The sequence below is a fragment of the Rhinolophus sinicus genome, linkage group LG10, assembly GCF_036562045.2.
Source record: "Rhinolophus sinicus isolate RSC01 linkage group LG10, ASM3656204v1, whole genome shotgun sequence".
NCBI classification, from domain to species: Eukaryota; Metazoa; Chordata; class Mammalia; order Chiroptera; family Rhinolophidae; genus Rhinolophus; species Rhinolophus sinicus.
Window position 1 is genome coordinate 75,445,251 of NC_133759.1, and position 68,492 is coordinate 75,513,742.

The following is a 68,492-nucleotide window of genomic DNA, read 5'->3' on the forward strand; positions in this document are numbered from 1 at the left end:
TGAAGCTGAACAGAACCCTCCACAACTAAGATTGAAAGGACAACAACTTGACTTGGAGAAAAGTCCTGAAAGTGCACACTGTTCCCCAATAAAGTCCTGTTCCCCTTCCCCAATAAAATCTTTAAAAAAAAAAAATTAATATAAGACCCGGTCTTAATTTACCATAAGATAAGACCGGGTCTTATGATATGATATGATATGATATGATATGATATGATATGATACCAGGTCTTATATTAATTTTTGCTCCAAAAGATGCATTAGAGCTGATTGCCCGGCTAGGTCTTATTTTTGGGGAAACACGGTAGTAAGCAGATGTATCTGACCATCCTAATTCCTGCCACAGGCCTGAAGGCAGGAGCTGGCCCAGCACCCCAGATGACAGCAAGGCTCAGGCACACAGGATCCACATTGACCCTGAGGCCCAGGTATGTACAGACTCAGAGCAAGCCCAGGGCAGAGGGGCCAGGCCTGGTTCACGGGTTTAACGCGCTGGACATCCTCACCGAGGCTCTCAGATGCCCAGGCCAGACTAAAGCAGAAGGCTCCTCTGGGCCTTGCCCCTGCCCCCTGGTGAGGGCTTGGATACCCTCTCTTCCAAGAAGCCCTCTCTGATCCCTCGAAAGAGTCAAGTGCCTACTCTGGACTCCTTAGGTTCCTGGTTTCTGCCATCCCAGAACTGCTAAGTGCCTTTCCCTTCCAGAACAGGCCCTCCCTGGTATGTGGTAAGCATCTGGCCTCAGGGATGCCAGCAAAGACAAGGTAGGGAACAAATGTCAGAGCAAGATGGGGCTTGGGATAGATGGTAAGGGAGAAGCCAAGCAGATCCTTCCCTCCGATACAGCGAAGAGTCCATGGCAAGAGAGTGGACACAAGCAGGCCCAGGAGGTCATGGACTTACATACTGGGGCCCAGCGTTCTGACTCCATCACATACCAGGCCAGTCTCCACCTTGCCCAAACTCTGTGGCACAGAGATGTCGAGCTGGCGCTGGATACCTCAGTCTTGCCCACTGGTTTCCCGTTAGTCCATGGCAAATGAGGCCCTACAGCAGCCTGGCCCCCCTCACTCTCCTTGGGGATAGCCCCATAGCTGTGACTCCTGTCATACACAGGTGACTGAGCAGACGGGCCTGTAGCACGAGGTCTGCTAGGTGCAATCACAGGATGGCCAGGAGAAAACTTCAGCCTTGGGAGGGCAAGGAAGTACCTTACATTCTAAGGTCAGTCCTGTGGCCTGAGGTTGGCTCTGGCCAGGTGGGTGCCCACAGCTAGGATGAGACAAAAGAGTGCCCCGTTGCCTGAGGTGACTCCACAGCCTGAGGTTGTGCCCCACCCCCTCCCCAAGCCTGATGACTTCCTCCTGGTCTAGTATTACTGGGCACCAGAGTGAAGCCCAGCTGGGCGGGTGGTAGCCCTGAGCCAAGCCTGGCCCCATCCTCACCACAGATACCTTTGTTCCAGAATCCAGGACTACCTGGGGTATAGACAGAGCACCTAGGAGGTACCCATCACCAGGGGAGCAGAGAGGGCTTCTTGGAAGAGAGGGTATCCAAGCCCAGACCTGAAGACCTAGGAAGAATAAGGCAGGGAAACGGGCATGGAGAGAGGAAGCATGCTAGGAAGCACATACAAAGGCCCAGAGGTGAGACTGCACCATAGGTTCAGAGGAAAGAAAGTTCCCAGAGGGTGAGAAGATAGAGGTGAGGGGTGAGGTGATGGGGCAGGGACATGAAGAGGCTCTTGGTTTCCTCTATGCAGGACCTCAGCGTGTAGGGTTATGGCCTTCTGGGCCTGCTTATGTCCACTCTGTTCTTGCAGTGATTCGTGGCACACCTGTGCCTGGGAAGCTTGCTCTGATACAGTCTCAGGGATCCAAGGCCCATGGGGTGGGGACGGGAACAAGTGGGGAGAGACAAATTGGCCATGCTTGACATGGGCCAGGCAGAGGGGAGCAGGTTGTGCAGGCCCCCGGCTCATGTGTGAGGCTCAGTGTCAGGATGGATAGAACAAAGGGGACTGAGCTTGCTCTGTTCAGTGCTCCAGGAGAGGCTCAGGGCCAGTGGGCCTACGGGTTCTGAGGGCTGAAGAGCAACTCCCCCTGCCCCCTCACGTTCCCTGACTGACCTCCTCGAAGACCAGGCTGCTCAGGCTGGAAGCAGAGGGATTTTCCACAAGCAACAGGGCAGCCCCTCAGCTGCTGCCCTCCTTTTGTACTTAAAAGGTCACGAGCTCCATGGGTGGCGAAAGAAACACCCCCACGCAGCCCCTGCATGGCTGTAGCCTCAGTAACACAGACACAGGGCCCATTGTCCCACACTGCTCCCACCCTCTGCCTGCAGTGGGGAGGAGGGTAGGCCCAGCTGGAGCCATCAGAGGAGGAGAAAACCACAGTTGGCCCTACGACCAGCACAAGGAACTCTGGCATGTCCCCCCCTCCAAGTGGGATGTGACAGGGCCAAGTGTAACTTCAGGCCCCATTCCATGTAGGGTTATAGAAGACTCTCCTGTCAGGCCTCATGTGGGAACGTAGGAGGCACCTGGCACAGCCAAGAGTAAAGGAAGGATGGTGGTAAGGAAAATTTCCTAGAGAGGGTGGCATTTAAGCTGAGAACCAGGTGATGAATTAAAGCAAACCAGGTGGAGCAGGCAGCCCTTGCACATGCAGCCTGTTCCCTCCAGACTGACAGAGAGAGTTGGAGCTTGGCCTCTGGGAGGTGCCATCTGCTCATCTGGACTCAGCACCCACCTCCATCCAAGCTGAGTGTCCCACAGACCAGTCATGTGTGAGCTGATGAGCGAGCAGGCAGTTACATCCATTCTGCTAACTAACCCACTGAGGCTTCAACAACCAAATCAGCAGCTGGTGGGTCCTCAGAAACGGGGAGCACATGGGACCAGGTATATCACCACACAGAGAGGGGAAATCCAGAAATGGGGCTCGGGAACACCAATGACAGCCATTCATCCAATAAGCATTTACTGTATGCCAGGCACTATGCTAAGCACTTTGTATGTGACTGTCTCATTTTTATCCCTATAAGGAACTTATGCTATAGAGACCGTATTCCCCATTTCACAGGTGAAGAAACTGAGGTTCAGAGAAGTGAAGTGACTTGCTCAGTTAGTGAGTGATAGAACTGAAACTCAAACCAAGATCAAGGTCACCATGTGTGCCCTAACCAGATTTCAGCCCTAGAGAGGCTGCTGCATGGGTGGCTACGGCTCTGATGACCCTGCAGTAGACTCACACCCTGCTGGGTGGGGGTGAGTGAGGACCTCCTTCCTCCAGGTCCCTCTGTCTTTCCCTTCCTGTTGAAGCCTCCTCTACACCCAGCCCAGCCCTGCCCCCATGGCCCATGGCCCATCTGGTCCCCATTAGAGGCCAAGCCAGCTTGCCTGCCTGCCTGCCCTGCAGACACATGTACGAGAGTGCTCGGGTTTCTCAGAGGTTTTTGTTGGGCCCAATGGGGATGAGGGTTTTCCTCCTGCTGTTGCCTCCTTGATGGGGGCCCACCCGGGCAGTGAGAGACCCTCTCCTTTGTTGTGGTGGGGGAAGTGGGGTCGCCACTCCTACTCAGCTACTGGCCATCCATTCCTCAAGCTCCCACCCAGCTCAGAGCCTGTAAAAAGCAGGGGCAGTTGGGATAAAACCCTGCAGGCTCGACTGTCCCATTGCTGGCGGCTGCCTGACTCCAAGCCAGGCTGTTTCCCCCTAGGGTTAGGCATCCTTTCCTCCCCATCTATCCGCCATGTCCACACTGTAGAGCAGAGGGGAAATTTATATGTCTCCTCCCAGCTTGAGGCTGGGAACACCTTCATGGCCTGGACTCTTTGGCCCCACTCTGAAGCCAGGGTGCTCAGGCCACCAACCTCATCCCAGCCGTGGAGGCCACCATGGTCACCCCCAGGGTGACCAGCACTGACTCCGAGTATACGGAACTATGTATGTGTGACTAGGTGTATGTGGACAGACTGGCTAGTGAGCGCTGTCTTTGTGCAGGTGTATGTCTAGAAACATACCTGTGAGAGCATGCATGCCTGTGTTGCCGTGGACATGTGCCTGCAAGCTAAGGGCAACACAGCCTGGACTCTGCAGGGACAGAGAGCCCCAGTCCCCATTCAGACCCACACCCACAGAGATCCTGCCCTCTTCTCATGGGCTGAGGAGCCGTGTTCAGGGTACTCCTCCCCCAAATGTTTCAGCCATGGGCATCAGGCTGGCTGTGGGGTAGTGGAGTGGGGAGCCTTGCGCCCTGGCCCAGCCTCTGCCCCTCATCTGCTATGCCTACAGAAGGCCACCATTTTGGCCTGGGAAGCAGGAAATGGGGGCAGAGGTACAGGCTGGGAGGGGGCTGGCCTCTGGCCCCACCAAAGGGCCTTGGGCACACAATGATTAATGACTCTTCCTGACTGCAGGACAAGAGTTTCTTCATTGTGTCCTCAGCCATGGGCCCAGCCAGTACCTAGCACAGTTCTGGTAAATAGGAAGGTTTGGCACCAGGACCACCTCTACAAGGAAGCCACACACTCTACTCCAGCCACACTGGCCTTGAAAGGCTTCTTGGGATGGTCCCGCCCCAGCGCTGCCCCTCATGGGCACTGGTGGTCAGAACCACCACAGAGTTCATGAGCCAAGACTGTGTCTCAGGCACTAAGGTTTTTGTGTCTGACTTTCCATGGGCATTTCTCATTTCTGCAGGTGCTGAACCAAGCCCAAGGCTCAGCCCTTCCCCACAGACCCCCTCCCTGGCTGGGCACCATTTCCCAGAGATGCCAAAGCAGGAGTAGCCAGCCAACATCCACGAAGGCCTGGCATAGTAGGGTAGGGGGAGGTGGACCAGGAATGGACAGAGGCCCTACCCGAGGGTTTCCCAGTGCCTCAGGCCCCTCTCTCTTGTAGGATGGCAGTCCAGCGACCAGCAGGCGGCCCTCAGCCACCGGAATTGGACCAGAAGATGGTAGGCCAGGCCTGGGATCTCCTTATGGGCAGCCACCGCGCCTCTCAGTCCCTCACAATGGCAGCAGCAGTGAGGCCACCTTATTGGCCCAGATGAGCACCCTGCACATGTCTCCACCCCACAGGTAGTACTGAGACCATGGTTTTTGTAGCCACACCTCGATAGCATCTTAAGCCCTGATCCCTCAAATCTCACCAGGTCCCATCCTAACCCCTGACACTTAGTCACTGGGTCTCAACTTCTTGCATTCTGACCTATGAAACCTCACCAGACCCCTGAACTGGCAGAGTGAAGGCTGGTACTGCAACCCTGTCCCTTCGTGCATCTCTTTCGCCCAGCACTGACCCAGCCAGAGTCCTCTCTCGGAACCGCGACTGTGGAGTTGACCTGGGCTCGGAAGTGTACAGGATGCTGAGGGAGCCCGCCGAGCCCCCAGCTGCGGAGCCCAAGCAGTCAGGCTCCTTCCGCTACTTGCAGGGCATGCTGGAGGCCAGCGAGGGCGGTAAGACTCCCACCCTTACCCCACCTGCTTTCCCACTCCCTGTGAGCACCCCCAGCAGAGCTTCGGCACCCCATATCCTGCCTCCCAGCCTGCGCCCCTCCCCCAGCTCCTCGAGCATTCCCACACTTCTTGTTGCCCTCCAAACTTCCTCTCCAGTCTGTGTGGTGGTAGCCCCAGAAGCAGGGTCCAACCCCACACCCCCAGAAGTGAAGTTTTTCCCTTTTCTGACCTCTGCCTGTCTGCACCGGGCTCATGCCACCCGTGCTCTGGCTTTCAGGAGAACGGCCGGGGCCTACCGGCCCCCGGAACCTCAAGCCCACGGCTAGCAAGTTGGGCGCCCCACTGAGTGGCCTGCAGGGGCTACCCGAGTGCACGCGCTGCGGCCACGGCATCGTGTGAGTACTCTCCCCTGCCTTTCCCACCCAGACCCCAGCTCTCCCAACCCTACCCGACACCCTGGACAGGGCATGCTGGTGAATCTGTCACCCCATGATGTCCTCTACCTGTCTCACATCAGGGGCACCATCGTCAAGGCGCGGGACAAGCTGTACCACCCCGAGTGCTTCATGTGCAGTGACTGCGGTCTGAACCTCAAGCAGCGCGGTTATTTTTTTCTGGACGAGCGGCTCTATTGCGAGAGCCACGCTAAGGCTCGCGTCAAGCCGCCCGAGGGTTACGATGTGGTGGCCGTGTACCCCAATGCCAAGGTGGAACTCGTCTGAGCCTCTCCCGGAACCTTTTGTTCCTGCCTCTGCTTCTTTTAATGCCCCCGCGCAGCCCGTGTAAATATGTGTTTGCCCCTTGCCTCTCTAATAAATTCTCTCTGCTCAGCCCTGACCAGTTCCGTGCCCTGGCCAGCCTCCCTCTAGCGCAGGCCATGGCTCCCAAACGCTACGTCTGTTCAGGTGCCAAGATGTCCTAGGCACTGGGTGTTATGGGGAGCAAGACAGGTACTCAAGGAGTACCTCTTTGCAGTCCTCAAGGAGGCCACAGCCTGGGTGGATGGCAGAACTGAATCACAAGGGGCAATTCTGTTCATGGGGAGGCGAGATCGGAGGTGCTGTAAGGCAACGTCACACCAAGGGGTCTGACCTGTGTGGAATCAGGGAAGGTGCCAGTTGAGAACTAAGGGATGAGGGGGAAGAGCTGTAAAGAACTGTGTGCAAAGATGTGGCGAAGGGGAGCACAGACAGGAAAGGCCACGTCTGGCCACCAGCACTAGCGCAGGCAGTCCCTCGCATCCGCAGGAGGGATTGTGCCGCGGGGTTTGTGACTCGGGGATCTCTTGGGCAGAATCGGGCAGAATCGGCCTCTGGGCGCTCTAGGCATTCTCCCTTCTGGGACTCTTCCCTCCGCTACCTCTTTTTCTTTCCCTCTCCCTTCTCTCCCCACCAGGGGGCGCAGAGAGGGGGGGCGGGGGTGAGGAAGGAGAGGAGGAGAAGAGAGGGGGTGAGATTTTAGAAAGAAAAAAACACTCGCCTAGGGCCGCACTTTCCACGATGCTCTGTCTCCAAAACCGAGAGTAAACTCCACCCCTCTTCCGAGGCCCAGGGGTTACAGTGTATGCGGCGGCCTCGAGACGAACCGCTTGGTTGCACACGTAGATACAGACTCGCACTTTTTAAAAATATAAATGGTGTCAGGAGCTGGTGAATTGTGGCTGTTCACTCCAGAGGACGCGTACTGGACTCCGGATCACATGCATTTACCCTCTCGGTTAGCTTGCTCGGGACAGGGAACAGCTTCGTTTAATAATCCCAGTTTTTTAGTGAGCCCCCAGTAATGTACGTTTTTCCTATTTTCAACTTTGTACTACCGCAAACTACAAAAGACTTTTATCAATTCACACTCTCACCATCAGCACACGAGTACCCAATTCCTCACGCTCTTGCCAACACAAGGCATTATCTTTTTTTTTTCAAACTGATAAGTAAAACGCGGTAAGTAGCTCTAAGTTGCATGTCTCCGATTACCAGTGGTGAGCATGCACTCAACAGATATTTTTTGTGTTTGTTGGTGGGCGCTGAGCGAACAGCGGGGAACAGAATGGTCTCCATCCAAGAGTTCTTGTGTGAATTGCTCTAAACCCTTCACTCTTTTTCCCCAAGGTTTAACTTCTTAATGATAGAACTTTTCATACTTTTGTAAGAATCATTGTTATTGGACTCTATCCCCTTGGTCTATTTCCCTATTCCCGTGACAGTATCCCATTGGTTTAATCACTACCGTTTTAGAGTTTAATATGCCAACCTCTCCTCCTTGTTCTTCGTTTACAAACATGTCAAGGCTATTCGTATACATTTCCAATTGTCAGAGGTTTGGATTCAATAGGTCAGGCTCTGGAAACAAGCAAACTTCTTTGAACCGTGACTGGGGTTGCCCTGACTCTACAGAGTCACTTGGTGAGAACTGGCATAGAGTCCTTTCCTCCCAGGAAATACTGTGATCTGTGCTTACCGTGCCATTTATTCATTGTCGTACATTTTTATTTCCGCTTTCTTCTCGTAGATGTTGTGTTCCTGCTTTAATTGGTTACTAGGATTCCTTCCAAAGTCTCCTCCCGCCGTCCCCTTCCCTCCCTGAGGGAGCACAGGCCGGGACAGTGAGCAAGTGCCCCTGAGAAGTGAGGGGAGTGTAGGGGGCTAGAGTCGTGGGCCCTGGTTCTACGGGTGACTGCGGCCCCGCCCCGCCCTTGTTCCTCCGGCTCCGCCAGAGGTCAGTGAACGCCGGGAGCTGACGGAGGGCCCGGCCCCGGCGCCGCGCGTGTGCGCGCGCTCACAACACACGCACCCGGCGGCCGCGCCCGAGTCGGGTGTGGTGGCGGGAGAGTCTGCTCTTCCCTCCTCACCCCGCCTCTCCTGCAAACATGGTGAGGTCCCCACCCAGCGGTGGGCGGAAGCGGAGGGGGTGACGGGCAGCCAGGGAAGCCATTAGGCGTATAAACGGTGGAAAAACACCGGAGCCACGAGCACAGGCCTCCACCCCACTCTCTGACTCAAACCCTCAGAGACTCGGCTGGCTCCCGACTCCCACCCCTCGCTGTAGCTCCACCAATCGCTGATGCTCTCCATCCCGGGATGGGCAATCACCCCCTCCCCCACAGGGACTGCCACCCAAATTGAGGGGTCCTTGAGCCTCCTTGGCATCCTTAGCACCCCCAAGATCAGCAGCTCCACCCTCGCAGGAATGCAGCAACCAAAGCAGCCCTTGTTAGGTAGGCATCCTGGTGAGGGGTGGGGGAGACAGGAGCTAAGAGGAATGGCGCCCAGAGCTGCCAAGCTGATTTGTCCTCTCCTCGCTTCAAAAGCTAGGTCTCTGCCCATAACTGAACCCAAATGTGATGTACATGAAAATCTTGGAACAGGGTCCCTATGGGACAGTGTGTCTGTGACCCAAGGAGGCCGAGTGTCCAGGAGGAGACACAGATCCAGGATCCACAGCTCAGAGTCCCTCAGCCCACCTGGCCCAGACGATACTCTCACTATTGTCCCCAAACCTGCCCCTCTGTCAGGTCCACACCTCCGAGTCCTTCTAACTAGAAACTTGGATGTCATCCTCTACACTCTCACCCCTACGGACCATCCCATCCTACCCATCACTCTGTCTGGGGTTCTGCCACCTAAGCATTTCTGGGGCCCATTTCAGAGCAGCTAGAGGATTCTCTCTCTTCCTTCATGGACCCCTCCATGGCTCCCAAGGCCCTCAGGCTGGAGTCCCTGATCCATCATTCATAGACCTAGCATTTAAAGCCTCTGACCTCAGGTTGCTGACCGTTTGGCCTCACTTCCTCTGCTGCACCAGACAGTTCACCATTCTCTGAGCCATCTGCCTTTTCATACCCCTCAGACCTTCTCTCGAATTCAAAATGCCTTTATTCTTCTCCATCCAGCAAACTCCTACTCACTCTTCAAGACCCAGCTCTACTGTCCCCTCCCCTAGAGCAAAGCCTTGGCCTGCCCGTCCCCAGGCAGTGTTAGTAGTTCCCATCCACATGCCCTCTACCCCATCCCCTCCCTCTTTGTCCAGTGCTTCTGACACATCTGTTATCTCCTTGGTCAGAGCCTGGCCCAGACCTGCCTCTGTCCTGCCCAAACCCCAGGCCAGGCACTGAGAGGTGTAGGAGCCCTGGGGCCAGCACCCACCCTCACATACACACACACACACACACACACACACACACACACACATCCTGGGCCTCCATGCCCTCTCACCACCTTCTTCCTCACTCACTCTCCTGGTTTCAGCTGGCATATTGTGCTGCCTAAACCTTTAAGGGGAGATACAGCCTGGAGAGCAACTGCCTTCCTCCTGCAGCCTCAACCTCAACTCACTCAAACTAATTATTTACTAAGAATCTATTATGTTCCAGGCATTGTGCTAACTACTAGGAAAACATTATGAACAAACGTAAGTACATATTATAAGCAGTGTCATAAAGGAAATAAATAGACTATCACAATAGAGAATAAGCAATCCCTTCATGTGAGGAATTTAGAAAGACCTCACAAATAAGGTGACGAGCAGAAACCTGAGGTAGTGAGGAGCCTGTGTGGGTATCTGGGGAAATTACATTCTAGGCAGAGGGAGCAGGAAATACAAAGGCCCTGAGTGTGGCAGGGTGGGGTAGGCATGTGCTTGCGAGTCCTAAGAACGGTGAAGAAATGGCTGGTGTACGTGAGGTGGCTAGCAGTAGCAGATGAGGTCAGAGAGATGTGGAGACAGGAAGGCTGACCATGTTGACCTTGTAAGCCACAGGAAGGACTTTGGCTTGTACTCTGAGATGAGAAGCCAGAGGAGTGGCATGACCTGGACTTTTATGTTTTAACCAGGATCACTCTGGCAGCTATAGGGAGAATAGACTGTAAGGGGCAAAGGTGGAAGCAGGGAGACCTGTTAGTAGGCATAACTGCATTCATCCCTAACTAATCTCTAACTAGCCTCCAGAGCTCCAGCCCCAGTCCAGGCCCCCACATTGTCCTGCCCGGTGCTGTAATAGCCTCCTGCCTCACCTTCCTGTCTCCGGTCTGGCCCCTCAATCCTCTCTGCACACACAAGCAAACGGAGTTTTGTAAAATGCAATTCTGGTTACGTCACTCCTATCTACTAAAACTCCTGGCTCCCACTGCTCTCAGGACAAAGTCTAAACTCCCAGTCCCCACCCACAGGCCCCACGAGGTACAGTCCCTACTGACCTCTGCTGACAGACAGCCTTGCCTCATGTTGCCACAATTTCAGTCATGCTGACCTGTAAGTTCAGCTTAATCAAGCTCTCTTTCAGACTCTTACAACCTTCCATGACCCTCCAAGGAGCTTGAAACGAAAGCCGAGTCATCCCTTTTAGTTCTCTAAAGGTGTGACACCTTTAGTCCGCCACCTTCCTCCTTCAGAACCAAGGAAAGCGGTGAGGGCAGGAGAAACCCAGAGCCTGCTTCCTGCCAGCCCCCCGCCCTTCCTGGCCAAGGACCCAGCCCCTTTAGGAGGTATAGTAGCCTGGCCCTGTGTCAAAGCCCATGAACAGCTAAGTTGGAAACCTGCACTGTGATGCCCAGATGCCTAGGTTATGGGCCCAGAGAGTCCCTCTGCCCACCTGAGGAGCACCCTGTCCCCTCCTCGACCTCCTTTCCCACCTGCTCCATCCTGGACAGCTCATTCTTACCCAACATAACAGCTTCTTATCCTTGGGCCCCAGACTCTTCACAACTCTGGATAACTTCCTGGTTTATCATTTTCCACACAATATTCAGTAATAGTTTCCCACACACTATTCCTCAGCACCCCTGAATGGAGGTGGAAGTCCAAAAAGGATTCAGGGCAGTAAAGGGGTCTAACAAGCAAGGACTGTCCTCCCATGCCCCCACTACCACAAGTGGGAAACTACATGGGTCTGCATAAAAACCAAATTTCATCTGTGCTTCCATCTGACATGGACCGTTTGTGGCTGAAGGCAGAGGCTAGAAATCTCAGGAGAGGCTGTCAGAGGCCTTACCTGTTCCTGGGGTTGGCTCAGCCTGGCAGGCTCAGAAACCCAACTGACCAGCCCTGTGAGCAGGTCTGGCTCTCCAGTCAGACCCAGTTAGCCAAGATCAGAGGCCAAAGCACCACACAGCAGCTTCTTCGTTGACAACGGCAGCATGGAAGGACACTTGGCTGTTCTCCAGGGCATTCTTGGACTTCAGGCACATTTTCATGGAAGCCAGAGCACAGCCACAGACTCAGAGGAAGAGACACAAGTTGGATAAGCACTATAATTGGAGCTAATGTGTCCCAGACATTTGTCTCCAAGTCTTTGATGAACTAATTCTCTTTGGTGAACTAATTCGTTAACCTGAAAGGAAGTACAATTATTATCCCCATTTCATGGATGAGCTCAGAAAGGTTGAGAAACTTGCCAAGATCACACACTGGTTAGCTAATCATCATCTTCCCTGGAGAACATTGCCTGTCCTACCAATGGTCTGGTGACTCTGCTCAAGCCACTTCTGAAGGGTGCTAACCTGTCTCTGCTTGCCAATGTCCCCAGAACAGCCCAGGGTGCAAGAGTCAGACTCACCAACTCCTCACACAGGGCTGGGCTCCCAATCTTCCATGGGGAATGGAATGGTGGAAGCTGGGCTGAGTCAAGATGACCCCTGAAGCTTTGGGTCTGAGTATAGACAAAGCTGGTGCCCGCTGCACTTGCGCATAAATTCTGGTATGCATGAACACACCCCCATGCCTGCTTGACTTGTTCATGAGATGGGTCTTAATCCCTGCTAAATCGCTATCCTGGATGCTCACCAGCTCCTTAGTGGTTTATGGAGCTGCCGAGAGAGAGACAGAGACAGAGACAGAGAAAGACAGAACAGGAAGAACCTGGGGTGGCCGCCTCCCAGCCCCCAGAGCTCACTCTGATTGCTGGAGCCTGCCCTGGGTGGGGGTAGTCTCTTACCCCTCAGCCCTGTCCTCCTACATCATGCCTGTGTCTTCTCAGCCTGTGCCTGTCCACTCTCCTGACTGTCCCCGAGGCACCAGCTCCCTCAAAGCTCTGGCCCAGCCCCTCACTTCCTCTCCAAATGTTCATTGTCTGGAGTGACTCGGGTTGTTTGGGGTGCCCTCCTTTTGTAGTCTCACCCAGTCCCACTGGATTGGTCTGGGAGGGCAGAGTTCAGAGACCACCCTGGCCCAGCCAAGGGGTGGCTCTTCCCCTACAGTTCGATCTTAAGCAGACTGTCCTCCTAGGACTCCACTTTGGTCTGTCAACTTCCCAGCACCCAGAGCCACCTCCGCGACTGATTTTCGCTGTCCCTGCCAGATGTCCAGCGTTCGCATCAATACTTGGAGCCTGCTTACAACCAGAAACTCGGACTGGCTGTGCTCCCTGGTGACCTCATCTGTGCCCAAGGCCTCAGGAACTCTGCAGTCATGACCACTTCTAAATATAGATCTCCAACCCAGTTGTCTGACTAACTGGATGTCTCTACCTAGATGTCCCAAAGATACCTCAACCTCAAAACCTCCCAAACCCACCCCATCATCTTCGCTTCAACATACTCTTACTCCTGTGCTTCCATCTCAGACAAAAACGTCACCAATGACGCATCCATCCAGTTCCTCAAATTTGGCATCTTCCCTGCCTTCTTCTCCTCCCACATTCCTACCTGTCCTTGCCACCTCTTTAACAGCTCTGGAATCCACGTCTTTCTTGGCCGCCACCACCATCCCCCTCTCGGACAATACAACAGTCTCCTCCCTGGTATCTCGGCTTTCACCCTAGTTCCCTGCCTTGCATTCTCAACTTGACCACCAGAGGGATCTTTCTAAAAACAGAAATTTCATCAGGTTTTCCTCTGACTCCCATTGCCTCAGAATGAAATCTAAAGCCATTTAACAATTAAGAATTTTTAAGGTCAGGGATGGTCTCGCCTCTGCCAATCCCTCCAACCTCCTTTCCCTGCCTTTCCCCACGACTGGTTTGGGGCTCACATGGGCAAGTGTCTGGGCTGGATCAGATTGTTCGGGTGCCAGGAGGTGGCCTGTGGACTGTCTCACATTGTTGACTCTCTTGGCTAGAACAAGCAGGGGCCGGAGGTGAACGTATGAATGAGGCTGCCAGGGGCCTGCCTTCCTCCTGCTCCTGGGCAGCACCCAGTGAGGGGCAGCAGAGACTGCATCCTCCCCGGGCCTGCGTGAGCAGGATGACTGGCATATGACTCATGGCTTCAGAGTCTCTGGGCCTGCTGTTTACTTCAGCCACTGATGTGGCAACCAGCTCTGCTCAGGTGTCCCAATCTCAGCTGCACTGCTTACTTCTCACTTTCAGCTCCCGGACTCTTCAGATGCTGTGGCATGAGACACCTACAGAAGCCTGCTCAATAATCACCCATGTGCAGTCTGGAAGTGTGGGGGAGTTAACACCCAGTGGGGTATGCCTGGAACAGTGAGGGATAGAAACCTATGGATAAATGTTGCCTACTTCTGAACCTTAGACAGACATTTCTGAGACACATTCCCCACAGGTGTACACATTCCCACAGGTGTAAACAACTGTAAGCCGTACCCTTGTACTTGTTTTTCTTCTCTGTCTCACTCTCCTGTTCCCTTAGCTCTGTTCCCAAATAGAAGCAGTCTAGAAGCAGACTTACAAGGAAGGAATTCTGCAACGGCACATTCACCTTTCCAGAGATAGGACCCCCATTGCAGTGGTAAATAGGATGATAATAATCTTTGGCATGCGGAAGCATCACCTAACAAAACTCTTACTCGTGGTAGATTAGAATGTGATGCAAGTGGAAAGTAAAACATTGGCTTGTGTAGGTATTTTTTAACCAGGGGCAATTTTACCCCCTAGGGGACATTTAGCAATGTCTGGAGACATTTTCATTACAACTAGGAGAGAGTGCTACTGACATCTAGGAGATAGAGGCCAGAGATGCTGCTAACATGCACAGGACAACACCCAGAGCAAAGAATTATCTGGCATAAAACTTCAATAACGCCAAGGATGAGAAACCCCAGTTCTGGCTCTTAGGATGTATGAGGACAACGGGGATTATAAGGATCATGGAATTGAATGGCTTTTGTTAAGTGCTTTAGAAGTCTTAAAAAAGAAAATGACAGGCCCAGGTCAGCCAACTATAAACTCAAGGCACACTGTATAAAGTAGGAGGCCTCCATCCCCTTACCTCCTGCAGACACAGGGCAGATTATGCTAGAAATCAAGCCCAGGATTTAATTGACTTAATTGTAAGGGTTGGAGAGCCATCAAAAATAAAAGGGTGTCCCATGACAAAGTCATGGCCCTGACAGGAAATGCATAGAATCCTGGAACAGGGAATAGGGACATTGGGTCGATTATGAGAGTTCCCCTAAACCTTTGAGGTCAGCAGAGGTAGCTCTCTCCCCCTTGCTGTAGGAGAGCAGCCTGTCCTTACCTGGAATTCCTGCCAAGATTCCTTCTGAGGCAAGTGGCTCCAAAGATGATGCTTATCTTCTTCAAGGTCCTCCCTTATCTCCCCTCATTGCCCCCAGACCAATACCTCGGGTTAGGCCTCGGCACAGCCTATGTGGGGAAATACAGTCCCTCACCCACAAAGAAATAGCATACACATTGAAAAAAATGATAGGACCTATGTTCTGGTAGGAACAGGGATAACACGTGGAAATTTATTAACCCGGGGCATTCTTTCATTATTGTGGGTTTAACATCCAAAAGAATACATAAAACCACCTTCATATGCTTCTGAGAAAGCTCTTTGAAACTTGCATACAATTATGGCCTACAGAAATGAGGTAGAGATGCCAGAGTATCTGGCAGAGTATCAAAGGAGTCAGAAGGCTCAGGGGAGTAAGAATGTTAGATTATATTTATCATCCAAGACCAGAGAAACTATCACCAGCTTCCATTCCCAAGGCACGTCCAGAGGACACTCCCTTCACTAAGGCCATACAAAATGCACAGGTGAAGGACATCTAGTGTCAGTGGGGAAGGCAGGACTCTAGAATAGCAGAGGCCAAGTAGTGACCCTTAATCAACAGAGGCAGGGTGGACATCATTATAAGACCAAAGTGGCAACCAGAGTGCTTCGACCCTTGGGTCTGTAGTGGTGGCTAATAGACAATGGAGTTCCTAGGAGTTAAATAAATGGGCAGATGACCAGGTGTTACTTGTGTAATAACTTCACCCCCAAAATCAAGAGTTAGTGAGCAGAAATCTGAGGTCAGCTGTCCCAGTGGAAAATAGTATTTCCTCATAAACTTCCCAGATCCAGGCCAATCTATAGGCTCATAGCCTATTGATTGAAAAAGAGGCCAAGTCTCAAGGAAGAACCCTCCTATACTGCCAAAAGTATATTTGATAATTATTTCCCCACGAGGGATCTGTGGCTGTCTTAGATCTCAAGCTGCCATAACAAAATACCACAGACTGGGTGGCTTAAACAATAGAAATTTATTTCTCACACTTCTGAAGGCTTGGCAAGTCCAAAATCAAGTTGCTGGCTGATTCAGTTCCTGGGGAGAGTCTTCCTTGTTTTATAGATGGACACCTTCTTGCAAGGTCTCTGGTTTCACTTCTTATAAAGGCACTAATCCCATTATGAGGGCCCCACTTTCATGATCTCATCTAAACCTAATTATTTCCCAAAGGCCCCATCTCCAAATCCCATTAAACTGAGTGGTAGGGCTTCAACGTATGCATTTGAGGGGACATAATTCAGTCCAGAAGAGTGGTCTTTTACTAGAGTAATTCTGTCCTGAAGAAAGGGAAAGGCCCAGACCTTTCAAGGGCTACTGGACTCAGAGTATGAGCTGGCATTAATGCCAGAGGATGGGAAATAGCATTATGCATCGCGCCCCTACTGCCCCACAGTTAGATTGGAGGCTCATGAAAGCCCGGTGGTAAATGGGGTTCTCATACAAGCAGGTCTAATGTGACTAAAGACCCACACTTTAGTTCCCTGATCCCCAAGTGCATAATTGGGATGGATACACTTTGCAGCTGGCGAGACCCTAACATTTACCCCTATCCCATTAAATAAAAATCATTATGCTGGGAAGGGCCCAATGGAAGCCTCTACACCCCCACAGTTTTGACCAATTTATTAACTCAGAAGTGAAAACAAAACAACAAAACAAAAAAAGACGTAAAAACATATCCTGGAATTGCAGAGATCAGCACCAACATCAAAGATCTTCTTCTTAATAGCCTTCATTAAGGGGGATCAAAATCCGTTTGCCTTTATGTGGGATGAAGAGCAGCACATATTTGTATTCTTCACCCTGGGCTGTGTGAATTCTGCTCGCCTTCACAATATAGTATTTAGTGATTTTGATTGTCTTGATATTCCATAAAATATGATGGTTCACTGTATTGATGACATAATGTTAATTTGACCAAGCCCTCTAGAATCCCTAGTAAGATACATGCATGTCAGAAGATGGGGGTGAAAGTATGAAGATTCAGTGTTGCCACGCAGCAGCCTACCCGTCTGTCCCCTCGTACCTGACCCTAAAGCATGGAGAGCCTGTGAGACGGATCCTTTCAGGGACTTTGCTTCACCTTTGTGCTTGCACCTTATGTCTCCCTGTTTGGCACCAGAAAGATGGCTGGTCAGCCAATGACGGGTACGACTTTCCACATGGAAAGCAACCTAAGACAGGCGGAGCCACGTGGGGACCAACAGGAGAATCCACGGGGTTCATAGAGGTGGGCACAGTCCCCTGTCTTCCCCCGGCTAAGGAGAGCCTCTGCCTCTGTGGCTGCATTCCTTCCCACAACCTGTAAGGGAAGTGATTCAATGATGTGCTCTCCATCTACTCATATGCATAAAGGTTTTTTCCCTTGGGGAAGTACATACATCCTGAGACTTACTGTTCAGCTGCCTGCAGGCAAGGGTGATTGGCTTGAATCAGTTTCCTATTATGAAGTATAGGATTCACAGATCTTGAGATTGACAAGCTTTATCTCCTTTACTTCCCCACCTAACTAATAAAAGCTATGCATAGGCCTGATTGGGGGGGGGGGGCTCTGTCGTTGAGGCTGCAGTCCCTTGGCCCGGCTTACACTCTATTCTTGGCTACTGTCTCTTCGTAACCCTGCGCTCCACCCTCCTCATTCCCCACAACCCTCGTTGTCGCGCGGGACACGACAATTCAGGGCCTGCCATTCTGGTGAAGTTTTTTTCTTTTTGTTTTGGAATGAGTTAAATGTATATACACATTTACAGACTAGTAAAACGAACCCTTAGAACCACCATCATGGCCAATTTTTCCATCCATGTCCTCACTCACTTCTTCCATCCCATATTATTTTGAAGCAAATTGGTGAAGTTATTAGGGATCCAGTAGGCTGCATCACGCTGGGTCATCCCCTGCATCTTCCACCACTAATAAAAAAGACCTCACGCTTGGTGGAACTAGTACCCTGACCCATTTATTGGGTGCCTTGGAAGGCTCCCAGTTTTGAGTGAAGCCCAGAGCAGAGGAGCACTACAGTGTGTCCAACTGTAGTACAAGGTTCCCTGCCATTTGGTCCATAGGACCCAGCAGAATAGTGGTATTAGAGGTATCTGGGTAGAGTCTCTGATAAGCCCGAATAAAAGAGTTTTCAGTACAGATCTCTGGGTCCTAGAGCAAGGTCATGTCTTCTGCTGCAGAGGGCTATTTGCCTTTTGAAAAGCAGCTATGGCAATGGGACATCAAGGGTCTATGAAACTAGAGATGTCCAGTATGAGCTGGGTATTGTCAGATTCCATCAAGCCATAAGATTAAGCAGGCATATCAGCAATCCATCATTGAATAGAAATGGTAGAATCAGAATCAGAACTGACCCATAAGGCTCATGTAAATGAATGAACAGGTGGCTCAGACGCCTATGACACCTACCTCAGCTATACCAACACTTCTCCCTTAAAACAACCTGGAAGTGCAGGGGACTTGACCAATGGAGCCAGAACTAGGAAACAAATGCTTCCTCATTCTACATAGCTCTTTAGAAGATCCCAGTGGGATCGAATTCCAGTCACCCATGGCAATGAGGGTTGGGATAAGGCAAAGGTCAGTGAAATGATTGAAGCACTTTCCTCAGGTGCAGAATTTAAGGGGATGCCAAGAAATTGAGTAATCAAGATTAATAATATTTTAATATATTAAAAAAAATCAAAATCAGTATAAAAATCCGTGATGAGCAAAACATAAATTTTTAAGTAAAGACAGGATCAGTCTTCCTAACGTTTTCCTTTGGCCTCCAACTCCAATATGTCTCAGCACAGCACTGTCACTGATCCTGGCTATGGCCAATGACCAGCTAAATTATACAGTCTTGTGTTGCCCTTACCTCCTTCTCTATTCACTCTCCCTAATCCCTCACTCCTCTCCCTGGGATCACTACTCAAAATAAACTACCTCCACATTCATTCTTGTCTCAGGCTTTGCTTTTTTGCAAAAGCAAAGAGGAGAGGGGACGGATGAAATCCAAGCTAAGTAAGACAGGGACCACATTACAGTAAGTCCTCACTTAACATCAATAGGATCTTGGAAACCCAGACTTGAAGAGAAACAATGTATAAAGAAATCAGTTTCACCATAGGCTAATTGATATACAGAAGAGTTAAGTTCCCACCACATAGTTCTGGTAACAAAAACATCACCAAACTTCTAAATAAAGACCCCCCAAACACTTCTAATAGTAAACAAGTAAATGTGAAGTAAATGTGAGCTATGCATACACTTAAGAAAATTTAACAAAAACAAGTAAGATCATTATTTTCCAACCCACTTCTTTCAGTTCAGGGTCGTGGATGGCCAGAGCCAATCCTAGCAGCTCAGGGTGCAAGGCGAGAACTCACCCTGGACAGGATACCCTTCCATCTTAGGGTGTACTCTCTTATTCTTATTATATGGGAAAACCCACGCAGACATAGGGAGACCATGCCAACTCCACACAGACAGTGGCCCTGGCCAGGAATCAATGTTCTTTTTCTCATCCATGTTGTAAAGAAATGATGTTGAATGAAACCACGTTATGTGAGGACCTGCTATATATATATTGTTCAAAGAAGTAAAAGTAAAAGGAAGTGCTATTAATAATTCCGCTGGGTTACCAGACACAAATCAGAGCTGTCTGGCATCAGGATGTATGATCTTATTCCAGACAAGGAAACTGTGGTGTCAAAGAGGTGGAAACCAGGCTCAGAGGAGTGGGTCAGACTGGAGGCTACAAAAACTGAGGCAGAAATGTCCCTCAAACTCTTAATCAGGGCCTGGAGAAGCAAACACACTTGCACAAAATCTCCAAAGAGGTGGGCCCTTCACTCTGTCAATCTCATCTGCCTCATGAACCCCAGGCTAGCTCACACCCCAGCCCCAGGCTAGCTCACACAACAGCGGAAAGGACAACAAACAGACTGTGGTCCCTGCTCTGGTTATCCTGCCAGATCTAGGCGCCAAACTGGACCTTCTCCTCCCTCCATCCCTCCCTCCCTCTGTTCCTGGACTGGGAGCTGTCCCTTCTGTCAACAAGAGGCCTTACAGTCCAAGAAGGCTCTGCCAGCCACCCCATAAAGAGCCCTGGGGACGTGGGGAGAGCGAAAAGGATCAAAATCAGAACCCAAGAGTGGTGACAGCAGAGTCTCCATTATGTGGTCTCACTTGGACCAGGCTCCGTGCTGAAGTCTTCTCTAAAGGACCCAGCAGGTCCCTGAGACGACCCCTGTGCCCCATCCCCGAACCCCCTCCCCCCAGTCTATCTCTGTGTGACCTTGCTCATCCCTTCCGGGCTCTGGGACTGTTTCCCCCTTTTCAAGGTGAGGCTCCTGGCTGCCGGGAAGGCGCCGCCGCTGGTGATTGAACCCAGCCTCTTCCAGGCCCGGTGGGGGGAGTGCGCGCCCTGTCGGCTGGTGCCCGCCACTTGAGCGGCGTGCGTGCCACCCGACCCGGCGCGCTCCCGTCAACGCTGCGCCGGCAGAGGTTTTGCCGCAGCACGGATTCCACGGAATCCCGCCCGCGCTCCGCCCGCTCTAAGCCACCTGAGCTCAGACTCGGGATTGGAAGGGACTGCGGAGGGACTCCTGCCCCGGGCGAGGCCCGGGCTGACGCCGACAGAGAGGGCCGAGGGCCGACCTCTCAAAGACCTTGCTCTGCGGCCTCGGCTCCTCCCTTTCGCCAGCACTCCGCCGTGGGGTCCAACTCAGTGGCCCCGGCCGGATCGTTCAGCACTTCGGCGTGGCGGGGGAGGCGGAGTGCGCGGGAGCGGAGCGTCCCCCCTCGCACGCAGGTGACACCGCTGAGCTCCAAGCCCCAGCCGAGTCTACAGCGGGGTGGCGGGCGGCAGGGGGCGGGGCACAAGGCGGAGCCGGCCCGGCCGCCCTCCCCTCCCCAGTCGGGATGGGGGTCTGGTCCAGAGTTTCTACCTTGACTTCTAGCTTTGCGTCCAGATCCCGCGAACGTTCCAAAGCCCGCAGCAGGTTTCCCCGGAGCAGGCCGCGGCTGCGCGCCCCAGTTTCCCGCAGCCTGACTCCCTCGAGAACATTCTGACACCCTTGGATAAGGCCCTCGACCGCGCGACATTCTCCGGGGAACGCTCTTATCATCAACCCCTGTTGCAAGCTGCCTAACAGCGGCGGGAAGCATGCGGGACTACGACGAGGTGACCGCCTTCCTGGGCGAGTGGGGGCCTTTCCAGCGCCTCATCTTCTTCTTGCTCAGCGCCAGCATCATCCCCAACGGCTTCAACGGTATGTCAGTCGTGTTCCTGGCGGGGACCCCGGAGCACCGCTGCCGGGTGCCAGACACCGCGAACCTGAGCAGCGCGTGGCGCAACCACAGTGTCCCGCTGCGGCTGCAGGACGGCCATGAGGTGCCTCACAGCTGCAGGCGCTACCGGCTCGAGGCGATCTCCAACTTCTCGGCGCTCGGGCTGGAGCCGGGGCGCGATGTGGACCTGGAGCAATTGGAGCAGGAGAGCTGCCTGGATGGCTGGGAGTTCAGCCAGGACGTCTACCTGTCCACCATCGTGACCGAGGTGAGTGTGTGAGCAACCCTCCATCTGCCTCAGTTCCCCTTGAGACTCCCCACTCTCCATCAAACCAGGCTGGTCTGCCACAGAGTTACACTTATAACGCCAGTGTGCAGGCCAAGAAGGCAGGACTCACATTAGGTTTATTCCTGATCTTTCTGTCCAGCAGGGAGGGCGTGGGGAAGGAGTGTTATTACCAACTGTCTTTTCCCTTCTGAGTTTCACAACAGATGAAGTTGTTTCTCAAGAGCCTAGCTGCTACCCTGGGGGGGGGGGGCCAAGCCCCAGGCTGAGTCAACATCCTGCCAAAGGCAGGAGGAGAGGTGTGGAAGCTGCTGCTGAGCCCACATGCAGGCACAAATGGGCAGGTCTGTCTGTTCCTGGCCACAGACTTTTAGAAGCATGGGGTGGGTGGGGGGGCTACTGTTCTCCCATATGCCTACGGTGAGGCTTGGGGTCCTGTCCTGAGGCTCCAGTTTCTCTGGAAATCAGCAGAGGGCCTCCTGAGGGCTGGCTGGGTTCAGGAAACCAGAGGAGGCGTAACCCTGGTCCCAAGGAACTCATGAAGAGAGACTCACAGAAACCCTTCTAAGCATAGGGCCTGGTGGTAGACAGGGCTTCCAGCTTAAACCATTAGCCCCTTAGATTTGGTGGCAGGTTTTCCAAGTTTCAGGAGTCAGGATACACACATATTTTGCCCTCTGCATTTCCTACTTTGCATCTGGTAAGGGCCAGGAGATGCTGGGTCAGGGCTCACTTCCTTCTGAAGAAGATACCCTCACAGACTAGTTTCCTGCTGTTGATCAGACAGGTAGGATTCTCCCAGCTTCTGGCCCTTCCTCTGCTCCATGTTCCTCCCAAGAAAAACCTGAGGGTGGCATCTGCTAGTCCTTCATCCCCTTCCCTCAGCACAATGTGGCACTAATCAGACACCGTGGCTAGCTTTGTACTGGGCATTAGGCCGTTGACATCTCAAAGCTCAGATGCCCATGGGACACATTGGCCATGTTACAGAGAAGGCTAACAACAACCCTTGTTAGTAATAGGGTTCTAGAGCCTGAATTCAAATCCTGGCTGGCTTGCTGTGTGATCTGGGGCAAACATTTTACCCTCTCTGTGGGGATAACAGTGAGGAACTACTCCAATATGGAGTGGTAACATTTGAGCTGAGTCTGGAAATATGAACAGGACTTATCCAGGCAAAGAACATGGCAGATTCTGGGGATGGAAGTCCATAGATCAGGGTAGCTGAAGCTCAGGGCGGGGGCAGGGGAGGCTAGAAATGCCTATCTACAAAAGCCAGTTCACAGTGGGCCTTATAGGAACGAAGCAGAATTGACTTTATTCTGAGGACAGTGAGGAAATAGTAAGGGTTCTAAGCAAAGGATAACATGGCATGGCCAGATTTGTGTTTTTAGAAAGTGCTCACTCTGGCTGCTATGAAAAGCAAGATTAGTGAGGAAGCTGTGGGAGTTGCTTTGGCAAGAGACTGGTGGCCAGCCAGGAATGGTGGCTGCAGAATCTATAGGATCTGTGGGAAGAGGGCTCAGTTTATGGACCACCTCTGGATCCCACCAGCATTGGTGCCATGCCGACCTTGGGCCCTGAGGTGGCCGTGCTTCTCTGGCTTTGATCCCCCAGCAGGGGCAACTAGTGCTTGCCCACCCCATGCCCACAGCCTGGTCCAGGGGCACCTAAGACTGGGGAGCCAGCTTATGCCACCTCAGCTCCTGGAAATGTCATCAGTAGCTGAGCTGGGCTGGCCCTGCTGGCTGCAGCCCTCCCTGACAGCTGTGTTGACTTTCCATTTCCTTGCTGATGTTGTTCACCTCAGGGTGTGAGGGGTGGGTAGCTCCCGGCCTCCAAGTCCATAGCTACCCCCTTGTGCCCTGCTCCCAGGGAGGGGCCTGTGGGCACCTCTGGGGATGCACATCATCGCACACTCACATGCACACCAGGATTTGCTTTTTTCAGCAGCCTTTCCCTTCCTTGCTTCCTTTTTTGGATGACGGGAGTAAAATAAAAGCAAATGACTATTGGTGGATGGAAGGAAGAAGGGAGAAGTCCCAGGGTGACTCGAGTGGGTTGGCTCTCCCCAAAGTGGTCGTGGAGGAGTTCTGGACTCTGACTGGGGGGCTAGTTCTGACCCCACCACCAACCACCTAGCTGACTTTAGGAGGTTACATCACTGCTCACAACCTCAGTTTCCTTATCTATGAAAGGGGGTACAAGTGTACAAAAAGATGCTCAACATCACTAATCATTGGGGAAACACAAATGCAAATCAAAACCACCTTACACCCATTAGGATGGCAGCTATAAAAACAAAACACAACAAAACACCCAAAACAGAAAATAACTGGTGTTGGCAAAGATGTGGAGAAATTGGAATCCTTGTGCACTGTTAGTGAGAATGAAAAATGGTGCAGCCACTATGAAAAACAGCATAGCAGTTTCTCAAAAAATTAAAAATAGAATTGCCATATGGTCCAGCAATTCCACTTCTTGGTATATATCCAAAATAATTGAAAGCAGGGTCCCAAAGGGATATTTGTACACCAATGTTCATAGCGTCATTATTCACAATAGCCCAAAGGTGGAAGCAACCCAAGTGTCCATCAGTGGATGAATGGATAAATGAAATGTGCTATATGCATACAGTGTATATGGTAGTTTCCTTCCTCAAGGGTTGTTTGTCAAGTTCGATTTACTCATCCTGTGCAGTAACTGAGAATTGCCTTTTATTGCTTTCCAAAAACTTTTATTTTGAAATAATTTTTGATTTAGAGAAAAGTTGTCAAAATAGCACAGAAAATTCACATATACCCTTCACCCAGTTTCCCCTAATGTTCACAATTTACATAACCATAATTCATTTATTAAAACCAGGAAATTAACATTGGTTACAATATTACTAACTAAACTTCAGACCTTGTTCAAATTTCACCAGTTTTTCCACTAATGTTTTTTTCTGTTGTAGGATCCAGTCCAGGATTTCCCATTGTCTTTGGTTGTCAGGTCTCCTTAGTCTCTTCCAATCTTTGATAGTTCCTAAGTCTTTCCTTATCTTTCATGACCTCGGCACTTTTTATGAGTGTATCAGTTATTGTGATGAGTGTCCTTTAATCTGGGTTTGTGTGATTTGTCTTGTGGTAAGATTGTGAGGTTTTTGGTCAACATACGACAGAAGTGATGTGTACTTGGGGCGTCAGACCAGTCGGTGGCTTATTACTGGTGAGGTTAACCTTGACCACTTGGTTGAGTTGGTGTCTGCTGGGTTTCTCCACTGTAACGTTACTGTTTTTTCTTTTTATAATTAATAAATATTTGGGGGGAGATACTTTAGACTATACAAACATCCTGTTTCTGAAACAACTACTTCTGTGACGTTTGCCTAGTAGGGATTTCCGTCTGCCACATTCCTTCCAATTTATCAATTGGAATTCTGCAAAGAAGACCTTCCTTTTCACTCCCATTTATTTATTTATGCAATTATTACTTTATACCAGTACAGACTCACGCACATTTATTTTGTTCTGTAAGTTATAATCTAATACTATCCTTATTTATTGTATTGCTTTGGTTGTGCCAGCTTGAGCCAATTTATTTTTCACTTTAAGGGTAAAGAATATAAAGGTCGGGGTAAGGTCCTTCACCTGTCTCTGAAGTTGGGGCTAGAGGAGTCTGTGTTTGGCCCTGTAGTAGCAGCACAGGAATGGGTGAGATCTGGCCCAACAGGTTGGGACTGAAGCTTCTGTTGTGTAAGGAAGGGACCCCACGCATCCCAGATGGTCTTATGATGGAGTCCTGTCATTGAGACTTACTGCAGTGCTGAGTCTATTCTCCATGGGCGTAGCCCTCTGCTCAAAGGTGAAGACTGAGCAGTAGGCAGATTTGGGCTGTTTTCTTTCCATCAGGCCTGCCGGCTGCTCTGGGATACTGCTGGCAAATGTGGGCAGTGGCAGCTTGGCTGTCAGGACAGCCTGAATATTAACCAAGTTCACACTCAGACCTGCCCTCTGGCAGATTCCAAAGGGGGTAAGGTGTGGGGACCTCTGCCTCCAGCAAACACCAGCAAGACTTTTATTTCCAGTCAATGCTTCAGAATGATCTTGCCAGAGAACAAATAAAGGACACTCGGGGAGCATTCCCTAGCTCTGACCTGAATGTGTTTCCCTGTTTGTTTATCAACTGCCTCACCCCAAACAGTTTGCCTGTGGCCTCTCAGCTATGTTCCTTTGACAATGGCCATCAGGATCTGAGTGTGCCTTTGTCCAGAGGCTGCTTCACCTATACCTCCTGCCAAGTTTCTGGATAAACAGACTTTGTCCGTTGCTCCTGGTGGGTAGCAGAACCCTCACACAGAGTCCAAGAGGTAGGGTGGCATGTTGTCAAAAACAAGGCTTTGGCAGGGCTGATCAGACAGCTGAAGATGCCTCGGGCCTCTGAAAGGACTGTAATTTCTTCCTTGTGACAGGCCAAATTCGTTTATGTACAATTCGCTTATATGCAGGCCTGCCTTGTTATCTGAAACCTTGGTATAATTTTTAGCATGTCTCTGGAACCCCAAAGAAAGGCAAGGATCCGCATTTGGAGGAGAGATGGTTCAGAGAGCATGGGGGCTGTGGAGAAAGGATGGATTGATTCACATGCCCCAGCAATTGGCACAGACAGCCCAAGACTGGCGGTTCCTGCTCTGTGTTTGCAGGACCACAGGGCATGTTCACAGTGGCACCCTTTGGTGCTCGGTGGCTGGTGCAGATCCCATTCCATTTGCTCACATTCCCAGAGTGGAGTCTGATAGAGCTGTGATGGATTCCATGCTGGGATGCAAGGGGAAAGCCAGGTCCCTGGGTGCCTCTTCTCCTTCCCTCAAACCATCCATTGCCATCCCCATCCTCCCACTCAAATTGCTTGTCTTTTGCTTTGGTTTAGCCTCCACTGACTACAGAATTCTTTACTGAGGCCTCTCCACCTATGGTTGCTTTTTCTTTACCTCTAATATGAAGAAAGGAAGATACTGAGAACATTTTAAGATTTAGCCCACCTCAATCCCCTGAGCTCTGAGTTGCAGAGGCTTAATTCCTGATAAATGCAGCCAGGAGATTGAGGGATCCCATCCTCCACTCAGCCCCTACTCATATAGTGGCAACTGTACCCCAGATTCCACAAGAATATTGGGACCCTTGTCCCAACTTGTTTGTAGAATGGGCCTGGTTGCCTTTGTCCCAGCTTGTTTGTAGGGTGGAGGTTCCATGCCAAGAGGTGTAAGCTGAAAAGACAGATGCTGCCACCCCTACCCAGCGTCCAACTCATAAAGTAGGGACATCACTCTAACGGCTGCTTTCCCTGTCCCCAGCTCTGAAGCAGGAGCTCAGAGATTTTGCCCAGGGAGAGAGGTAGTCCCATTAGAACAGAGATGTCTGAAGCTGTCCCTATAGGAAATAACTTCATTTGAAACAGAGTGTGCAGAAGTTGAAGACTAAGAGTGCTCTTGAAAACATTGGCGATTGTGGTGATAAAGATGATGAGAATGGGAGCTCCTTTAGAGCAACAAGATAACCAATAGGTCAGCCAGTTTACCAGAATGAACCAGGACAAGAACCAGGTCAGAACAGCCTTCCTAGAGTCAGAACAAACCTCAAAGACTTGCCTCAAAAACTATTCCTGCAAAGGGGCTTGAATCTAATTGAACTAGACTGCAGGATGATTTGTGTGCCAGGGCATTATTGAAAACAATAAAGCTATCAGCTGGGTGTGATACCGGCAGAGGAAGACAGCTTAATAGAAAAATCAGGGAAAGAGACAGTCGAAGAGAGCCCTGCTAGACATTGTTATCCTAGGGTGACTGTGCACATGCCCAAGACTGTGCCCTCTGAGGAGCAGCGTCAGAGGCTTCACACTGTTGGGGAACCAGACTTCACTAAGAGCCCAACCAAGTCATTAAACAGATAAACACGCAAACAAAACAAAACAAAAGCCTCCCTAGGGTAGAGGTGGGGTTCATTGCTCAGAGTTTCCGCAACATATTTCCTAATATGTCCAGTTTTAAACAAAAAAATTACAAGTCATGCAAAGCAATAGGAAAATATGACCCATACATAGTAGAAAAGGCAGGAACAGAAACTGATTGAAAGGGCCAAGATGTCGATTTAACAAAGACTTCAAACAGCATTACAAATTTGTTCAAAGAACTAAGGGAAGTTATACTTTAGAAAATAAAAGAAGGTATGATGACAGTGTCTCATCAAATATAGAATACCGATTAAGAGATAAAAATTACAGTTATATAAAAAATTAAATGGAAGTTCTAGAGTTGAAATGTAACCAAAATAAAATAAAAAAAATCACTAGAGAGTCTTAATAGTAGATTTGAAAAGGTAGAAGAATCAGTAAACTTGGAGATAGAGCAATAGAAATTATGCAGTACAAAAAAAGAGAGAAGAAAAAGAATAAAGAAAATATGAACAGGGCCTTAGACAAATGTGGAACACCATTAAGCACACCAACATATGCATAATGGGAATTCCAGAAGGAGAAGAAAGAGAAGCAGAAAAAAACTAGTCAAAGAAATAATGACTGAAAACTTTCCAAATTTGATGAAAAACTTTAACCTACACAGGTAAGAGCTCAATGAACTCCAAGTAGAAGAAACAAAAAGAGTTCCACACACAGAAACATCATAGTAAAACTGCTGCAAGACAAACACAAAGGGAAATTTTTTTTTCTTTTTTTATTGGGGAAGGAGTACAGGACTTTATTGGGGAACAATGTGTACTTCCAGGACTTTTTTTTTTCCAAGTCAAGTTGTTGTCCTTTCAGTCTTAGTTGTGGAGGGTGCAGCTCAGCTCCAGGTCCAGTTGCCGTTGCTAGTTGCAGGGGGCGCAGCCCACCATCCATTGTGGGAGTCGAGGAATTGAACTGGCAACCTTGTGGTTGAGAGCCTGCGCTCCAACCAACTAAGCCATCTGGGAGGCAGCTCAGCTCAAGGTGCCGAGTTCAATTTTAGTTGCAGGGGGCGGAGCCCACCATCCCTTGTGGGACTCGAGGAATTGCACTGGCAACCTTGTGGTTGAGAGCCCACTGGCCCATGTGGGAATCGAACCGGCAGCCTTCGGAGTTAGGAGCATGGAGCTCTAACCGCCTGAGCTACCAGGCCAGCCCCAAAGGGAAATATTTTAAAGCAGCTAGAAAAATATGACTTGTCACATACAAGGGAACCCCAATAAGATGTACATTTGACTTATCATCAGAAACAATGCAGGCCAGAAGCCAACATTCACAGTACTGAAAGAAAAAAGATGTCAACCAAGAATTTTATCTATAGCAACACTATCTTTTGAAAATGAAATATATTCCCAGATACACAAAAACAGTTTTTTGCTAGCAGTATTTCAACAAATACTAAAGGAAGTTCTTCAAGAATAAACTTTTTTTTAATGCAAAACTTATGCTCTGAAAACTACAATGCATGTTTGAAAAAAGTTAGACCTAAATAAATGGGAAGACATCTCATGTTCTGTTCATGAAGCAGAAGACTTCATATTGTTAAGATGGCAACACTCCCCAAATTGATCTATAGATTTAGCACAAAAGATGCTCAATATCATTAGTCATTAGGGAAATGCAAATCAAAACCACCGTGAGATACTTCTTAACACCCATTAGGATGGTTAAAATTAAAAAGACATACAAGAATAAATTTTGGTAGGAATATGGGGAAATTGAAACTCTTGTTTATTGTTTTTGGGATCGTAAAATGGTGCAGCCACTTAGAAATAGTTTGGGAATTCCTCAAAAGGTTAAACATAGTTCTACCATGTGACCCAACAATTCCATTCCTACATATGCATATATACCCAAGAAAAATGAAAACATACTCGTAAGTCCATGCAAAGTCTTGTACACAAAAGTTCATAGCAGCATTGTTCTAAATAGTCAAAAAGTGGAAACAATCAAATGTCTATCAACTGATGAATCGATAAATAAAATGTATTTCCATATAATGGTACATTATTCAACCCTAAAAAGGGATTAAGTACTGACACATGCTATAACAACATGGATGAACCTTGAAAACACTATGCTAAAGATGCCAGTCACGAAAGACCACATAGTGTATGTTACACTTATATTAAATGTCCAGAATAGGCAAGTCAATAGAGACAGAAAACATATTAGTGGTTGCCAGAACTTGGGGAAGAGAATGGAAGTGACTGTTAATGGGTATAGGGTTTCTCTCAGGGGGTGTGAAAACATTCTAAAATTAGATAGTGCTGATGGTTGCACAACTCTTTTTTTTTTTTTTTTTTTTGCACAACTCTTTTAATGTACCTAAAACCCACTAAAACGTACACATTAAAAAAATGAATTTTACGGCGTGTGAATTATATCTCAACATAGCTGTTATAAACAAAAGGAATTAAATAGCCAGCTTCTTTTTCCCCAAAGTCAAGAAATTTCCAGGTTTAAGTTGCAACTAAGTTATAAAGAAGAAATTGTAATATATGGTGATGGAAAGAGAACTGACTCTGGGTGGTGAACACACAATGTGAGATACAGATAATGTATTACAAAATTGTACCCCTGAAATATATGTAACTTTACTAACAATTGTCACCCCAATAAATTTTAATTAAAAATAAAAAAGAATAATGTGGGGTAATGTATATTCTATTATTAACTAACTACTGCTTCCTATTTCCCCCCTGGAATGAAAAATACCTATAAGAGGATACAATAGAAATCCATTTTTTATTCTTAAATGGATTAATGCTAATTTTTCATTTGCACTCATCTCTGAGATTGAAGTCCATTTATAAAGGGATTTTATACCTTGTGATAAAAGCTTTTCTGGATTTTAGTCATTGAATACAAAGTTCTTGTTTCTAAGGATCTCTTTTGCCTAGTCAGCTTTAAGTGTAACCTGCTTTGCTTATTCTTTCATGCTGTTTGTTCTAAGTCATGATTTTGCTTAGGACAAAGGTGTGAAGTTAGTAGAAAGGGAACTGCCATTTAATGAGGCCTGTAAGATGTCAGATACTCTACTTACATTTTCTGTCCAACGCTCATAGCATCCCCATGAGGGAGTATTACTGTCACCTCTCTGAAGATGAAAAAGCAGGCTGACAGAGGTGAATGAGTGACCAAAAGTCACACAGCCGGAAATGGTAGAACCCAAGAGAGCCTGTGCTGTTTGTTCAACATTAGGCTGCCTGCTAGAGTTCTCAGTTCTATGCAGGTTCACTTATCTTTACGGTCCTTTGTGGCTTTGGTAAAGGCTGAAAGGCTACTTGGAGAATTCAAGATTCAGGGTGATTTTCAAAGGATAGTGTGTGATACCGTACGTTTTCCAAACTCTGCTTTCCATTGCTCCTAATTGTTCAACATTCATTCATCAACAATTTGTTAAGCCTCCACCATGTGCCTAGCCTTGTGCAAGCATTAGTTATCTCAAATGATTATACGAATGGGTTCCGGCTTTAGAACTCTGTCCTGGAGGAGGAGGAGGAGGAGGAGGAAGGGGGTGCCCAGAGTAAGGGCACAGTGGCCCAAAACAGAGCCCGCCCTGCCCAGGATTCCTGGGCTCATGCATGCACATGTGCACACCTGATCTGTCCTATAAAGTATGCTCGACCTTGAGCTTTGTGGAGGCAGCAACCATGTCTGTTTTGTGTCCCACACAAGGTCTGGCCCAGAGCAGGTGCTCAATGATAGTTGGATAAATGATTAAGCAGTTCCTTTTACCAACCCACTAGAATGGGGGCTGGCTGGTCACTTGAATGCTCTGTGCCTTCGTTTCCTCATTTGTAAAATGCAGATAGAGAGTACCCAGTTCCCATGGCAACTCTGAGATCCCGTGAGATACTACACTGCACACAGTGAGCACTCAATGCACTGTGGTTATCATTCCCATTATTACTCTTGGGAGGGGTGAGAGGCACATCCTTCCATGCCACGAGTGACCTCCCGTACCCTTTCACCTTTGACCTGTGCTTTTATTTCTTAAACCAGAGCTGAAGGCTAGATGGTCCAGCTACATGGAGCTCACTCTGCTCTGTGGGGAAACCTTGGTCTGAGAACCTGATGATGAGAAAGACACGTTAACCCTGGGGTGGGGGCCCATCCAGCTTGGGCCAGTTGGGTCCCACATTCCACTGTCTATCCAAGGGTGTGTGTGGGGGGGAGAAGGGGGCGGGGAGGAGGGTTATGTTTCAGAAATGTTACTGTTTGAGACCTGAAGGCACAGGTCCAGAGGAATGCTAGCCAGCTCCTCATTATGCCGTCTGCCATTAGCCTCTGAGCAGGTTGTGTAGATGTATGTCTGTGTGTGCATGTGTGTACACGCATGCACAGAGACCTAAGGGACCGTTCTGTCCCATCAATGAAAAGACTGTCTCCTGTTAACCACTAGGAATTCCTTGGGCCCTGGCTAGTGGGGCCCCAAGACACATCCCTCAAACCCCAAGGGGTTGGAGACAGGCAGGGCCTGGCCTCCCTAAGAATAGCCCCATGGAGGGCCCGTCTTCAGGCTAACAGCTGATTTACTAGACTGCAGCCCCATGAGCCCCAGCTGGAACTTTGTCTGCCAATCCTGTGTCCTATTACCAGGCCTTGTGCAGCTTTCCAAAAGGACTCTTTGGGCACAGTAACTCCCCAAGAGAAGGTCCAGCACTGGAGCCAGCCATGCGGTCCAGTTGCCTTCCCTTGCTGGGTGTGAGCCGGCTCTCCAAAGGCAGATGGCAGCCTGTGTGGGTCGGGCAGGGGGCCTCCTGTGCTAATGCTGACAGGGCTTCTTGGGCCTTTCTTCAGGGAGGGAAGAGGGACCTAGAACCATGACTGCATGGCCTCTAGTCAGAGATTGATGGGGAGCTGGCTGTCACCTCACCCTTCCCAGCACCCCAGTTCAGAGCTCCTGCTCCATTCCCCACTGAGACCAGGCTTGACCCCCTACCAGGCCAGCTTCATGGGTGTGCAACCTGCACTACCACACAGGGCCCACACTTGGTTTTAATGCTCTGATTTTGACATCTTGAAAGTCAGTAATTTTTGAAGAAGGGTTTCCTCCATTTTCGTTTTGCGTGGGACCTGCAAATTAGGTAGCCAGTTCTGCCCACTGCCTTTGTTCATGCAATGGCTGGCTCCAGATCTGACAGCTTTCCTCTTTCTTTTCTGTCTCTTAAGTCCTATCTGTCTTCCTCTACGGCAGAGTCCTGACAGAAAAAGTTCAAAAAACCATGAAAGGGAGAGACCACACTATCTTTGGAAGAGTTCTTCTGCTCCATTGCAGATGGAGTGATGATGGTTGATAGTGGACATCTAATGCCCCTACCACGCGTGAGATTTTCTCGGCTATGTGCAAGGCTGCAGGCAGTGGTGGAGGCCGCCAACCCTGCGGTCACATTCCTTGATGAAGTGTAGGGGATGGAATTTAATAAGTTCATGTTGTCTGGCCTTTGGAGTTCATATCCAAAGCAAAAGATGTGTACAAGGTTGAGTTCTGAGGCCTGAGTTAGTAATTCCCATGCCTATTTACTTGTTAAGACTTCAGACAAATCCCAGTCTTAGAGCCTCAGTTTACTCTTCTGCAAGATGGGTCACAGTCCACATCATGAGGCTTTGGGGCTTCGATTACTAATCTTGCTGTGTGCGGGGGCAGATCCCAAGCTCTTTTCTGACACTTTGGCCAGTGATTTTTTTGGAAGTGGGTGGCCGGCCACTAATTTAGGCGCATGTCTTGTCTACCTTTTACGACCCCTTAGCTGGCTGGACCCATGAATCTGGCCTTATAATTTGGGAGGGTTTATGCCCTTTGAAGCCCATTCAGGGACCCCAGGTGAAGCAAGCCTACTGAGGGCATGGTATCAGATTTATCCTTGGATTGTGCCTGAAGGGTCCAGGGCTGAGTGCCTGGGCCACGCTGTTTTCCTTCTGCAGAGCTGTGCTTGGCGTCCCGCCTGCGGCCAGTGCCGTGGGCACCGGGAGAGGCAGCCTCATGAATCTTGCTATTGTTTCTGTCTAGGGGTGTTCTCAAGGACATTATCCTCAACATCACAGAGTGACCCTTTTGTGAAATGAAGGATTGAAGAGAGACTTCTCTCAGGCCTCGGTACTCAGGAAAATTGAGCTTCTGCAGAATGACTCTCTCACTTTGCGCACTCTGGTCCTGAGAGCTGAACTGCTGGGCCACTCAGAGCTCAATTTCAGGGCCTCTTTGGGCAGGCCGGCCGGCAGGCAGTCTCACCCTTGGCTTGGTTATTTTGCAACCCCTCCTCCCCTGTGATTTCTGTTTGCCCCAATTCTCTTGGCTTTTTGTTTCACACTGTTCTCTTGTATGTGTCCTTATACACACCTCCCTCTGCTGCAGAATGAGGTGTGATGTAAACACGTGAATTCATTTTTAAATCCACTTCCGGGAAGTTGTGAGGATTAAGAACTGAGTTGCTTTGCGAATGTCATGGAAGCAACAGCACCACCACCAAGTGGAGCTGGGATGGGGTGGGAAGCAGGGGGTCTTTCCTCTAGATCCGGTCATCTGACCACACACAGCAAGCCCCTGACCCACAGCCCCCAAATACTTATTTTGTAAATAAAAGTCCAGTGAACACACTTTGAAATTTTTGTAACCTCCCTTGAAATTATGCTGAATTGACTCAAGTCAAGAGCTGGAAGTAGAAACTGGCTGAAACCCTCCTTTTATGGATCAACCAGCAGGGACTTGTTAAGGCTACACAACCCACGGGCCCCAGGGATGGGAGGGCCCATGGTTCTGGGAAGGCTGGGTGGGAAGGAGGGCGGAAGGGTGGGGATGAGAGATTAAGTACCCTCCCCTCCCCCACAGAGGCGTCCTGGGTCAGGCCCCAAGCTTAGCCTCTGATGGGAATAGACCTGGGAGCGGAGAGGTCTCCTGAGGAGTCTGCCGGGAGCATATAATCGCCGACCTCCCCATGACCACTTGCATCTTTCAATAAGGCAAAGGAAAGTTTTACCCCTGGGCCAAGTGAACATGCCCTCTGTCGTGTCCCTCAGGAGTTTCTGATAGTTCCCTCCATGCTCTGATGCCTTCTGAAGTAGACATGCCACCTCTACTCATACTGCTTCGCAGCTGGGGGTCACCAGTCACAGCCATGGCCTCAGCTCGCTTCACACTGTGTGATGTAAGCAGAGCCAGAGGCGTCACCCTCCTTCTCAGAAGAGGAAGGGGAGTCTCAGGGAGGACAGTAAATGACATGGCCAGTAAATGGTAGTCAGGAGTCAACCCCGGGGCTGTGAGGCCTATGACCTTTGCTCAAAGGCACGCTGACCCCGGCAGCCATGCTAATATTCCCTTGGAGCTGGGCTGGGGCTGGGCCTGCCAGGGAGTCGCGCTCACACTTCACATTGTCTTCCCTGGCAGTGGAATCTTGTGTGTGAGGAAGACTGGAAGACGCCCCTCACCTCCTCCCTGTTCTTTGTAGGCGTTCTCCTTGGTTCCTTTGTGTCCGGGCAGCTATCAGACAGGTAAGGAGGCTAGGAGGGAGGGAGGGAGGGAACGTGGGATAGGGTCCCTTGTCGATTCACTGCCTGTCTTGGGGTATTTCCACCCACAGAAAGGGAGGCCCCTCAGGCCAACAAGTCAGTGACGGGAGGAGCCGTGGGATCTCCTGTTCTTCCCGTTCTCAGCCCCTTGCTGGGGGCCACTGCTAAGTGGAATTCTCATATCCCCAAACCCCTCCAAAAAGACACTGCTGCCATCACCACTGCTGCCATCACCACTGCCTCCCACCCCACTCCTAACTCGGATGACGTGTGATCTGTCCACAAACAACCATCAGCCAGAGTCAGGGCCAGACACCAAGCAACCACTTGCTAACTGTGCACCTACTTCTGCTGTGGGTAGGGCCCCTGGCATGACCACTGGGACCACAGAGCTGACCTGGAGCTCTCAGTCTGGAGGAGACAGCATCACAGCTCCAGGAGAAGTGCCCCACTGGCCCCTGAATGTTCTGTGGGGACCAGAGCAGGAAGGTGGGAGTGCTAAATGGCAGTATTGGCAGTGTCCCTCCCCCTTTTACGAAATCCAGTGGGACCCCAAGCTCAACAGCCTGAGACCTGAGTTTGGAAAATAGGGTGGGAGACTGTTCTACTCACACCTGTGCTCCGTTCTTCCCATCGGTCACTAGCAGAATGTGAAATGAAGACTTAAGCCAACTATAGTGTCACTAATGGACATGGCTGGAAGCTACACTTCCCATAGAGCAGCGGTTGGCCATTAGACTCACCTGGGAAATTTTTGTAAATCCCAAGGTCCAAACTGCATCCCAGATCATAAGAATCTCAGGAGGCGGGTGCGGGCACCAGTGGTTTTTGAAACTCTCCAGGTGATTCCAAGTACAGCCAAGGTTGACCACTGCCATAGAGGGAGTCTTGGTTATGGATTGACGAACTCCCATGTTGCTGATATTAGATGTACCTGCTATCTGTACTGTATCCACCTTTTAGAAATGTGGTGGCAGCTTCTACCTGTGGCTTATTTTAAAGAGATTTCCATGTGGTCCTTGCATAAGCTTCTCTGTGCTTTTGAGATATGGGATGCTTAAAATCTCAAATGTCCCTCCTGAGCAGATGGATGCCTGAGGCCTCACCAAGGAGGAACCTGGGAGGATGTGACAGGAAAAAGAGGCTGTCATAGCCCTGGAATAAAGTCTGCAACTACACCCAACAGCGCTTGTCGTGCGCCCAGAGTGGCAGAGCTGCTGTAACCTGCATGTACCATGTTTTGTGCTGTGCTATACTCTACAGGTTTGGCAGGAAGAATGTCCTCTTTGCAACCATGGCTGTACAGACTGGCTTCAGCTTCCTGCAGATTTTCTCCATCAACTGGGAGATGTTCACTGTGTTATTTGTCATCGTCGGCATGGGCCAGATCTCCAACTATGTGGTGGCCTTCATACTCGGTAGGGATGGCTTCTGACCCACAGGACTTCTCCTTCTGACCCTCTGAGAGGCCCAGGAAGAGGGGGCCACTGAGAAGGGCACAGGGAATGCTCTAACTCAGCACAGAAGGAAGCACCTCAACCATAGGCTGTGCTTTCAAAACATGGTCAGCCTGGACGTAGTATGTGGGGGAGGGGGTTGTAGCCACAGGTTTTTTTATTTGGCCATGGGCAAGGCAGGCACTCACAGAGAGCCAGCTCTGTGCTGAGTCCTGAAATGTGGTGGTAAATAAGAGCTGTCGCTGGGGGAAACCAGCCACACAATAACTGAGACACATTTCAGGAGCACGGGGCTTGGGAGGAGCACACAGGAGAGGTGGCCTAAGGATGTCTGTGGTCTGAGCTGTGAAAGCTCAAGACTTCTGCCTAGACAGGGCAAATAGGTGTTCCTGGCAACTGTGTATGGCCCACGGAGGGACTAAGGGTAGTTGGAGTGACTGATACACAGGTAGAGGAAGCACGTGTCAGACAGGAGCTCAGTGCCAGCCTGCGATCTTTGAGCAGATCTGCTCTCACCCTGCGTCAGAGCCTCACCCCACCCCCAGAACATATCAGACGCATGCAGGACCAGCCTCACTGCTGATAGCAGTCCTGTCTCCTAGCAGCAGCCTTGCTTCTGGAATATCAGGCTGCATGAGGGTGACTCACAAGCTAAAGGCCACAAGGTGGCCCCCAGGGCCCTCATTAGCTTTTCCTAATGAGGTAAGCTCCAGGCAGGTTGATCAGGGAGTCCCATGAGTGAGAGCTCCCAACATGCTCTGAGTCCACCTGCTTTCTCTGCACAGGTGAAAGAAGGGGAAATAAAGGGCACCTCTGGGACAATAGACACCAAATCCCATAATGTCTAATGTAATAATACATCCTTGTGGGTTTCGTGCTGTCCGGGTTTATCCCTATTGTAACAGTGTAGTTATTAGTAGTGCCATTGCCCCTTTCATGTAAGTCTAGCGATTCTGCTTTCTCAAAAGTCTGAATCTGGAAAGACGATGCCGATCACTTTCAGGAGTCTGGATGACTCATTGGCTCTGGAGATGCTGGGTTCTCTTAGTTGAGGACGTGTACACCCTTTGCCCGGTTGCCAAGATGGAATTATTCAAATTCCACTCCTTTAATCATTTGCGAAGAACCCCTTGCCATGGGCCCAGCCTCAGTGACTAAAGAGGGGAGGAGGGGAGAGCATGCTGAAGCCACGTGGATCTGGGAGACAGCACCCTCTTCACAGGCTCCAGCTGGAGGGGGGGGCCTCTCTCCTCCCTGTAGGGGGAAGGAGGGGAGCAAGATTTTCTTAAAGAAGGTCATTTGTATAGAGGACACAGAGCTTCAGGCCAGTGATGCTGGACACTGGAGATTGGAGGAATTGAGGACAGAAATTGCAACCTCCTAATGCCTGATGACCCCAGGACATGGCTGCTGGGCACAGCAAGGCCTATAGTCTAAACCCCCCAATCTGTCTACCTGGTGACCCTCCCAATATCTGAAAGGCCCAATGTGTGGCTGTGCTTGGGCCAAAGACACACTAGAGACTAAACAGGTATCCCCAAAACAGAGGGCTCTCCCCGAGGTGAGCAGATGCTTTTAAGAGGACCTAAAGGACAGTCAGAAATAGAAGGGCAGAGGGTTGTGCTGAAGCCCGGGAAGTCCCTTCACTGGGACAGGGAGCCAGGTGGGGTTTGAGCCAGGCGTGGCATCCCTCAGGTTCTGCTGAATGGCTGACATTGAGACCTGCCTTTCCACTGGTACAGGGTGCTTCTGGGGCCGTGGAGCCTCCCTGTGTGAGTGGAAGAGGCCGGGAGAGCCCACCCCAGGCCTCTGGAAGGAAAGTCCTGCCCAGATGGCCCTGACACTACAACCTACTCTCTTCCCTGTTGCTAATGCTGAGAAGAGGGAGAGGGCCAAAGGGAAAGTAAGATCATATGAGATCAATCAAAGCCTAATGTACCCGCCAGAGATCAATGGGAGGGATGTGGGGGCAGAAGGCTCCCCATCAGCCTGGGCCCCCGGGTGTTGTAGGGTGCTCTGGGAGCCTCCCTGGCTGGCTATAGTTTTACTCCATTGTGCTCTGCGGGAAGCTGCTAACTTTGACCTGGTATGAGATCCCTTGTTTTGGGTTCTCAAGTCTGAACCTTTTTAAGAGAGTCACAGAAAACCAACCTGCCTCCTGGAACAGACTGACGCCCTCATCAGCGCCTGGGGTGGGGTGGCAGGATCCAGTATGAGGGCTCGCTGCCGCTAGCTTTCCTGCGGCACAACAGCGCCCTCTGGTGTTTCCGGGCTAAAATAGTGAATTCCTGGTTTTGACTGAAACAAAGGGCAGCATGGGTTCTGGGCTCACAAGTTCTGTCTGGGCCTTCACCTTGCCCTGTGGCTCCAGGGAAGGGTTGGCAAGACTCTGAGATGATAATCTCCAGTTTTAAGAGTCTTCACATTAATTCAAGCAAGTGAATTTCTCCCATGAATTACTCCCATTCTTGAAATGGTGCAGAAATGGATCCTCTCCTTGCTCTGCTTTTTTAAAATTATAAAGCCTATATAGAAGACAAGAAAAGGGAAGGAAGGAACAGTGCTCTCCGCGAGATCCGAAGTGGCTACACCCGGAAGTGAGGGAGCTGCCCGAATGATGCTGGTTTAGGAGGAAGTAACCACTCAAGACCAAGGGCACTGACCCTCCCCACATTCCAGCTCCCCTCACAGTCTCCTACTGTTTCCCAGAAATAACGTCTTCTACCTGTCCACTGCCTCCTGGGCAAAATGCCAGTGGCATTCTCCTTTATCCCGTATAACTAGCTGCTTACATTTATTTCACACACTTAACTGCTTCCTGTCTTGACTGATCCATTAACAGTGTTTTCCCGGTACTCCTGATGTCAGCCTCTATGCAGTGTTTATTTCAGCATTGAACTATTTAAAGCTCTGCTTCTTCTGATGTCTAGACGTATTTTTTCTTTTGATAAGTATGCAACTGATTGTATCTTCCTTTACCACTTTGGCTACCAGGAAGCTCAGTCAAAATCGAAATTTAACTATATCAATTATGCAGCCTATATCAGCCACATTTTAAAAAATGTTTTTAAAGTATAATTTGCATACCATAATACTCAGTCTTTTAAATACTAATATCACATTCAGTGGTTATTAGTATATTCACAAAGTTGTACAACCGTCAATTCTACCTAACTCATCACCCCCAAGGAAGCCCTGTCCCCATTAGCAGTCACTTCCCATCCCCCTCTTTCCCCAGCCCCTGGCAACCATGAATCTACTTTCTGTCTCTACTAATTTATTCTGGACGTTTCCGATAAATGAAATCATACAATATATGGCCTTTGTGACTGACTTCCGTCACTTAATGTTTTCAAGGTTGATCCATGTAGCAACATAAATCAACATGCCATTGTATAGACATGCTACATCTTGTTCATCCATTCGTCAGTTGATGGACATCAGGGGTGTTTCCACTTTAGGGCTATTATGAATAATGTGCTTTGAATATTCAAGTACAAGTTTTTTGTAGATATGTGTTTTCAGTTTTCTTGGATAAGTAAGCACCTAGGAGTGGAATTGCTGGGTCATGTGGTAATGAATGTTTAACTGTTTAAGGAACTGCCAGACTGTTTTTCAAAGTGATCAGTTGCATATTTTTGTTCTTTTTTCCAAGACATAACTTTTAACCTTTCTTTGTGTTTTACTGTAATGCTACCATTATTTTATTGTATTCAAATTATAAGATACCTCAAAATCTTCAAGGAATGAAATGGGGTATAAGTACATTTTAGAAAATGCAGAAATTTGCTGGTACCCCTTGTTTGCACTGCACTGTGTGAGGGAAACACTGGGGGACCCTGGGAGGAGCAAGGACCCATTCTCATCTGTTTACAAGGAGCTCACAACTGGTTGGCAGAGGCAGCAATTGCTGTTGTTACTGAGGACATCAGTCATCATGGGTGTGGTGGGGGTGGGGGGAGCGCAGGTAATTTATCTGGGTATATGCAGAGATAGGAAAGGCTACTTTTAACTAGAATGAAGGTTTATAGAGGGGAGAGGGGAAGCCTTGAGCAGGGTGTTAATTTGAGGAGAATTCTGTTTTCCAGGGAACAAAGAAAGGTTTTGCTGTCTTCTATTGGGTCTCTTGGTCTAAGCCACTGTACTTTGCATCAGTCCCCTATCATCTAGCACATTTCAACTGATTGACCAGGATAAAGGAATTATCTATTCCTGAGCTCCGACCACAGGCCAGGCACTTTACATACATTGTCTCAATTCCCATAATACTCTATGAAGTAGGACTATCAAAGTCACTCGAGTAGCAAATGAGCATCAAGGAGCCCAGGCTCTCTGCACATGCCTGATGGAGGCCACTCCCAGCCCAGGGACACCTGTGTCTGAACCCATATCCTGGCAACAGCACCACGGTCTTGTTTCTTAAGCTGGGGTCTGCTGTATGCCTCTGCTGATCATTCATGGAGGAGCAGGTCCTGCCTCCATGTGCAGTAGATCCAGTGGTTCCTGACTAGATCCTGACTGACTGCCACAGAAGTGCCCTGATCGACATGGAAATGAGCTTGGCTCTCTCAGAGTCACTCCGCCTTGGAGAGAGTGCGCAGATTCAGTTGGTGGTGACAGGCAGTGAGCAAACATTCTGGCCAGGACATACCCCTTTGGCTTAGATGTCAGAGTTTCACTCCCAAGAGACACTCAGAGACCCAGCTAAACCAAGATCAACTGGGCTTTGCCCTAGGAGCAAAAGCCTAGGGAGTAAAGGAGGCCAGGTCAGGGATCCTCAGTTAGCAGAGCCAGAAGTCACCAGTGTCACCTGTCTCACTGCCAGCTGAACACATGGAAACTTTGTGGCAGAGGCAGGCCATGAAAAGGTCTATAAGAATCAGGACTTCTCTCTTGGTGTTCCTCAGAGGGGGCTGGTTGGTCTCTGGTTGGTTCGAAGACCAGCCCAGGCAGGGAAAACGTAAATCCTCACTTCTGAAAGGCGGGTATGGCCTCACCCATCTCCCATGCGTTTCTCCACTAGAATCTTAGTTGAAGGAATGCTTGATGGGGCCAAGCCTTTGCCCCCCCCCGATGATTTTTTTCTAGACGTTATCCATAGGTCAACAGATCAGACTTAAATCCTGGCTGCCCCATTTATTACATATGTGTGCATTTAGGCCATTTGTTCCAACTCTTTAAATGTCAGATGATTATGTATAAAATAGAAGTAATATTCTTCCATAATTGTGAAGATTCAGAGATAATATAGGTAAACACTTAGTCCAGAACCTGACACAGTGCCTGCTCAAAAAATATGCTAGCACTGAAGATGAAGATGATGACGATGATGACGATGATTAAGGAAGGGTAATTATCTACAAGTCAGAAAGCAGGAAGTGCTAATGAGGAACTATTCAGGCTCATGCCATCCATGTTGCTCCACAGAAAGGCAGAGAGGTATATTTTTACGAAGCTTGTGCCCATCACAGTTACTCTGCAAAGTAAGAACAACTCTGTTCTGGCCTGAGACCCAAGCTCAGAGAGGGAAAGTATCCAGGAATCCAGTGTAACTTCTCTCTTATCAGGGTCGTGGCACTATGAGGGAGCTCTCTTGGCCTCACACTTCCACAAGATTCTCACATGGTCCTGTGCACTTTCTCTTGTCCACAATCAAATCCTCTGCTGATTCACTTCTGAATCTCTGCTTAGGAATAAAGCACCCCCTATGCATTCCCATAGCATGATAATCACAGCCACTGCGTTTAGAAACCATGGCATGGGGAGTCTTCCAATGGAGTGGTAACAACCTTCCATGAAGGTCGTTACCGAGGTAAGAAAAGATCTGGAAATAACACTCACAATCCTTAAAGAGGTCAGGCCCAATCCTTGGGAACGAGTGTAGAGGCTGACAAATGGCCTGGGTGGTTGGAGCTATTGTCCACAGTGTGGGAGGTAAGAGGCACACAGTACTGGCCGTTTCTGTCAGTTTGGCTTTTAGAAATCGCTATTCCAGAAGGTCACTGAGACCCATCTTTCAGTTATGCTGAGTGAGGAAGAAGTGGGGTGGAATAGGAACAGGTAGGCGGTGGGAACAGGAAACGGGGAGAAGTAGCAATTTTACTGCTTCTCTGGAATTAGCCCTTAATTCCTTAGCCTGTGCTCAGGGCATGTAAACACGATTGAGAAAACCTCTCTTGAAAGACAAGCCTGATGGCCTGTGAATGGTCTGTTTTATATTTTCTGGGCTATTTCTCAGTAATGGTGGGAAGATCTCAAACAAAAGGCCTGTGGTTGCCATTGGCCAGATCTCCACCCCTGGGGCAGGGGACCAAGAGTGGACTCTATGGAAAGGCCTGGAGCTCTGTGACAACAGAAGGAGCTTGTTCTTGGACTCTGAGGGGCGGGCAGCATCTCTGGAGGAACTGGTACCCAGCCATCCATTGTGGCACTGAGCAAACCAGGACCCAATAGCTTCCGGCGTGGCCTTTCCCAAAACAGGGCCCACCACCAAGCAGTCTTGGGCCTTTGTGAAGTTCTGGGAAGGCTCTGTGCAGTTCCCTGGGTGTGTGGCCAGCGCCAGGGCTGCCGCCTGCCAGGCCAGGACAGCCCCTTCTTTTCTTTCTTTGGTCTGAATGGGCTGTCTGCCGGGGCACCTCCAGAGCCAGCTGGATCCCAATGTATCATTTCTGGATGATAAGGGTGTCCAAGGGTGTCCTCACACAGCTCAGTAACTTTGAACTCTGCACTTTTTCCCTGAGAGACCAGGATCTGTTTATGTATAGTGGAGAACTGTGGGAAAGGCTAAATGCACCATCACCCCATAGAGCCCCTCAGAAGAGCCCCCACTCTCCTGGAACACCCTCCCTGCTCCTCACCCTAGGACTCTGATTTTGGAAATGTGGCAGTCCCAGAAGAGATTATCTCTTGGGACTGGGCACCCTATTTCTATGACATAAAATGATCTTAAACAAAAAAGAAAACATCTACGTCTCCTTTAAAATCTCATGAAAACTTACCTTCTATTGGGTGATAAGTCTTGGGTAACCTCCCACCTTCCTCCACCCTAACCACTCCTGCCCTGGGCCATGAGGCAAATGCCTTTTCCCTTTCCTAAGTGGCTATAGTTTAAACTCTAAGTGCCAGGTAATGATGTAAAACGCAAATATTAAAGTGAGTTAAAATCCTAATACTCCTCCCTTGTTTTGAACAGGAACAGAAATCCTTGGCAAGTCAGTGCGTATTATATTCTCTACATTAGGAGTGTGCATATTTTTTGCAGTTGGCTACATGCTGCTGCCACTGTTTGCTTACTTCATCAGAGACTGGCGGAAGCTGCTTCTGGCGCTGACGGTGCCCGGGGTGCTGTGCGTCCCGCTGTGGTGGTGAGTGTGGCCTTGTGCCCAGACAGCCCCCTGCTGTGCCAGGAGCCAGAGCCTCAAGCTTGGAGAGTGTTTGCCTGGCTGTGGGTGGGCCTGTGTGCTGGGGTTTAATTCTCCACCATCCCACAAAGCACCTTTTTCAGGAAACCCAGCCTCCGCCAAGGCTCTCCCCACTCTTGTCTGCTGTTGTGGTGATTTGTGGAGATGGTACTCCTGGGTTTTGTTGTGGTGATGGTACCCCCTTGCTCTTTTGAAACTTTTCTCTCTATGGGAAAATCTCTTTCTCCTTATGGACCCAAGTAACGTAATTTTCTCAGGCCTCTAAGGTGTGCCTGTTTATCTGCTTTATTTGGAAGGATGAGAGAGTTACTTTTGTTTAATGAATTATTAGAGAAATGTCCTCTTCTCTCCTCCCTCAACCCTCCAACCCAATTTTGACACATCAGTATAGGAATAACAAACTCTGGAGATGCTGGCCCCACTTTCACCCAATACAGTTATGTGGGAGATTTCAGGTGAGAGAACAGATTAAGAATAAGGGAATAAGGTCCCAGCCATACCCTCTTTTGGGGAATTCACCATTTCTTTGGTTTTTCAGACTTAAGCAAGAAGAATGGGACTTCTTCCATTGGTGGGTCTGTCGCATGCTCTCTCTCTCTCATTAATTCTTTTTGGTTTGGTTTCATATCAAAATCAGATGTCCCAGCAGTGAGTGGTTTTACTGAACTGCTTGATCTACCTGCATACACACAGTGAACGTTTTTTTTCTTTGATCCTTTTTTTGGAACTCACAGTTTAGACAAGGCCTCATGGTCGCCCCGTCCTCTGGACACTCCGCCTGGGAAGGTGCCTAGAAGGTCCTTTGTCTTGCTGCAAATGTCAGGTGGCCATAGAGGCTGACAGGTAGCATATCTTGGCCTTGTTGGACCAGGTGGCTCAGGTTGGACAACCCTAAGCTACTGTCTTTTTATGACCTCTAAGGCTGCTAGGATTTACCAATGTAAATTCTTAGCAATGGTGTGCATGGGTGGTCGGGGGGGCGGGGGCAGCACACGGTTGTTGTTTTTTTCTTACTTCCCTGGAATTTGAGAGATAGTGTGTTAGAAGTTAGGTACCATGCTGATTGGGAGCTTTTCCCTGGAACCCAGTCTGAGGGTTAGGAAAGTGAATAAGGGCAGGCCATTATCTGTACGCTGCCTCCAAGGAAAGCAAGTATTCCAGATTTACAAGAGCAGGGCAATTCTCTGCAATGAGAGTCGTCATCATCGTCATCATCATCATCATCACCATCGTCACCACAATCGCAGCCTCTGTCCCCTTGCTGACTGAATCTAGTGTTAACGATGGTGACCTGAGGTTCTCTCAAGACATAAGACAAGATTATTCAAAGGTTATTTTCTGCCTCTTCAGATGAATGGTTTTAATAATTGATGTTCCCTGGCTCTAGTTGTCCTTTTGGCACGAGAGACCAGTACTTTTAATATTTTAATATATGTTATAATCAAACTTATTACTGTATAATTCTATGAGAGAGAGAGACAGAGACAGAGACAGAGAGGATAGAAGGGTTCTGATTGACCGTAGAGATTAGTAGGGATTTCAGTTTGTGGGCCTTGGATCTTTGCCTCAGGAGCAAATAGCACAGCAAGGAACAACTCTGACAGGTCAGCCCCTTGCATTTCCAGCAGAGAAGATCCCTCCCACGAGGTCACCTCATTCCTGCCCTAAGGAGCCTTCTTTCTGGGCCGTGAGTGCTCCTGGCTGCGAGCACCTGTCCCAGGGACAGCAGTGTCCCACACAGAGTGCAGCCAGGGGCCAGCACTAACGAGCTGCGTGCTCATCCTGAAAGTTTAAAACTACAGTCTTCTCATTTTCCTATAAAAACAAAACTGCTTTCTTCTGAATCTCGTCTTTGCTGGTGGGCCTTCCTGAAACGGTGCTCGTTAGTCCAGGGGGGCTGGGATGGTGTGGGGAGTGCTTCGGGCTGCGGGCCCCCTGCTGCGGGCCCCCTGCTGCCGGCTCAGTGTGTGACACTGACTCTCCAGCAACACCCCTCCCCTGTTCAGTCTGAATTAAATCTACAAAGAGGCTATCAGGTAGAACCTCTTTTGGGGCTCCACTCACTTTTGAGATGATCACCTAGACTTGATTCTTCGTGACCCCAAAAACCATGGCAATTCAAGAGTAGTGATTGTAGCAGGCCTGAGTACATGGGCTGGAAATGGAAAGAGAACCTACACAGAGCCACTGTAGGTGGTTTGGGGATATGTTTATGTCCCAGTTCCCTTTAAAAGGCTTGGAAGTAAGCGGCCACAGGTATGAATGGAGTATGTGTGCAAGAGGTGGGGAAGGAGCCATAGATGCAACATGGGGAAAGCTTTGCAGTATCTAGCTGCCTCAACATTAGGAACCTGGGGCCAGAGCCCGTGGCCCTCAGAGCTGGTAGTAAAAAAGGTAGGATGTTTCTAAGAACAACCTGGTTAAGGAAGATACTACTCAGAAGTAGACGTGCCCATGGTGTAGGAAGGCCTCTAATTCTGCACTCACAGTAGCCGCTAGCCACATGCTGCTATTTGAATTAAAGTTCATTAAAAGGAAAGAAAATTAAAATATCAGTTTCTCAGTCACACTAGTCACACTAGTTCAATAGCGACACGTGGTTAGTGGCTACTGTATTGGACAGGACAGATACAGAACACGGCAGAAAGTCCTCTTGAACAGCCCAGCTCTAATTATTGAAGGCCGTGACCTAACACCATCACAGTTGCTACAAGGACCAACTAAGGGCACATTCCAAAAAATGCAACCCATGTGCTAGTAGGCTGCGGCAGGAAGCGGGGGGTTGGCCATTTGATAGGTTATGTTTTGCTCTGAGACCCTTCCTACTGAGGTTTTGGAGGGGCCCATTAATTATAGGAGGCCTCTGTATCTGCTACACGTAATTTATTTTCTAGGATAACCTAAGTACTGACAAATAAGGAAAACAAGAGCTGGCAGAAGAATGGCTTAGAGATTCTGAGAAATCAAAATTAGGAAAGAATAGAAAATATAACTAAATATAAGTATGACACAAATAAAGGTAATTGGGAAAAGTAGAATAATTAGGAAAGAAGAGAAGTCAACTCTCTTTGAACATCAGTTAAACATGTAGCTAGGTTGTGTAACAAAACAAATTAAGTTTCTAGACATTAAAAAAGAAAGAAGACAGCATCGGCTGTCTCCCCCAAACTGCTTTGGGTACTCACATACCTCGGAATCTGTTGAATACCTCGGGGACAGCCCACGGTGGGCAGGGGGTGGGGGGGTCAGTGCACTCACCTCCTCTGATTCCAGGAAAAGCCCAGGGAGCATAGACGCCCTGGCTGTCCTGTACACAGTCAACTTGTGAGCGTCACCAGCTGGGGCCCCAGGATTCTCCTCAGGATGGACGCGCTGAAAAGACACTAGACCCTGTCTCCTTTATGAGCCATACTGGTGACTGAGTTTGGATGGCTTTCTGCAGCTGCCCTGGCTTAAACGCACCCACAGTTAATGTTCCCTCTCTGCTTCTGGCTTCAAGTACAACTGGTGCTCGGCCTTGTCATTTGATCAGAACTTTGAAACTTGCAGCTGCTTTTATTTATTTCTACAATTAATGGACATCTTATGAGGCTTCCCCCTACCACCCCCCGGATTTTTTTTTAAAGAAAGACAAACCTGAATTTTACAAAATAAAAATTCTTTGAGGGGCAACTTATGGTTAATAGCATCAAACCCTGCTAGTGTGAAAAATCATAAACCATTAAAAATGAATTCTAGGTTTATTCCTGAATCGCCCCGGTGGCTGATATCCCAGAGAAGACTTCAAGAGGCGGAAGATATCATCCAAAAAGCTGCAAAAATGAACAATGTTGCTGTTCCGGTGGTGATTTTTGATCCTGTGGAGGTAAGCTTTTACAGATGTTTCCCCTTGAGATCAGCCTAGTATTCTTGATTTTATGGAAGTTAATTCAATATCTTTTGAGTGCCCGCTGTGTACCAGGCTCTGTGTGAGGCCTCAGAGACACCGGGATGATTCAGTTCTGAGATAAAACCCACCTCAAAGGGCTGTGTGCGAACTAAGTGCAATAATATATGTCAGCTGCTTGCATAGATCAAGTGTTGACTAAATATTAGTTCACTTCCCTTTTGCAACTTTTTGTTGGGATTGCTTCATACCTTTGATGCAGCTGTATATACTGGTGATTTCTGAATGTCTAGATTTAGTGGAAAAAAATGTGTTTGAAGAAGTTGTGCATGTCTGTAGTCTTGCAATGTAGTATCTAGAAGCTTAAGGCTTGAGAGCACAGGCTGAGGATTTACCCCAGAAGGCAGGAGGCCACGAGGAAAAGCTGATAGGCTGTGGACACAGCCGCCCTTCATGATGGTCAGTGAGGACTTGCGCTGTTCTCAACCATGCCCTGTGCCAGGTCCCAGAGAAAACAAGAAAAATTAGGCACCGTTCCCATGCTTAAGGGGCATGGAATGTAACCAAGAGCGTCAAGAGGGTTAGATGAAAGAGAGATGATGATGAGAAGGAGGAAATGCTAAGTACCCAAGGAGTGGACGCTGTGTGCCAGCAGAGAAAGAGAGCAGAGCTCGAGGCTGAAGAGCCTGGCCCAGACCAGGGAGGACACTTAGATGAATGAAGAGGATGGGGCGTGGCATTTCTGGCTGGGAGAAGGGTGGGGGGCTGCTCAGGACACCCTGAGAAGATTAGGGTGACTGCAGGGACAGCGTGCCAGTCTGCACTACTAGCTACCCAAGAAAGCAGGGCTCTGTGGAGGCTGGCGGGCGTGGCAGCACTGCATCCTGGGGCTTCCTCCACCGCTGGCCTTTGGGACCTTTGACAGAAGCAGCTACCCGGGCGATGGCTGGAGGCTTAATTACAGTGGCCATGAACCTAAGTTCTTAGTGGGCTGCCAGGCAAACATCTCTTCTTAATCCTTTACTCTTCAGATCAAGAATTCCATTCCCAGCCTTAGTCAGTTTAACTGGATGGAAAAAATAGCACAGGGAGTGCCTAACGTTCTGCATCTCAGGGCTGTGCTGGAAGTTTATTGATATTTATTGGATACGTGGTCTGATTTCTGTCTTTGAGGAATTTACAGAGATCAGATCTACATGAGTGAAAGCAATCACAAAACATAGGAGGGATATAGAGTTATGGATAAATAAGAATAAAGTCCAGTGTCAAAACATGCTTTTGACAGAGCCTTGTTTCTTCCTGCCATGAGGCACATTGAACCTGAACTGTACAGGCCCAAGGGGGCCCAGTCACCTCCACTGCTCATCTCTCTGGTAGAGTCCCCTTTAACAGGATCTGCAGAGCCCGTGCCACAAATGCAGCCTGCTCAGGACAGTGATGGAGAGCCCAGCAGATGCCAGGCACCATATTCAGCCATCTGACGCTCATGCAAGTTGTAGGCCCATTTCTCAGGAGAGGAAACTGAGGGATAGAGCAGTTAAGTGATTTGCCCAGTATCACACAGCTAGAAGTCTCACTAGGACTCTCCAGTGACAAAGTGTAGGGCTTTCTGCTGCTTTTTTACCTGGTGTTAGGGGCAGTGGCGTTAACTTGGACAGAAAAGAATATAAGTTAGTCTCACCTTGGAAAGAGATCTTGGGCTTCTCTGACTTTCCTTCTGAAGTACCTTCAGCCTGTTCGTGGTGCCTACAGGTCCAAAGGCATTTTGGTGGCTCCACACAGGCCAGGGACCAGCACTGGATACAAGAATGTTCTTGTCCTGAGGTTTCCAAACCTGGCTGCTTATCACAATCACCCAAGGGGCTTTAAAATACAGATTCCCAGGCCTCTGGACCCCAGGGAAGATTCCAATTCAGCAGGTTTCTGGTGGGGCCTGGCAGTCTGCATTTTCACAAGGGCCCTGTGGAAGCACTAAGTGTTAGCACAGGCCTGCGCCACAGGTCCCCTCTGTGCGAGGCGTCACTCCCAGAGCCCTCCAGGAGGGCCTCTAGTCCCTCCAGCTGTGCAGGGGCTTTGCTTCGTTGTCATAACAGTAGAGCTGCACACTGCAAATAGTGTAGAAAAAACAAGGTAATATGCCTGTGAGCTGTGTGAGGAGGTTTATTCCTGAAAGAAGGATGTTATTATCTGGGGAACGCCTGCTACAGAGGCAGGGCTGGCACCCTCACTTCATCATAGAATCTCCTTCCTCAGCCTCTTACTGCACACGTACCATAGGGCCACAAAGTCCTTGTATTTTACCCCAAAGAGATTTCCCACCTCAGAGCCTTGTAGCTTTTTATTTCAATTCTAATAAGCTTGGTTATCTAGATTCCTAACACATGTAAGTTAACTTCAGTAAATTAAGAGTGAAGGAGGGAAGCCCATTGACAGTAGTAAGAAATTATCACTCACCGCTGACAGCTAGCATCTTTTCCTCAACTGTGTAGTAATAATATTATAGTTAAAATCTACTGGGCATTTACCATGGTTCAAGTACTATGCTATGCTTTATGTATATATGTGATCTCACTTAATCTTCTTAACAGCCAACTATTGTACCCATTTTACAGAGAAGTAAACAGAGGCTCAGAGAAGATAAATAGTACATTGCCCAAGGTGTGCCACGTCTGTTCTGGCACTGAGACAACAATAAGAAAAGTATAAAAAGCAGGGACCTCAAGGCAGTTTGGGGCTTTATGGCCCTACCCACACAACAGACTCTCAGGATCACAGCTCAGGTCACCCACAGTGATGAGCACAAGTCAAGGAAAGGCAGTGTTAGGAGTCAGACTTTCCTATAAAGAGACAGTGGAGCCAATGTTATACATTTAAAAGGCTTCTGTCTAAAATGGGCCACAAACATTTTGAAGTGGTAGAATTAGGCATCATGTATGTAGATGCCCTTATTCCCCACAAATTCTAGACTTCTAAGCATATTCAAGGCCAAGTGAGCGTTACGGGCGTAAGTTTTTCCCACACCATCATGGCCACAGATACTTCCTCACTACCTCTTCATCTCATAGTTATTTGCATTATTTTAGCTACAGGAGCTAAAACCCCTGAAGCAGCAGAAAGCTTTCATTCTGGACCTGTTCAGGACGAGGAATATCGCCACCATAACCACTATGTCTTTGTTGCTATGGTAAGTAATGAGCGATCTGGAAGTGTGACATGCTGCACAGAAGTAGGTGATGGATTTTCTTTTTTTTCTTTTTTTAATTTATTTTTTAAATTTATTGGGGTGACAATTGTTAGTAAAATTACATAGATTTCAGGTGTACAATTCTGTATTACATCATCTATAAATCCCACTGTGTTCACCACCCAGAGTCAGTTCTCCTTCCATCACCATATATTTGATCCCCCTTACCCTCATCTCCCACCCCCCACACCCCCGTGACGGATTTTCTTAATCCAGGGGAACCTCAGGGCAAGGCCTGTGTCGTCCTGAGACAAAATAAAAGTTATAAAATTCTAAGTTGTTTGGAAATGCCTCAATTCAATTCCTAGAACTGGATACTGGGAAGAGAAAAAAAAAGTCACAGGGAACAATATTAAAGTCTGCACTACTCTGATCCACAGGGAAAGGGTCTCCCCTCCCAAAGGTATTGGGATTAAGATAACGATGTCTCCGGTTCCTGAAGCCAAGATGCTAATTCAGCTCCTACTTCCGGAAGCTGTACTGGCAACTGAACAGTGAGGTTAGAATAACCTGAACCTCCACTGCCTGAATTGGGGTTTTGACAGGCTTTTCGCACTTGCTAATTATAAACCACCAAGTGATTTTAAGACATAGAAATAATTAATTGACTTTTTAGACTAGATTTAATAATGGGTCTGCAAAGAAATGAGGAAGAAGAAGGAAAGAACATGCCTACCCCACAAAAAAAGGATGATTACCAGACCTAGCAGGTCCAGCTTGCAGCTCATCTGTTTTTGGGGCCGTCCTGTTTTACAAATCGAGGAAATCAATGACAGAGCTTAAGATTCAGATTCAGCAAGTGTGTCCTAGGCCCCCTTAGCTCTTACCTGTCAGCAGAGTCCCAGTTTTACCCGTGCTGCTCTTATTACCAAGTGTGAAAATCACTAAGGTTCCTAGAGCAATGAAGTTTCATGTTTTTGTTTTGTTTTGGATTAGCCCTTGTGCTACCCAACCTAGCAGCGTATGTATAAAAACATCCAACAGTGTTCCTGAAAAGACTTTTCAGCTAGCCTCTGCTTTTCAGTCATGTTAACAGTAAACAAATTTCTGCACAGGGGAGTCTGCCTTAGTGCAGTTATTTTTTCCACAGAGAAGCTTTTACGTGGAAGCTAACTGATGACAGGATATGCAATGTGCACTTTTTGATACTTTGAAGCATTATGAGACTTTCATTCATCTCCCTAAAGTGAGGTTTACTAAAATCAATCAGAATTTACCGTAAGTGCATCTCATGGTATTACCTGTGTTTCTTCTCCTTCTCCTTCTTCTCCTTCTTCTTTTGAAAGAATGAAGTCCGGATTTTATGTTCATTGACATGACTGACGTTCTTTCTTCAAATAATAGCTCTAAGGAAATGAGGGTGTGCAAACTGTTCAGGAAACACTGAAATGTAAAATTAACTAGACCAGGATAGGTATTGTTGGCTATTGGTGTATAATATTTAGACTGTGCTGTCCAATAGAACTTTCAGCAGTGGTGACAATGTTTCATATCAGTGTTGTCCATTGTAGTAGCCACGTGTGGCTATTAAGCAATTGAAGTGTGGCTAGTGTGACTGAGGAACTGACTCTTCAATTGTATTTAATTTGAATTTATTTACTTTTCAATAGCCATGTGTGGATAGTGGCTACTTAAAGGAAAACAAAATCTAGACAATTTCTTGACCGTTATGCATTTTTAGAGTGATTCAGGCCATCCTTTTGTCATTTTTGAGGGTTTTTTGTTGTGGTTTTTTTTGTCTTTCAGGATGCTAACATCAGTGGGTTACTTTGCATTGTCTCTCAACTCTCCAAATTTGCATGGAGATGCCTACCTGAACTGTTTCCTCTCTGCCTTGATTGAAGTTCCAGCTTACATTACAGCCTGGCTGCTCCTGCGAACCCTGCCCCGGCGTTACATCATAGCTGGAGTACTATTCTTGGGAGGAGGTGTGCTTCTCCTAATTCAGTTGGTACCTGCAGGTAAGAAGTTGACCGATATTAACAGCTTAATGGAAAAGATCCACACCTTGATTTAGGCTAATTATTGGTCACTGTTCTCTGTTTATGTAGCCTTTGCATCATAAACTATTCATCAATTAGACAAGTGATAGCTAATGATGGAATTTCCTGTGTTTAAAACAACACACCTCAAACAGATGAGTTTGTCTGGGGGAATCAGAACTCATTACCTGAAGAGGAAGGGTAATGCTCCCAGTCGCCCTGCTTCACAGAAACATTCATCTAAACCCGCAACCTCTTTCTTTAGGTCACAACCCTGATTCCCAATTTCTCAGTACTTTCAAACCTTTTCTCTGAGGTGTACAGTCAAATGTTGGAGTTGGTAGTACATGCCCGTTCCAGTACATAAATTCAGTGATTTTTTTTTTTATGATCTGTAATGTTTAAGTAGTTAAAAAGCACACGAAGGGACATACGCTTCCCTTTTCCTCTTATGTCTTTCTCACATTATTAAAATGTTAAGGTGATAGCTTATTGATGTTGTAACAGATGATAGTGGACAAGGGTCACTGAACGCATAAATGATCTAGGTTAACAGTATAGAGAAGCACAAAGCAACCCTTCATTCTCCATCTTTGTCCATGTCAAGTACTAAGACATTTGAAGAGAAAGTGTTATTTGTGTAATATCTTTACATTATAAAAACATTCCTATACAAGCAAAGAGGACAAAGCAACTGAGTTAAGATCATAATACTAAAAGTATCTCTGTTTACACTGGGTCTCTTTTCCAGATTATGACTTCTTGTCCATTGGTCTGGTGATGTTAGGAAAATTCGGGATCACCTCTGCTTTCTCCATGCTGTATGTCTTCACTGCAGAGCTCTACCCAACCCTGGTCAGAAACATGGCTGTGGGGATCACATCCATGGCTTCCAGAGTGGGCAGCATCATTGCTCCCTACTTTGTGTACCTTGGTGAGATGCATCTTATCAATTTGTTCTTTTTCTAAATATAAAAGGAATATATTTTCATTGTGAAAAATTCAAATGGCATAGAAAGTACTGGAAAAAGTACAAGTTCACCTCCTCTCTCAGATCCTCAAATCACAGCCCTAGGAGTAACTAATATTAACACTTTGGTGAGTAACCCTTCAGACATTTTGTTTTGTACAACATATATATATACATACATACAAATATATATATATATATACACATATATATACACATATATACATTTTGTTTTTGTTTTTAAAAACCACACAAACAAAATTATATATATATACTGTTTCACAGCTTTTTAACTCAAGATTGTATCAGAATATCTTTGTTGGTATATATATATAGCTCTTTTACCTTCTTTTTAGTTAGTACCTTCTCTTCCAATGTATGTATATACATAATGTATTTAACTAGGCTCAATAGACATTTAGGCCATTTCCAAGTTTTTGTTATTACAAATAATACTACAGTGAGCATTTCCCTATGCCCCTACACCCTTTGTTCGTTTGATTTTTTTTTTCCCGTTTAATTATTTTGGATTCCTGGATTGCTGGAGCAATTTAAAAATTTCATAGATATTGCCAAATTGACCTCTAACTGTTGTACTAGTTTACAGTCCAGCTATCAATACATGAGATTGCCTGTCTCTCCGTATCCTCACCAACAATGGGGATTGCCCAATTTTTAATAATTGATAATGTTATATGAAAAATGGGTATCATTATTGCTTTCATTTCCATTTCTTTAACTATCAATGCAGCTGAGCATTTTTTCATATATTTATTGACATTATTTTTCTTTTCTTTTTTTATTTTATTTTATTTTATTTTTAATTTATTTTTTAAATTTATTGGGATGACAATTGTTAAACATTATTTATTTTTCAGTGACCTGACTTTTCATGTCTTTTTCCCATCTTTCTAATGGTTTATTCAACTTCTTATTTTTGATTTGTGAGTCTTTGGAATCAAAAGAAGTTAGTCTTTTGTGTGTGTATATATATACACATTATACATACATATATATATATATAAAATATTTTTCCTAGTTTATCATTTACATTTTGACTTTATGGAAATTTTTGCAATGCAGGAAATGTTAGTTTTTTATAGTCAAATTTATCGGTCTGGAATAACACCCCAGAAGGGCATTAGTGGGATGTTTGCTGAATGCAGATCTGGCACTTGGAGCCTAACCAATCCTCATTAAGGACTCTACTGACAAGAGATGTAGACACACTGCCTTATTCTTCCTGGTCATCCATTGATTACCTACTGGTTCAGACACACACACACACACACACACACACACACACACACACACATCCCCAAAGAATATATGAATTCTCAGAAAAGTTACACTCAATCGTTACAGATAAAGAGAAACAGTATCCTACTTTAAACTGCTCTGCACAGCTGCCCTGAACAACACCCGAGAAAGCACATTGTTATATAGAGTGGTGTTATCTCTCCTTTGTTCTTCCCTGTGCTTTCAAACCATGCTCAGGTGGACCATCGGTACGTAAAAAATGGAGGAGTCCAAGACAGAGCTTTCTGTTCCACAAGGGCTACTCCTCTTAGTGACACAGTGGCCTCAGAGAAGTTTCAAGATTAATGTTTTCTGTGAAATAAAATCTTGGGTGTGTCGTTGCCCTGTAATCTCTGTATATGGAAGGGAAGCAAAATGAGGATCTATTATTCTCCTGAGTGGCAGCAAGTAAAGGAAAAGTAGAGTGGTTTTTCCAAGTACGTATAAAACAAAGACTTATAAATGCTGCAAAAAGACACCAAAGCACTGTGTTTTCACAGTGCCTGACATTTATTGATTTAAATTGGATTGAACACATTACTTAGATTTTTTTTAGTCTCATGACTCCGTGGACCTAGCTTTCCACGGCAGCCTACTGGTCTAGGGAAAAGCAAAGGTCACACCAGTCATAATGGCCAGTACCTGTGCCAGCAACATCCTGGTCAGCCTCCTTCCCTTTGATGCCCTCCCATTCCCCCCATCTCCAGTTATCTCCACCTTCAGAGGAGAACTTTGCTCGACAAAGATTTCCACCAAAGGAACATCTGTCACACATGATTAAGTAGTAGTTTAGAAAATACCAGTTGACATGAAAGACCTGATAATGCAAAATCAAGCAGGTAAATGATTATGGAAATGCAGAGACAGTGGCATCTGCAAAAAAAAAAAAAAAAAACCCAGTGTATTTTGCATACTTTTTATCTTCTGAAAATGTTCACATTCGAAACAGCTCTCAAATACTGTTTGCCACCTTTCCAAAATGATTCTCAGGAGCATCTGGAGAATCCCTGTATCTAATTGATGTCCTCGTGTCCCCTGCCTCACAGGTGCTTACAACAGAGTTCTGCCCTACATCCTCATGGGCAGCCTGACCATCCTGATCGGAATCATCACCCTGTTTTTCCCTGAAAGTTTTGGAATGACTCTACCAGAGTCCTTAGAACAGATGCAGAAAGTGAAATGGTAAGTGGCACTTAAAAAATAATACTAACGGGGTGGCTGGTTGGCTCAGTTGGTTAGATCGTGGTGCTCATAACACCAAGGTTGCCGGTTAGATCCCCGCATGGGCCACTGTGAGTTGCGCCCTCCTTAAAAAAAAAAAAAAGATACCAAAATTTCTCAGAAAGAATAAACATGCAAGAATGTCTAGGAAGCTTCTCTGTAGAATAGCTTTGTCAAATAATAAAGCATATTATTAAGCAATGGTAATTAAAACACTGTGTGAATGGTATGGGAATAGAAATCCCTAGAATAGAACAGAGGTCAGAATGAAACCCAAGAAAATGTGAGAATTCAGTATATAATAAAGAGTAGCAATTCAAAATCAGTGGGGAAAAATTTGATTCCTCCGTAAAAGGTGTTAGAACAGTCAGCTAGCCACTTGGGATAAATGAAAACTTGAATCCTACTTCATAATACATTCAGATAAATTTTAGAAAGGTTAAAAATTGAGGGCTAAAAATGTAAAATCATGAATGTACCAGAAGAAAACATAAATATTTTTATAAGTTTAGGGAAGGCCTTTCTCAGCATGATACGAAAAGCAATAAAGGAAAAGATTGATCTATCTAATTATGTAATTTTAGAAATTGTTGGCACAGCAAAAAAGAAATAATAAATAAAGACAAAGGTCAACAAGCCAGTGGAAAAGTACTGGCAACACACAATAGAGACATAGGGTTGACATACCTAATAAACAAAAAGCTCTTAGTGATCAGTGGGTAAAAGACCAAGAACTCAGTAGGAAGACTGGCAAAGGTCATAAACAAGCAGTTTACCAAAAAGAAAATTTCAGTGGCAGATTATATGTGAAAGAAAAATACCCACATTAATAAAAATATATAAAATAAAACAATTCAGTATCGTTTTGGGGGCTTATGAGATTATGTGTGTGGGAGGGGGAATTCCTCCTGATATCAATCAATTCTGACACCAACTGGGTGTTCCATAATTTAATTCAATTCTCACACTACGTACCTAGAGACAGCATTAGATTCTACAGGTTTAAGGGCTCTGTCACCTAGACTGCCCTCCCTTCAGATGCCAGTCGCAAGTATCAAGTCCCCAGGTAACCCATACGTCTGTCCAACTTGGCTACAAAGTCATATTTTCACAACCCCACTCCTGAATGAAGTTCGGTAATTTGCTAGAACCACTCACAGAACTCTGGAAAACACTTTCCTGATTGTTTTATCATACAGAATGCAAATGAACAGCCAGATTAGAGGTGCACGGGGTGAGGTTCTGAAGGGTCCAGAGTGCAGGAGCTTCTGTCCCTGTGGAGCTGAGGATCGCCACCATCCCCAAATGTTCACCAGTTCAGCTCTCCAATCCCCAGTGTTTCGGGGGTTTTATGAAGGTTTCATCACATGGGCATGGTCAATTATTAATTCAATCTCCAGCCCCTCACCCCTCCACGAAGGTTGGGGGTGGGGTGAAAGTTTCAGGCTTTAATTTAAGGCTTGGTTTTTATGGCAACCAGCCCCTATTCTGTTACCTACAGGGGCCCAGCCAAGAGTTGCCTCATTAGATCAAAAGACAAGATGCAGGGCAGCCGGATGGCTCGGCTAGTTAGAGCAAGAGCTCTTAACAACAGGGTTGCCGGTTTGATTCCCACATGGACCAGTGAGCTGCACCCTCCACAACTAGATTGAAGACAATGAGCTGCCGCTGAGCTGCCGGAGGGGCAGCCAGATGGCTCAGTTGATTGGAGCGCGAGCTCTTAAAAACAAAGTTGCGGGTTCAATTCCTGCATGGGATGGTGGGCTGTGCCCCCTGCAACTAAAGATTGAAAACAGCAACTGGACTTGGAGCTGAGCTGCGCCCTCCACAACTAGATTGCAGGACAATGACTTGGAGCTGATGGGCCCTGAAGAAATACTGTTCCCCAATATTCCCCAATAAACAACAAAAAAAGAGAAGATGCTCCTATTACCCCTATCACTCAGGAAATTACCAGGGATTTAAGAGCTCTGTGTCGGTAATGGGGACAAAAGCAAGTATCTTTCTCTGATATCACAGATTGGCAAACATTTAAACGATAAGCAGTATGACAGGAGAAGTTTAGATTCTAGAATGAAACTGCCTGGCTTCAAATCCCAAATCTACTGCATAAATTTGGGCAAATTTAATTTTGGGGGCAAAAAATTTTCTCTAACTTCAGTATTCCCATCTGTTATATGGGAATATTTCCTATGGCGATTGTTATATAAGGTGTCGTGTTTTTAGTGCCTGGCCATGATAAAGATAAATCTGCATGTGAATGGATTCTGATCCCTGACAGAACACATACAGCAAAAGGTGCCCATTTCTGATAAGTTGTTTTCTTCTAATCATACAACTACTTCAATATCAACTTCAGCTTGCCAAGAACTTCATTTTTACCACTACCCTCTCCCCAGGGAAATTGTAAAATAGTGTAAATTCTTGGTTTTGTTTATGTTTAATTAAGAAAATGGTTCCAAATATCCAAAATCATAAAATACTAGTTCTAGACTTCCGAGGTTGTTATTAGAGTTACAATAACTACTTGTTCATTGACTGGAGAAATGTTTTTCAGTGTCAGTTTGACATTTTGAAGAAGAGTCTTGTATATTTAATTTTCTTTGGCACCTATCTTATTTTCAGGTTCAGATCTGGGGAAAAAACAAGAAATTCAATGGACAATGAAGAAAATCCCAAAGTTCTAATAACTCCATTCTGATAAAATTTGCACCACATTTGGTGAACTGAAAAACAGATACTTAAGACTTTGAAGAAACCAAAGCCTTGGCAGATGAAATGGATTGACTGTAACAATTGATGGACCTTGCTTTTGAGAAATGCTTGTCATATAGCAAATTCTGGAGCACTGTTGCAGATAATCTCCTCATTTTTAAAAACTAACCATTTCTAGAGAGTCCTCCTTACTAATTAATTCAATGAAATGGGTTTGTAAGATTTTTTGAAAATGTGTTGGTTAAGGACTGGTAAATCCATATAAAGATTAACATTCATTTTCCAAACATACAACTGCTATGCAAATAAAAAGAATGGCATTGTATTAACACAACTATCAGGTGACAACGGTGCACGTGTGTGTATATATGTGTATAAGTGAACCAGCACATTCAAAATTCTAGTTTTTGAAGTAAACTCATATACTGCTGTGACCAAATGATTATATGCAGCATTCCTAGCCAGAAATTTTTATACACTCCTGTGAGAGGAATTGATGGATGGCAGATGTTAATAGCGTTTTGCAAGTGAAATACAGAAAGAGATCAAGTAGCCTAGCTCATATGGCACAGTATACAGCTGTATCCTGTCCAACCAAGGGTGTATGTATCTGCTCAGCAGTAGTGGAACCTCAGTTCCATGAATGAGCATAGATGATGTGTGCTCACCATTGTCCTGTATCTATGAGTCTGTTTCTGTTTTATTTATTCAGTTATTCTGTTCTTTAGATTCCTCATATAAGTGAGATCATATAGTATTTGTCTTTCTCTGTCTGACTTATTTCACTTACCGTAATACCCACTGGGTCTATCTATGTCACGAATGGTAATATACTTCCATATTTCTAACGCATATTTTACGTCCTACTGACACACTGATCCTACCTTTTAATTGTGACTTTAAAGTCCATGAAGGTATCTTAGAATAGCTTATGCTTTGTCATTGGGGACGCAGGTGCACAGCTTCATGCACCCAGCCCTTTTATCTCCCCCATTGAGGCAGCCTTTCTAATCGCTGGTTCACCTACCCCGCTGGTTTCCTGTCCGGCAGAGAGCAGGTCCACGCTCTCCTTGAACCCACCAGCCATGACTGTTCACTCCTCTGTGCTCTTCTGGTACGTGTTACCCTCACTCAGTTGGGCTCTTGTTGCCCCCAGCCCCATACGGCTATCAGCCTCCGAGAGGCCAGGGAACTTACCTGCTTGTCTTGTTAGGCTCCTAGTGCTCCCTAGCATAGTGCTGTCTTGCGTGTAAAAGGCATTTGATAAATATTCATTTTAATTAAAATACTTTGTAACTCTAGACTGGTGAAAATGTTATGTTTGATTACATAAGTGTTTGAATTTTTAACCACGTAAATATAAAATGCTCTTAAAGCTTTTTCTAAATATAGAAAGTAAGGATGTGATAATTACCTTTTATTGCTGTTTGTATGGATGCTTTAGAGTTTCTAATAGTAAGATGACTTTTTTAAAAATATGTTTATAAAAATGCAAGTACCCAAATGATCATCTTTTTGGTAGTTCAAAGACCAAGTCGATCAATACATGCCAAAATTCAAGACATATTCCCGACGTTTAAAAACTACTTTTCAAATTAGGTCTACAAAGCAAGTTCCTGAATTTGCTTGTGAATATCAACCTTAGACTCACAGCCAATGCCACACTGCTCATGACAGTGACATAATAGAGATAGCCCATTAACAGGAATTCTATGGATACATGTTTTAGCACCTTTTCTTTTCAACATTTCGGGTAAGTTTTAGTAACTATAGTCATAGCATAAAATGTAGATAAGAAGTTAAATTGTTAGGAAATATACAAAATTATCAATATTATGAGAAGCATATAATGATATTCTATTTTTAAAATCCAACAGAATTAACTAAAGATTCTTACACTTGAGAGGTTCAGTTTAAGTGGTGGCATGTAAGAAATGTCCATAAGTCAGCCATTTTTACATACTAGAAATAACCAGGTAGAAAACATACTGGAAGAAAACAGGTTCCATTCATAATAGTCATAAAAACATAAAATACCTAGAAATAATCTTAATAAGAAATGCATAAAACCTACCCTATTTCCCCGAAAATAAGACCTAGCCGGACAATCAGCTCTAATGCGTCTTTTGGAGCAAAACTTAATATAAGACCGGGTCCTATATTAATTTTTGCTCCAAAAGACGCATTAGAGCTGATTGTCCGGCTAGGTCTTATTTTCAGGGAACACGGTAAGTGAAGAAATGACTCCATTTTATTAAGATGAATAGAGACATGCTATGATCCTGAGTGGGTAGAACGCTCTCCTTCTCATAGGGCCCTACTCTGTGTGTCCCCACCCTTGAGCTCTCTGACTTCATCACCTATTTTTCTCTCAGTGCTTTCTTCATTCGGGCTACCCAAGCCTTGCTCTTCTTTGAACATATTAGACACGCTCCTACATGTTTCCTCTTTTGGGGAATGCTCTTCCCAGGCATCTGCATAGTTTGCTGCACATCTTTGCTCAAATGTCACCTGTTAATAAATCCCTATTTTAAATTGTATCCTGTTCTCTGTTCTAACTGTACCCATCCCTGCTTCATTTTTCTCCATAGTTCTTATCACCCTCTGACATCCTAACTAATTTGCTTCATTTTGTTTATTGTCCCTCTCTTTCCCCATGGAGCTTACATTCCATACTGTATCCCCAGCAGTCAGAATAGTGCTTTGCACACAGTAGATGCTCAATAAATATTTGTTGGAAAAATGAATAAGTGTTTTATTATTATTATTCTAGTTAAAGGAGCAAAAGTAATTAGTAATTTTCAAATAAGAAAACATTGGGACCGGCCTGGTTGCTCAGGTGATCGGAGCACCGTGCTACTAGTGCCAAGGTACGGGTTTGATTCTACACGGGCCAGGGAGCTGCGCCCTCTATAGCTAAGATTGTGAACAACAGCTCTCCCTGGAGCTGGGCTGCCGCAGGCTACCGTGGGCTGCCGTGAGTGGCTGGAGGCCAGCATTAGTAGCCTGGCAGCCCTCGGGAGCACCAGCAGGTAGTCAGCGAGAGCTGCTGTGAGCTGCTGTGAGCGGCTGACTGACGACTGGCAACCGACGACTGGCGACCCACTGCCTCAGCCAGGGGGAGTGCAAGGCTCATAATACCAGCATGGGCCAGGGAGCTGTGTCCTACACAACTAGACTGAGAAACAATGGCTTGAACCGGAGGGTGGGGGAAGGCAGAAGAAAGGGAAATAAAAAAAGAAAACATTGGTCAATAAACATAAAAAAGTGTTCTGCTTCGCAAGTAATCAAAAGAATATTAATGAAGTGACAATGTGATGCCATTTTCCAACTAACATAGTGGCAGATTACAAAATGTCAGTATTCAATATGATGAAATGCACTCTCATATTCTTCCAGTGTGACTATGTTTTACTTTTTCTGGAAAACAAATTGACAAAGTGTTTCCAGAGCCTTAAAATGGTTGGATTTTTTTTTCTGATACATTAACTCTACGATTAGGAAATAATCAGCTATATGAAATATTTATGCACATAGATGTTTGTCACAGATTTGCAGCCTTATAAAACTAAGTGTGGCCTAAAAAAAGAGGTAAAAGACTGTACACTGAAAATACAAAATATTGCTAAAAGAAATCCAAGAAGATACAAATAAATAAATGGAAAGACCTCCCATGCTCATGGATTGGAAGACTCAAAAATCATTAAAATGTTCACACTAACCAAAGCAGCTTACAGAGTCAATGCAACCTCTATCAAAATCTCTTTTTTTTTTTCAGAACTAGGAAAAATCCATTTTAAAATTCATATGGAATCCCAAGGGACCACAAATAACCAAAACAATCTTGAAAAAGAACAGAATGAGAGGCCTCACCCTTCCCAATTTCAAAACATATGACAAAGCAACAGTGATCAAGACAATGTGGTCCTGGCATAGAGACAGGGAGCGATCAATGGAACAGAATCAAGAGCCCAGAAATAAACCCTTGTACATCTGGTCTGCTGATTTTCAACAAGGGTGCCAAAATTACACAATGGGAACAGAATAGTCTCTTCAGCAAATAGTTTTGTTAAAACTGGACATTCATATGCAAAAAAAATGAAGTTAGACCCATACCTTACACCACATGTAAAAATAGACTCAAACATTAAAGACCTAAATGTAAATCCTAAAACTATACAACTCTGAGAAGAAAAGCTTCAGGACATGGAGTTTGACAGTGATTTCCTGAATACGACACCACAAGCACTGGCAGCAAAAGCCAAAATAGACAAATGGGACTACATCAAACTTAAAAACTTCTGAGTGTCAAAGGAAACAGAGTAAAAAGGCAACCTATGGAATGAGAGAAAATATTCGCAAATGTTATATCTGAAATAGTGTTAATATCCAGAATATAAAAGGAACTTCTATAACTCAACAACAAAAACAAGTAACCTGATTTTAAAATGGGCAAAGAATTTGAATAGACAATTCTCCAAAGGAGATTATACAAATGGCCAGCAAGCATATGAAACAATGCTTAACATCACTAATCATCAGAGAAATGCAAATCAACAGCACAGTGAGATACCACCTCACATGTAGGATGGCTGCTATCAAAAGAACAGAAACTGAGTTTTGGTGAGAATGTGGAGAAATTGGAATCTTTGTGAACTGTTGGTGGGAATGTAAAATGGAAAACAGTATGATAATTCCTCAAAAAAATAAAAATAGAATTACTACATGATCCAGCAACTCCACTCTGGGTCTATATCAAAAATAATTCAAACAGGATCTCAGAGAGCTATTTTCACCCACATGTTCATCAAAGCATTATTCACAATAGCCAAGAGCTGGAAGCAACCCAAATGTCCACTGACAGATAAATGGATAAAGAAAATGTTATCTCTACGTACAGTGAAATATGTATTACGCAACCTTTAAAAAGAAGGAAATCCTGTCACATGGATGAACCTCAAGGACTTTACGCTAAGCGAAGTAAGCCAGCCACAAAAGGACAAATGCTGTATGATTCCACTGATACGAAGTATCCAAAACAGTCAAAATCATAGAAACAGAAAGTAGAAAGATGGTTTAGCAAGAGTGAGGTGGGGGACAGTGGAAGGGGAACTAGTGTTTAGTGGGTTTCAGTTTTGCAAGATGAAAAAATTCTAGAGATCTGGGTGGCTGGATGGCTCAGTTGGTTGGAGCGTGAGCTCTTAAAAACAAGGTTGTGGCTTCAATTCCCGCATGGGATGGTGGGCTGCGCCCCCTGCAACTAAAGATTGAAAATGGCGACTGCACTTGGAGCTGAGCTGCGCCCTCCACAACTGGATTGAAGGACAACAACTTGACTTGGAGCTGATGGGCCCTGGAGAAACACACTGTTCTTTATATTCCCCAATAAAAATATTTAAAAAAAAATTCTAGAAATCTGCGTACAACAATGTAAATATACTTAATACTACTGAACTGTACACTTCAAGTGGTTAAGATGCTAAAATTTAATGTGTTTTTTTACCACAATGGAAAAAAAATAAGTATGAAGCGGGGAGAGGGTAGTAGATGAGGGTAAAGGGGATCAAATATATGGTGATGGAAACAGAACTGACTCTGGGTGGTGAACACACAATGGGATTTATAGACGATGTAATACAGAATTGTACACCTGAAATCTATGTAACTTTACTAACAAGTCACCCCAATAAACTTTAATTAAACAAAACAAAACAAGTATGAAAATAGTTAAATAAATAATGGTGTGTCCTTATGGAAGAATATTGTTCAGCCTTTAAAAACATTTTTAAGGGCTGGCCTGGTGGCTCAGGCAGTTAGAGCTCCATGCTCCTAACTCCGAAAGCTGCCGGTTCAATTCCCACATGGGCCAGTGGGCTCTCAACCACAAGGTTGCTGGTTCAACTCCCAAAAGGGATGGTGGGCTGTGCCCCCTGCAACTAGAAAACGGCAACTGGACCTGGAGCTGAGCTGCGCCCTCCACAACTAAGATTGAAAGGACAACAACTTGACTTGGAAAAAAGGCCTGGAAGTACACACTGTTCCCCAATAAAGTCCTGTTCCCCTTCCCCAATAAAATCTTTTTAAAAAAAAAGTTTTTAAGAATTATTTTTAATAACAAATATGTTTGCAACATAATGCAAGTATTAACAAACAGCATATGACAGTATTAATGAAATAATGAATGCATATATAAATAAACTGTTTAAAAGACAAGGAAAAAATATTGGAAGGAAATATTTCAAGGTATTAAAAGGAGGTATGTTTGGATGGGGCATTATAGATGACTTGTGTTTTAGGTTTTTTTTCTGTTATTTTCTATACTCTATATTTCACAAATAACATAAATTACTTTTACAATCATAAAGAAGTTTGAAAACTTTTATTGAGTGTCAATTAGTGTGAGATCTTGGGAAGCAAAGATGACGATCATGAAAAACCCAGTTTTTGTTTTCGGTGGACTCAGTCTCGCCAGATGATCGACTCTTACCTTTGAGGCCTCAGCAACTAGCCCAGTGCCCCACCTGGGCTGAGCTCTGGGGACCAGACACCGAGGTCAAAGTCATTTTCTCCTATCCAGACCTGTGCATTTTTGTATCTCTCCTCCACTCAACTTGCGCAGCAGTCACCTCTACCCTGATTTAGACCAAGCCAAACTAGCTCGGCGGAGGCAAATTACCTTATCACTGAGGTTATATTTAACAGACCATTGAATGGATTGTAACATATTACGAGGATTTGAACTATCACCCAATGCCTCTGTGTTGGCACAGAAAAGTCTTAAAGCTGATTTTGAAAACCTTGAGACACTTTCTCCAACACAACAAAGATAATCGTTCTTGTCAAATACTGTCATTCTATTGCCCCACCGTGCTCCCTGTCCTTACAGAGCCCACCATCTCACCCTCCCACTGTTGCTTTCCCTGCGACTGTGTCCTCTGAAACCCCCATTCCATTGCGGACCAACAACTCTCCTCCTGCAAGTATAACCCTGCTTGCTCTCCACCTCCTCGCCTTGTGAGAGACCTGGCCTCCCGAGCTCGCCGCTTCCCTCATGCTTCTTCCTGTCTCTCAGATGGAGGCTGTTTATTTTCCACTTCCTATGAAATTCAGAGCCAGGTAAGGTCTCAGCGTTTTCCTGGTTCCTCACTGCTGTTTCCAAACCATAACTCCTTCGCCTTCGCATTTATACAATGCCTCCTTCGAGGTTTGTGCTGTGCTTTCTGGTTGCTATTACCAACAGTCTGCCCATTGGCTTGTCCGCATTCTGTGAACTCTCTGGAACCCAGCCCGAGGTATTGATGCCTTTTGTGCCCAAGAGGCTGAGTAATCCTACACCTTAGCCTCAAAGTACTTGACGTTTACCTCAACTTCAATCCCTCCCTGCTAAGGACAACCTCATCAATCACAATAACCACCGCATTCCAGGACCTTTTGTTTTCCTCCCCACCCTTCAGCTGTGACCTTGACCCTTTTGTGGATGGAAAAGGGGGCCACATGTTAAACCTGACAAGCTCAAGAGACTCAAAATAACCACATAGGAGGGCGTGAACATAAAAATTCCTAACTAAGGTGGGCCATGGCGGGAAGTCTGTAACTTCCTTGACAAAGGTCAGTCTTTACCTTTAAGTGAGCCTATCTGTCGTCTTTTTGTATCTAAGATAAACATATCCTTGGAATGTCAGAGTAACCCCTTTTCTGGACCCCCCCCAGGGGCACAACCCACCACACCAGAGCAGGAAACTACAAAATCCTTCATTGTTATCTTGCTCCCCAAATACCATCTCTGTGTGCTGTAAAATGCTATTAACTATCCTGTACCCACAAATGTAAAAGAAGTGCTTTTACTTTTTGCTTTTTATCCAATCCCAGAGATTTCCATGCTTTGCTTTCTCCCACCCCCGTACTCTACAACCAATGGATTAAATGTAACCTTCGTCCTTTGATTCTAATGTATAAAATAAGTTGCAAAATGGCCATTTTCTGGAGCATTTTCTCAATCCGTTGAGACTTTGCTTCCTGGCAATTTTCGTCAGTTTGGCTCAAATAGGTTCTTGTAAGCTTTCTCTTAGGCTGGATGGTTTTTCGCTGACATTACTTGGTGTAGTCGGCAGGATTCCAAAGAAGCCCACCCAGGACCACCCTGCAGACCCGGATTTGGTGCTAGGTACCAGCAGGGGTCTATTGTGCCCTACCGGCTCCTTGCTTCACATTGGGTGAACTTGAGTGAGTTTTTCTTGGAATTCTGGACCTCCCTGTTGTAAAGTAGGAGGCCATGACTTTATTTGAGCTGTTTTTGTGGGGTTTTTTTAAAATCCTCGAGGTGGCATTAAAGGGTAAGGGTTGAGATAACCCAGGTTAAGGAAAAGAGTTAAGATAACTCTGGGACAGGAGAAAAAAATGGGCGGCTGGTTTTACTTTTGGCTTTCAATTGGAATTGCTTACTGCAATTCCAACACAACTTTTTGCTGGATAAATGAGAGTCTGAACTTGCTCAGCTCCAAAGATAAGGGGCATTTACTCCCTCCAGCCTGAATTTCGGATATTCTTAGGTGACTAAGAATCTCTGTGGAGGTGTTTGAGGGTACTCCTCAAAACGTGCAGTGGCCCCATAGGAAATTCCAACACAATTGTAATTAAATATTTGACTCATCCAGGGACTCGCATATAATGGCTGGTTACGTAGCGCTCTGAGTCCTCACAGTTGTACTAGACAGCCAGGGAGAGAAACCGAGGCACGTAAGAGGGTTGAAGCACTCGGGAGGTGACAGCCCCTTGGAGCTCAACCCATACGCCGCACGCTTCAACCCACTACATAATACCACTAGAAATGTGTTCAGATTCCGCAGACCTCAAAAGAAAACTAAAAATTAACATGGGAAATACTGCCTCCAAGACCAAGCTCCCAGACCCCACCCCCATTACTGCTCCTGCCGATGTACAGTTCCTAGGAGTCTTGTAAGTACTTACAGAAATGGAAAGATTTAACTAGAAATGATATCAACTTAAGATGGCCAAAATGGAGCTCTTATAACATCTAAATTAATTTTTGTGTGCACAATTAGAAAAAGCTGGCTGAAAAATCAAACTGAATGAAATGGGAAGCTTACCTCAACTGGCAAATAGAAAGAAGCATCTGGAATGATACACAGAGAGACATTCTTCTCTCCAGGAAGTTAGTAAGAACATTTTAGAGCCTGTCTCTGAACTAAAGATTTCCGAAGCTGCTCAATGACAACACCCCACTTTTCCCTCTTTTCCAACAGTTCCACTGTGTGCTTTACTTTGTCTGGACTTGCTCTCCTTTTCTTCTGTCTCTCTTTTCTGCA

The 68,492-nt window shown here is 46.7% G+C and overlaps 2 protein-coding genes across 4 annotated transcripts in view; both read left to right on the forward strand.

Annotated features, from left to right (window-relative positions):
* Positions 1-6,292, forward strand: part of PDLIM4 (PDZ and LIM domain 4) — a 15,748-nt gene extending 9,456 nt beyond the window's left edge. The window contains exons 3-7 of one of the 2 annotated variants that reach the window (XM_019756143.2): positions 347-428; positions 4,903-5,084; positions 5,299-5,462; positions 5,740-5,857; positions 5,980-6,292. In XM_019756143.2, the coding sequence (XP_019611702.1) occupies positions 347-428; positions 4,903-5,084; positions 5,299-5,462; positions 5,740-5,857; positions 5,980-6,184 (751 nt within the window). In that variant the 3' untranslated portion in view covers positions 6,185-6,292. The remainder of the gene's footprint in view (positions 1-346; positions 429-4,902; positions 5,085-5,298; positions 5,463-5,739; positions 5,858-5,979) is intronic. The other variant, XM_019756144.2, reaches the window with a different exon arrangement.
* A 14,030-nt stretch (positions 6,293-20,322) lies between these two features.
* On the forward strand, positions 20,323-60,467 carry SLC22A4 (solute carrier family 22 member 4). Of its 2 annotated transcripts, none has more exons than XM_074313485.1 (10): positions 20,323-21,459; positions 34,850-34,953; positions 36,235-36,389; positions 43,621-43,792; positions 47,588-47,714; positions 50,819-50,919; positions 52,726-52,940; positions 53,713-53,895; positions 56,277-56,412; positions 59,077-60,467. In XM_074313485.1, exons 1-10 carry the CDS (start codon positions 21,067-21,069, stop codon positions 59,150-59,152), a joined length of 1,662 nt encoding a protein of 553 aa, XP_074169586.1. In that variant the 5' UTR covers positions 20,323-21,066; the 3' UTR covers positions 59,153-60,467. The 2 variants fall into 2 exon arrangements, with proteins under 2 accessions (XP_074169586.1, XP_074169587.1); XM_074313486.1 differs by having other exon boundaries at positions 20,930-21,459; positions 43,690-43,792; positions 59,077-59,509.
* Positions 60,468-68,492: the final 8,025 nt, after the last annotated feature.

What these genes read in the sequence shown, in the direction of transcription:
- SLC22A4 (XM_074313485.1), top strand. Translation starts at nt 21,067, where the DNA reads ATGCGGGACTACGACGAGGTGACCGCCTTCCTGGGCGAGTGGGGGCCT. An exon ending in ACTATGTCTTTGTTGCTATG is followed by an intron (nt 50,920 to 52,725) that starts GTAAGTAATGAG and finishes TTTGTCTTTCAG; the next exon opens with GATGCTAACATCAGTGGGTT. An exon ending in AATTCAGTTGGTACCTGCAG is followed by an intron (nt 52,941 to 53,712) that starts GTAAGAAGTTGA and finishes TCTCTTTTCCAG; the next exon opens with ATTATGACTTCTTGTCCATT.